The following is a 67,029-nucleotide window of genomic DNA, read 5'->3' as shown; positions in this document are numbered from 1 at the left end:
TCTTCTAAGGCCTTGACATATGTAGCCTTAAGTACATGTATGTCTCCAAAATGTAATCCAGGATTCCTATAAACCAACACATCCCCAGAGATTTGGCCAGACTTGCTACACAACCACAAAAAGAAAGCAGTGAGGAAATGATCAGCTACTTCTTGGGAATAACTTTGAAGCTAATTTACTGGTTCTTGATGTTTCCATCTAGAACCCAAAGTGAAAGACCAAGAGAAGAATTGGGTCGCATACAGAATGACACAGACTTCATTTTCCTTAAGCTTTCCGGTGGGATCCACCGTACCCATGAGATAGTATGATTCGTCAATAGGAATCCTTCCTGCGTTGAGAGTATTCTTCTCTCTGTTTAAGAGAACAGACAGACGATATTTCAAATGTGGTTCGTCAAGGGGGATGTCAACTAAGACAATTTCTGCAATGTTCTGGTCGTCCATATTCCCATAATTAATGGCAGCTGCACATACAAAATTAACTTAATAAAAGACTCATCGAGTGTCTCCTCAAACTACTTATCATGTTAAAGACTTCAGGGTGCATAAGGTAAGTTAAATCAGTGGATTCAGGGGTAGTAAGAAATTGCAAATGAACCAGAAAGATTTGGGTTTTTTGGTACCGTTAAACGCAGCACGTTCACTGTAGAATATGGTTTTAGACTCTTCCAACGTTTTGAGCAATATATTTAAAAAGAAGTCATTAGGGACTCCTCCATAACTAAGCAGTGCAATCAAACTTCTTGACAGCCTCGTCATTTTTGGTGGATTACTGGAAGATGTAAACAACCAAAGATCATTAAAAAAAAATTGAACGAGAAGTGAGTTCAGATTCAAGATAATAAAAATCCACGAGGAAGCTACCTTGTATTGACTACCTCCAGGGAGTTAAAGGTACTAAAATTTAACAAGGTCTCATCTTCATACACCTTGATCATAGCAGGTCGAACCTGGACAGTCTGAGGAGGAAGCTGCCAAATAAAGGAGCAAAATTAGGAATAGCTTGCAAACCTTATTTTGTGACATGAAAGAGAGTTGGCTTACTTTCTTGTTTGAGAGAAAAGTTCCCTTAACAGCATAGCCTTTATAAAACATCCGAAACTGGATCAGCAGAGGCTGTTGAAAATAAGAAATGTTACTACATGTTATGAGTGATAGAAAAATACAGAATCGAGCCTGAACATGGAATGTGAACTACTTACCGGGTCTTCGCCACAGGGTCCCTGTGATTAAAAAAATAAGAAACAAACATGATAAGGTAACAAGAGTGAACAAAAGGCAACTAAGCAACCATCAAATAATCATGGAAGTACAAGAAAGACCTGAACATTGTTACTTCTAACAGATTTTCCTTTACAAATAATTGGACACATCCGAGCAAGGTCCTCAGAGATGTAGCCAGTTCCATCTGAATGTATATATGGTTTCCCATTCTTATCAAGAACATCATTATCATCTTGGTCCTGCGATTGGAAGAAATGGAAAAAGGTCAAATAATGGATGCATTTAAGTTAAGGCCTTAGAGATGCAGTTACTGAAGAAAACATGGGTTGAGGACATACATGGCAGTGTATATCATCGATTTCCTCAAAGGTAATCCCAGTCATGTCCACTTCAAGCTTTTTAGTCTTTGACAGAATTAGAGAAAACCTGAAGCATCAGCAAAAGAAATTTGACTCTAATCACAAATGAGAACATCTCTAGAAGAGTTTAAAGATGAAACAGTAAAAAGTCTTCATATCCATGCAATAGAGAATTAAAAGAAACTTGAGTACCGTGCCATATAGTTCGCCGGAGATGGCAAATTATGCACATGCATAAAACGCATACGAGCTTCATGGATTGAAATCCCGTCAAGCATATAAGGATTTTCCATATCACTCAACGCTGTAGAGCCCGTGCGTATAAAGTAGCATCTAACTCCCTTTGTAGAAAAATCTTTCTTCTTCCCTTCTTTCCCTCCATCTTTGAAAACTGTTTAAAAGAGAGGTAAAGAAGCTACTATGTGAAGTTCTAAACACAGAGGAAAAGTACGACAATAGCTGAAAGACATGGCCTTAGCACCTTAACAATGGAAAGTGTTGTATGTGCAATAACATAGATAATAATCAAGAGAAAATAACAAGGAAAAGGACCCACCAAAAAACTGATAACGACGTAAACCAACCATGATACCGTTCTTAGCAATCCCTTTGTAGGTAGAGTAAAGATTATTACAATTGGTTTCCACGCCTGACACGTCATCGAATTTGACGGTTAAAACATTATCATCACCCAAAACCTTGTGCAGGTGTGTTCCAGTGTTCTCCAGAAGATGACCCTGTGAACAGAGTCTATCAATAAGTAACAGCGTATTAAGACACTGTCAAGGACTTTATCCTAACAGTAAGATATAAACTTTTAACTGACTTATGATAGCGACTTGCAAACAAATTACGGCAACAGCCTATAGTAGAATTTCTTGAGTTCAGATCCTTTCAAAACAAAGAACATATGCAACATGGGAAAAATGCAAACATGAAAGACAGCGTTAGGAGAGCGAACCGAACCTTGAATTTGTAACTACCATCGGGAGCAACATGACATTGATAGTAATGAGTCTTCCCACTATCCCCTCCAAGTGACTGGGGAAAGAAGCATGTAAGAAGATGCAATTAGTACAAATTTGATATTAAAGTCAGATTCCTCATAAATTGCAGCAGTTAAAAAGGAATTTGCAGGTCTCTTGTCATACCCTTCTTCGCTCCTTTGGGGAGCAATAACGCTGTCCCAACCGGAACCAAACCACTTCTTCATAAGAAACCATTGGCAAATCCTTCCATTGTCTGATCTGATCATCACTTACAACCTCATCTAGGGATTCCCTGTAAAAAGACGATCACTTTACAGATCTCCAATATAGCTAAGCAACAAAAACATCTTCTTGAATACAAGTTCGCCAAGAGCTACCAGTGGAGGAATGTGCTTAGATACTCCATTCTCTTCTCTTCTCAATAACTTAGGAGAGGGAGTTTCCAAATCAAGAGACAACACTTCTGCTACAACAATTAGCCATAGTCATAACTAAACTTTGGAGCATACAATCAAACACAAACCGAAGAAGTATTCTTAGAACTCATCAGAGATACTGTCTGACCTTGAGAACCCCTGCAACTTTTCTTCCCAGGAGTTCTAGGTGGAGAGTGTACCGGAGACTCGACGGAACTCAGCCGCGGAGAGCCATCAACAGTGGCCGCATCTTTAACAAAATACAAGATTAACCCATCGAGGGAATTCACATACGGCTTATTGAAAACTTTCCTGAGGGCTTCCAAAGCCAATTCCTCAGAAATCGAAGAAAGCATCCGCCTTGTCTCCACTTTGATCGAACTAAGATTGTGTTTCCTGTAGATTTTCTCTAACAAAGTCTCAACCGGACCCGGAAGAGTAATCTCTGAACGCAAAGAAGACACCACTGGCACTTCATCGGAACAAGTGTTCATCATTTTCGTTTTCCCCCAAATCAGAGTTTTGTGTCTTCGTCTTCTTTAGTTAGGGTTCATAAATATATGGAAAGAGATACTAAACTGTTCAAATCTCTTTCCTTTCTCTGCCATTTTCTGAAAAGTTTCTTCCTTTCGATTTCAAAAACAAATTTTTGATTGCATTTTTCTTTTTCATTTTTTTTTCAGACAAATTTGCTTTGTGTCATTGTGTGTGTAAGTACGCCTGTGTGCATCGGACAAGTCATGTGTTAAATCAGAAATAGCACAGTACAGAGCATTGATTTGGATCTGAATCAATCAATCAATACATGGGAAGGAAGAGACTTAGCAAGGAAGTAAAAAAAAGCTAGCCGCAGATATTGGTTGGTCTCACATGCACGTCGTGTCATGTGTCTATTCTTACTTCGCACGCCCCGCCGAGTTCCACCTTTCATCATCGTCGTAAAAACGCCGCATCATCCGTCTCAACATGCTCTCGGGCACAGTCTTCGAGATGGCCAAAAGAAGACTCTTTTTCAAATCGAGATGAATCTCACCTACCAAAACATTCCTAAAATCGGAATTTCCTTTGTACCTGGTGGACAAAGCGATGTTGTTTCCACTCTTCCAACATACCTGTTGAGTTTTTATGTACCTCCCTTCTTCAAATGCAATATATCCCTACTATTAGAGGCACTCTTTTTCACCCTACAGCGGCAAGTTTTACATTCGCAGAACCCTTCACATCTTTTCTCTGCAACTCTGGTGCCCTTTAGCTCTCAGTGCTTTTGCCCAGTATCCCTCACAGCTCTCAAGATGAAGCAGATTCACCCAAACAGCGCCGGATCTGACCCTAGGAACCGTTTCTCCTCGGAGGATGATGAACCAGTTCGACTACCAGCTCTGGATAATGATGCTCTTGCTAGAAGATTCAGACTCACATTGATAGGGCGTGTCTTCCATATAGGGGGCAGGAGCATGGAAGCTTTTCTCGCTCTAATGCCAAGCACTGGTATTTGGGACGTGGATGGACGAGTTTGAGGCTTCGACCTTGGCAATGGTCGCTTCCACTTCAACTTTGAGACCGAAGAGGACCTGCAAAAAGTTTTGAGAAAGAGACCATGCCATTTTAACAAGTGGACCTTTTCACTGGAACAATGGGAACTAAATTTCCAGGAAAACCTCCTGTGTTTTGTTAACTTTTAGGTTAAGATACGAGATCTCCCCCTCCGTTGCTGGGTGGAAGAAGCCTTTAGAGGTATTGGTGACTCCATTGGACGTGTTTCAGAGATAGATACCACAGACGCTAGAGTCTTGGTTTCTGTGAATGTCACAAAACCTCTAAATTTTACCAAACGGGTGGTGACTGATGATGGAGAGGAAGTTGTGGTTTCCCTTTCCTATGAGAAACTGTTCCGATACTGCTTCACCTGTCACCTAATTTCCCATGAAGAAAGAGACTGCCCCCAACTCACTGAGCAGCAGAGACAAGCTAACAAAGAGCGTCGAGCTACATCTCTGCCTGGTGCTAATATCGATTTGGAAGTTCGAAGACCCTCTGCTGACCGAAGAGATCTGTCTCACCAAGGGGAGGAGAGCTACAGAGATGATCGTCGAAGGATCTCCAATGGTCAAGAGCTCTCTTCAGGTGTTGCCATCGCTCACCGGTCCAGAAGTCAACAGAACACGAGGGACTCTCTGTCGGATTCTCGATATGGGAGAAGAAACCTGAATTACTCGAAGGATCTATCTCGCAAGGAGGTACCCCGAAACCCAATGTGGCAGCGTATGGGGGAAACTGCTCCCAAATCACATCCCCGTAGCAGGGAGAAATCTTTACAGTCCCTTTCAGGGACACATAACAGGATCGAAGAAGGTTCCAGGCATCGATCCCATTCTTCAAAGACTTTGGATGATCCCCATGTCAGAAAGCAACCAACTAACATCAGTGGTCACCGGGTCCCCCCTCGACGAAGAGATTCTCCACTCCGTATCAGATCTCCAGCTAGAGAGGAACCTTTACTGGACCATAGGAAGTCATCTCGTCGACCTCCCTGCCACCAGTTAACCCGTAGAGAGAACTGTGGTCCGTCAGAGGCGAAAAACAAAGGAAAAGGAAAAGCTCTACAGGAATCTGACGATGACTTGATGGAGGATGAGGACGATGATGAGGCAGAAGCAGGGCTCATCCCGAGGAACTTCGAATTTGGATCGGGTTCGGGAACTGCTGCAGTTGGTGAGGGGAGCTCTGTTCCTCCCCGGATTCAACACCCGGAGCTTTCATTGAGGCCCCAAGCGTCGGAGTCCCAGCAATTGGCGGTGTTACCGACGACTCAATCTACTCTTGTGTCGAGTGTCGAGGACGACGGCGAAGCCGGTTTCTCAGATTGGGCGGCGGAAGAATCCCAGTCAAGGGAGGCGATGGCATCACATCATCCTATACATAGCAACGCTATCCCATCTGATTGGGAGAATCTGGCTGAGGATCACGGATTTAATGCATCTGATCGTGAAATTACCGAGGAGGATGTCAGATTGATGAAGGAAATCGAGCACGAGATGATTCTCGATGGTCTTCTTGACAACGACGACCTTCTCAGAGAAGATCTGATGGGTGGCGACGAGACTGAAAAAGACCCGGTAGACACGAACAGGGAAGGCTACACTGAGGAACGAACAGTCTCAGAACAGCCGGTCCCACGATCCTTTCCGGCAAAGGCGGCTCCGGCAACCTCGCAATCCCCCTCAAGTAAACGGGTGTTATCACCAAAGTTAACAAGAGGTGGGAGAAAAGTCAGGAAGTCTTACGGACCTAATAATCTCGCAGGAGGCCCAATAATGGTTGATGGATCTATCGAGTCCACCAATTCTGCCGCAACAAAAATTGTGCCTTCTAGTCCTAAGGTGAACAAGGCAGCTTCAAGAAAGCTTAAGTTGTTTACCAGCAAGAGGTCACCCAAGAAAAGGACCTCTCAGGTGTCAAGCGGTCAAAGTGAATGGGCAGAGATACCAGTCAACAATGAAATCCCTCAAGCTGAGGTGGGAATAACCAAGAAGAAGAAGAAAGGAAACAAGGCAAGTGTGCCCAAGGATGCTGAGGAAGAGTCCCAGATCTCCCCCGACCCCCCAACATGAGGACAATTGCTTGGAATTGTCAAGGGACGGGAGCTAAATTGACTCGCCGTCGACTACATGAGTTATGTAGGGTATATTCACCAGGTTTTTTATTTTTATCGGAAACTAAGAATGATAAGTCCTATCTGCAAATAGTGCAAGTAGATTTAGGTTTTGATAATCTTCGAACCGTTGAGCCAGATGGCACTAGTGGCGGTTTAGCATTATTGTATTCAAATGATTTTTCGGTTAAGTTTTTGCTGTTAGATGACCGGTTAATCGATATTGAAACAATTATTAATGGAAATCGGGTCTTTATGACATTTATTTATGGTGACCCTATCCCTACAAATCGTGAATATGTTTGGAAAAGATTGATGCGTATTGGAGGTGCTAGATCCGAACCTTGGTTTATTATTGGGGACTTCAACGAAATAACAGGGAATCATGAAAAGAGAGGAGGAAAGAAAAGATCAGAATCCTCTTTTCTACCATTTAGAGCGATGATTGATTCATGTGGCTTAATTGATTTCCCTTATCAAGGTAGTCAATTTTCATGGATTGGTAATCGATCAAACGGCAAGATTCGTTGTCGACTAAATATAGCCATGGGAAACGAAGAATGACACAATATATTTTCCCACACTAATGTGGAGTATATGAAGATGTGGGGATCGGACCATCGTCCACTCCTTGCCGCAACTCAAACACGTCCAAAAAAAATTTCAAAAAACTTTATGTTTGACAAAAGGTGGATAGACAAGCTTGGCCTTAAGGAGGCGGTGATAGAAGGTTGGGGTGATAATGAGACCTCGATGGCAAGAACCATTGCGGAAAAAATCAAGAATTGTAAGCGAGCTATTTCAATTTGGAAGAAAAATAATCAAACAAATTCGGAAAAAATGATCAAGGAGCTTCAAGACAAGATCGACAAAACTTATGGTGATGACCAGGCATCGTCAAAAACTCTCCTCAACATAAAATGGCGGCTTTGTGAGGCGTATAGGGAAGAGGAAGCATATTGGTACCAAAAAAGCAGAGAATTGTGGCTTGCAGAAGGAGATAATAACACAAAATTTTTCCATGCTTCAACAAAACAAAGGAGGGCAAGGAACAAGATCACTGGCATCCTTAATCAACTAGGAGTCTAGATTGATACAGAAGAAGGAATTGAAAAAGTTGCAGTGGAGTACTTCAGTAATCTCTTCTCATCCTCGAATGCGAGTGACCCTACGATAGCCATTAAGGATGTGCCAACATTGGTTACACCAGATATGAACGCGCATCTTACGAAAGAGGTCTCAGAAGAGGAAGTTAAAAGAGCCTTGTTCTCCCTGAATCCCGGGAAAGCTCCGGGGCCAGATGGGATGACTGCACTGTTTTTCCAAAAATTTTGGGATACAACAAAAGGCGATCTCACTCAGATGGTGAAGAATTTTCTTAGCTCAGGCATTTTTGATGGCAAGCTAAATGAAACAAATATATGTTTGATCCCGAAAGGTGAACGTCCTCGAGAAATGTCAAGATTTCGCCCTATTAGCTTATGTAATGTGTGCTATAAGGTGATTTCGAAAATTTTGAGTTTACGTCTCAAAAGGTTTTTACCGGAACTTATATCCGAGACCCAATCTGCATTTGTGGCAGGAAGATTAATCACTGATAATATTCTTATTGCCCAAGAAAACTTCCATGCTCTGCGCTCCAACGAGGTCAACCGAAAAAATTTCTTGGCTATCAAGACGGATATGAGCAAAGCCTATGATATGGTAGAATGGAATTTTCTAAGTGCCTTGATGGAGAAAATGGGCTTTGATCAAAAATGGGTGGGATGGATAATGCAATGCATTACTTCCGTCTCTTACCGCATTTTGATCAATGGTGAACCCAAGGGAAGGATTAGACCAACTCGGGGGATTCGCCAAGGAGACCCTATTTCTCCATACCTCTTCATATTATGCACAGAAGCCATAATCGCCCAGCTTAGAAATGCCGAACGAGAGGGGAGGATTCAGGGACTACATATTTCAAATGCAAGCCCACGAGTATCCCATTTTCTTTTCGCGGATGATAGCCTATTCTTTTGTAGAGCTGACCCTCAACAATGCAAGGAAGTTATCGATATAATCCGCCTTTACGGCGCGACATCCGACCAAGAAATCAACTTCTCTAAATCCTCTATCATGTTTGGTACCGAGGTCCCGACCCACATACGACATGAGATCAAATCTATTGTTGGGATATGACAAGAAGGAGGCATGGGAACTTACTTAGGTCTCCCAGAAAAGATACATGGTTCAAAGGCACAAGTCTTTGCCTTCGTAAGGGATAAACTCCACAAAAGAGTCAATTTGTGGACGTCGAAATACCTTTCCAAAGGAGGTAAGGAAGTCCTGATAAAATCAGTGGCGCAAGCAATTCCGACATATGTAATGTCGTGTTTCCTTTTACCAAATGCTATTTGCTCAAAACTAACAAGTGCAATAGCTAACTTCTGGTGGAGTAATAAAGCCGATAGTAAAGGATTACATTGGATTTCATGGGAGCAAATGTGCACTCAAATGTCAGACGGTAGGTTAGGTTTCAGAACACTTGAAGAATTTAACCTTGCCCTATTGGGAAAGCAGCTATGGAGGTTGTTAAGATTTCCAGATTCCCTCCTTTGCCGAGTTCTCAAAGGACGATACTTTAGACACTGTAGCCCTCTAGAGATACAAGTATCAAATCGGCCTTCATATGGATGGAGAAGTATGCTAGCGGCAAAACATGTTCTCTCGTATGGTATCCGAAAGACTATAAGCTCGGGGTTTAACACGTGTATCTGGACTGAACCTTGGATCCCAGATACGCCAGCACGGCCGCCTCAAGGATTAACTAATGATAGAAATCCCTTGATTTGTGGTAACACCTTGATCGACTTCACTACAAAAAAATGGAAAATGGAACGTCTTCGGGAACTATTTCCCCCGAAAGAAATTACCCTTATTTTGGGGATCAAACCAAGCTTGAATGCTGCTAGAGATGGGTACTCCTAGACGCTGACTAAATCTGGGAACTACACTGTTAAAACTGGCAATGAAGCCGCGAGAGCTATTTCTCGTCCTGTTTGTGACCTCCCTTTTCAGGGACCTAGTGTTACGACACTCAAGGCGCAAGTATGAAAGTTAAAAACATCATGAAAGCTGAAGCATTTCGTGTGGCAATGTGTGATTGGGTATGTGGCAACATGTCAACGCCTGCATTATCGCCATATTGGTAGAAATAAGGATTGTCCTAGATGTGGAGCGGAGGAGAAAACTATTAATCATATGTTATTTGAATGCCCACCAGCTCGACAAGTGTGGGCTTTATCGACAATCCCTTCCCATCCTATGGTGTTCCCTTCATCTTCCCTATATAGCAACCTGGACTATCTATATGGGCGTGGCAAAGACTTTGGCGCACTCGACCAGCACCTGAAAACGTTCCCTTGGATGATGTGGTACATCTGGAAGGCAAGAAATAAGAAAGTTTTTGAAAATATCTCTGAATCTCCACAAAATACTTTAGAGAAAGCCATCCAAGAAGAAGAAGTTTGGAGAAGAGCAAATAATAGAGACACACCACCAGAGGTGGTAGGCGCGAGCATGCCTTCGAGACCAATCCCACAAGATTCCATTGTCTGCTTTATTGATGGATCCTGGCATACGAAGGTTGACAGGAGTGGACACGGCTGGATTGCGTCCATTGGCGATAGAATCTTACATTTGGGGTTAAAAGGATCGGGACGAAGCCTATAACCTTTACATGCAGAGTTGGACACACTTGTTTGGGCTATGAGGTGTTTGTTGGCACTGGACTTGGATAGCGCTCTTTTTGCTACGGATTGCTCGGATCTTCTATCAATGACGTCTAATGTCGAAGATTGGCCAACCTTTTACTCAGAACTGAAAGATTTTATTCATTTCAGAGATAGATTTGCTAGCTTCAGTATTAGACTTATTCCGTGAGAGGAAAATATCCGTGCTGATCAGCTTGCGAAATGTGCAAGAGCACGTGGTTTTTGTTTTTCCTATGTAAGTTTGTTGGTACCTAACTGGCTCACTTTTGAAGAGAGTCATTCTCCGAACATTTAAAATATGGGGTTTGCCGCCAAAAAAAAAAAAGTACGCCTGTTTGATTTGAGTATACGGGAGATTTTGTTTTATTTACACAGCACACACTAATCTAGCCGTTTTATTATTATTTTTAATTTTATCAAAATACCCAACCTCTACCGCTATAAATTACGAACCCTGCCACTAATTTTCTCGCCGCCGCTGTAAACGCCCAAATAAAATCGCGTTCTTTTTATCAACATTGTCTCACTGCGAAATCGTAAATTACTTCAATTTGCTTGGATTGTCAAAAAAAAAAAAAGTTTCATTATTACAAAAAAAATACTCATGCTGACGTAAATAATTTAAAAGGATTCATTATATATCATTTTTTTTTTAATTCAGTTCGCAAAATATTCACCAGAGGACAAACTCTACAAATAAAACCAAACAAAAAGGCACTACAAACACATCTTGGTTACCTTATTTAGCTAGGTTACTTACTTGCCTGACACGCTTCTTATTGCAAACAAAGGCTTATTATTTATTAGCAGAACAGGGTAGAACAAGCAACTATATTCTTCAACCCCAAAGCTCTCTAAGCACAGATGGTGCACACACTAAAGATTTCTCCTGCATTTTCTTCTTAAGATAGAATCTGCACAGGACAGGTCCTGCTACCTTCCAGACAAAACTGCATTTCGAAACACCTTTATGAATGGCATAATCGTATACTATGTTGTAGAGTGCCAGGGCTGGCGGATAGAGTTCTTCCAGACTTTTCTTGCTGTCTTCAAACCTTGCAGCTCCGTAGAACTCCTGCGATATACGAGAAGAAACTGTTTTCTTTTTAGATTGTATTTCACCAAGTTTTGTGATTGTATCTTACTTTTGTTCTTTAGAGTGGTATTGGATTCAGGATATTACCTCCTTGTATCTCTCAATAACTGAACCTGCATGAGTGGTCTCCGTATGCATTGCGTGGGTCATCTCAGCTTTGTAATCATTATACCACCGTCTACATTTCTCCATATGTAACTTAGAGACAGGCTCATCTTCGAAACACGGGAGTTTATTGATCTCTGAATTGTATGTATACCACAGTTAAACACATATTATGATTTCTTTGGTGATCTGACTATATGTCTAATGTCTGCACTAGTAACAAGAAGGGTCCTTTACCAAATGATGGTGAGAGTTGCTCTGTTGTCTGTGATATAACAAAGTCATAGATTAATCCAAGAATAGAAGTCGACTTGAATTTTTTGTCCCGCTCCATATAATGTGGAAAAATGTCGGGCCTCAGATCATTTGGGAGATAGACCGTAGCCCCTTTCTTCGGTGCATCAAGAGCATCATAGTATATATCAATTAGCTCTAGCATTTTCTGCTTCATTTCAGCTTTTTCCTCAGCTCTCTCATCTCCTAGTATGAGGAACCGGTCCATTATTGCTAACCAGCTATCTGCAGCCATTCCTATAACATTGCTGTGAACCCGAGAAAAAAAACATAAATTCCAAATATTGATTCTGCAAATACTAGACAGTTTTGAATCTTTCAGTATTGGATCTTAAAAGTGAGTTATGAGTACCTGGAATGAAATCCTGCCTTCAGGAACATTTCGAAAAGCTCTTCTTCCAATTCTTCCGGTGAAAACTGGCTTGGCTCTTTAGCAGTATTACTTTTACTGGGAGGAGTCAAACTCACCCACGGTTCACTTGGCTTGAAGTGTTCAAGTAGCTAAAACAGAAAGCAAACCGAAGAAAATTAGGTCACAACACTTTTAAATTTTACTTTCTAATGCGGTGGATTACCTCAGGGTTTCTTGATATGAAATACATATCACCATCAAAGTCACCACCTGCAATCTCGTCGCCCAAGGATCTTGGACCCTTTTGAGGGAAGAACACAGCATACTTGGAATTTCCAACATACTCTTCCAAGGCCTTAACATATGTAGCCTTAAGTACATGTATGTCTCCAAAATGTAATCCAGGATTTCTATAAACTAACACTTCTCCCGATATTTGCCCACACTCCCTACAAAACCATGACAAGAAGCATTGACAAAATGAACAACTAACTCACAATTCCCTGAAAGTAAGTCACTGTTTCTTGTTTCCACGTAAAACTCAAAATGAAATTGTAATAAAAGAGTTGAGTAGCATACAGGATGACACAGACTTCATCTTCCTTAAGCTCTCCGGTAGGATCCACTGTGCCCATGAGATAGTAAGATTCGGTCACAGGAAGCTTGCCTGCTTTGAGATCATTTTTCTCTGTCTTTAAGAGAATAGACAGATGACTCTTCAAGTGCGGTTCGTCAAGGGGGATACCAACCAATATCATTTCTGCAGCATTTTGGTCGTCCAATTCGCCATGATTAAGGGCAGCTGCACAGACAAAATGACTTCTTAAAAGATCCATCAAGAGTCACATCTTAGCTACTTAACTCAGTAGTTTTAGGGACATGATTACAGGTAAAAATGCAAAAGAACCAGAAAGCTTTGGAATTTAAAGCACCATTAAGTGCGGCACGTTTGTTGTAGAATATGGCTTTCGATTCTTCCAGCGTGTTGAGCAATATATCCAAAAAGAATTCATTAGGGATTCCTCCATAGCTAAGCAGCGCAACCAAATTTCTTGATAGCTTTGTTCTTCTTGGTGGATTACTGGATGATTGAAACAACTAGATGTCACAAGGATAACTTCACTCCACCATAAGAACATTTGAGGGAGAGAACTTCAGTATTAAAACAACAAGTAGTCAGAACAAAATACCTTGTCGTTACTACCTCCAGGGCGTTAAAGGTGCTAAAATTCGGCAAGGAATCTGGCAACACCTTGATCATAGAAGGTCGAACCTGGACAGTCCGAGAAGGAATCTACCAAAATGGGAGCAAATTAAGGAATAGCTTCCAAACATTTAAACCAAAAATTTAGAAAGAGAGCAGGGCCAGCAGGCTTACTTTCTTGTTTACAAGGAAAGTTCCCTTAACAGCATAGCCATTATAAAACATCCGAAACTGGATCAGCAGAGGCTGTTGGAAAAAGTAAGTGTTACTTGTAGTCTTTAAAAGACAAATATATATGATCAAGCAAAAACAGGGGTTTTATATTATATCATCCATACCGGTTCTTGGCCACATGCTTCCTGTCCTTCAAAATTTGAAATCGTACTCTTAATTCACAGATAAAAGAAAAATGACAAGGAATCCTAGGAATAACAATAGAGTGAACAAAGAGCTAAGAAACCATCAAAGTCATGGAAGTAGGGAAAGGACCTTAATATTTTCACTTCTGAGACATTTCCCTTTAAATATATTTACTGGACACATCCCGGCAAGGTCCTCAGAGATGTAGCCAGTTCCATCTGAATGTATATATGGTTTCCCATTCTTATCAAGAACATCATTATTATCTTCATCCTGCCATTGGAACAGTTAGAAAAGGTAAAAGCATATAGTGAGGCTTAGTAAATCACTAAGTAAGGCTAAGTAGATAGAGACTGAGGTCCTAATAGACATGTCAGTTAAGGAAGTACATGGCAGGGTATATCCTTGATTATTTCGAAGTTAACTCCTGTCAAATCAACTTCAAGCTTCTTAGTCTTCGAAAGAATCAAAGAAAACCTGAAGCATTGACAAACAGAAAAGTGACTTGAATTACATAAGGGAAGATCTTTCAAGGAGTTCAAAGATGAAACTGTAGCACTTGTTTTCCCTCAAACAGGGGAAAAAACAGGAGTACCTTGCCATATAGTTGGCCAAAGACGACAATGTATGGACATGCATAAAATGCATACGAGCTTCATAGATTGACTTCCCAGAAAAGATATAGGGTTTTTCCATATCAATTGAAGCTGTAGAGTCTGTGCGTATAAAGTAGCATTTCGCTCTCTTTGTAGAAACATCTCTGTTTTTGTCTTCTTTCCCTCCATCTTTGAAAACTGTTCAACGGAATGTTAGAATAAGCTCCAAAATCAAAGAGTACTTAATCAGAAGTGTTGTGTGTCCAATGGCATGAATGATAGTTAATGAAGACGAGAAAGGAAAACAACCCACCAAAAAATTGATAACGACGTAAACCAACCATGATACCATTCTTGGCAATCCCTTTGTATGTGAAGTAACGGTCACCAGAATAGGTTGACGATTTTTTCTGGACATCTGTAAATTTGACCGTTAGAACATTTTCATCACCCAAGACCTTGTGCAGGTGTGTTCCAGTGTTTTCCAGTAAAGGGCCCTGCGAATATCGTATTGACAAGTACCAGCATATTAAGTCACTGTCAATGTCAAGGACTTTATCCTACTACTGAGACGTTAAATTTTAATAGACATATGGTAACAAATTGCTTCAACAGCCATATCTTGTGAATTAAGCCTTTTTAGCACAAAGAACATATGTGGGATGGTAAAATGAAACATGAAAGGTAGTACTTGAAGAGCTGAATCAACCTTAAATGTGTAGCTACCATCGGGAGCTACATGACATTGATAGTAATGGGTCTTCCCGGTATCCCATTGTAACTGGAGAAACAAAGCAAGTAAGAGGATGCAGTTAGTAAAACTTTGATACCAAAGTCAAATTCTCATAGCAGAAAATGATTATCTAGTAACGAACAAGTCTCTAATTCTGATCAAATCGCCCCTACAAATGCAAACACGAAATCTGAAAATAATAACCCAATAGAACAACAAAACAGCATACCACGCTTCGGCCAGTTTGAGGACAAAAACGCCGGCCCAAGCTGTCCCAAACCGCTGCTTCATATGCAACCATGGGCAAATCCTTCCATTGTCTGATTTCATCAGCAGTTAAAACCTCACCACCAGCAGTTTTAATCTCACCCAAACGTTGCCTACATAACACCAAAGGTTAAGTATTAGCAGGAAAGGTAACTTTCACCAAAACCAGTCACTTCAAATACTTGGATAAGAGATTATAGTAATTAGAAAACTTGCAGCACAAACATTACCCTGGGATATAGGTAAGTAACAGAAACGCCTTCTTGAATTCGAGTTCGCCCAAAGCTACCAGCTGAGGAATCTGCATAGATCCTCTAATGTCTTCTCTTTGCAAAGACTTGGGAGAAGGAGCATCAGAATCAACAGACATCTCTTCTGCAATCGCCCAACAACAAACAAATCATAAGAAAGTAACGATTTTTATACTATTTCAAGAGTCGTCTTCTAAAAAAACACCTCCGAATCCAAAACAAAAATCACACATTCACAAGCAAAGAGAGTGTTTGAGATACTGACCATGAAGAACCCAGCGCACGTGACTTCCAGAGGGGATACGAGACTGTGCCGGAGACCCACCAGAGGCAGAGCTCAGCCGAGGAGAGCCAGTGACACCAACGGCCTGGTTGACCGTAGAAACGATGAAGCTGTCGAGGTTGCATATCACACCAAACTGCAAACTAAAAACGTCGCAGACCAACCCAAAAGCCAAATTCTCTGGAATCGAAGAGAGTCTCTGCCTCGTCTCATCATTGATCGGAGTAAGATTGTGTTTTCTGTAGATATTCACCAACGCCGTTTCAATCCGACCCGAAAGATCGATCCTTGACCTCGAAGAAGCATGATTGGCACTGCTGCGTAAAGTAATCATTTTTTTTTCTTCAGGTTTGTTCGTTCTGCTTCTTCTTCTTCTCAGCACATTAAAAGGGTTGATGAAAATACCCAGTAGACTGCTCAGTGATCACTGTTAATGGCGATATTTCAAAAACAGTAGTGATTTTGATTTGACGACACAAGAAAAAATAAATAGAAGTTGGCAGCTTTTTATTTTTCTCTACTAGATTTCGTTTTGACTTCCAAAACGATTCGATTTTTTATTTTGTTGTATCATACACACAAGTTCATCATCTAACTCAAGTAATTTGTCATGTACGCCTCTCCTACTTTAGTCAGTTAATTTACCAAAAAATGCAATATTTTTTTTTGTCGCCAAGTAATGCAAACGCCGAGAAAATATCACGTTTCTGCTGCCTGCAACTGCAATCGTTGTGGCTGCGCCCCGACACGTGGGTTAAATCCACGAGTTTCTTTTAAAAACGACATCGTTTTCATCTAGGGTTGATGGCTAAAAGCGACGTCGTTTTTTTTTTTTTTTTTTNTTTTTTTCCGTTCCACAATCTTTGTCGCCGGACTCCGACGAGGTCAGTGACGAAGAGTTTGATTTCACTGCAATAATTGTCTCCTTTTCTTTTACATTGATAAACATATCTCAATCTCAGTTTACATTGAGAGAACTCAGAAGCCGAGAAAAAAAAAAAAAAAAAAAAAATTNTTGTCTTTTTTTTTTGGGTCCTGTTTTGGTGAATTGGTATACATCCGATTCTGGCATTTGCTATTTTGGCATAATTGAATCAAAAGAATGAGTACTGCGTCGGCTTTTAGTTCAGTTTGCTTCGAACGAGGATGTTGGTTCCAGGTTTGTTTCTATTATTGAATCCACATTGATGAAGTTCAAACTAATTTTGATCCCCTGTTTAAGCTCATTGTTCGTAGCTTGTTTTATTTTTATGCAATCTGAGAACCATACAAATGTGGGTTTTTCTTCTGTTTTGAAAAAGGGGGAAAGGAAGATTCGTGTAGCGGATAAGCGAGTCAATAAGCTTACTTTGGGATCCCATGTGGCTTCTCCATCTTCAATGAGCGTCAGAGTTTCAGCCAATAGCTCTGCTAAACCAGAAAAGGATATTCGGATTGGTCTTCTTGGTGCTAGTGGCTACACCGGTGCTGAGGTTTGTGCAATGTTCTTCTCTCTTCTGTTTCAAAGTTTTACTCTTTTGGTTTTGAAAATGAATCAGAGCTCAAGTGTTATGAATTTTTGTTGCTAAGTATGTGGCTTTTTTGGGGTATTGTCCTCCTTATTTAACTTAAGCAGTGAACATACGCGAACTTTAGCTTTTATTCCGGTAAAAGAAAGATATAGAAGCTTAGTAGTCATTGGTTTTTAAGGTTAACTTTAAAAACTTCATAGGAAAGAATGGATGAGGTATCTAAGTTTTGAATTTAGCAAATGATTTGGGATACCTTTTTTTTATTGAATGGCAGATCGTCAGGCTTCTTGCAAATCATCCGCATTTCCAGGTCACTCTGATGACTGCTGATAGAAAAGCTGGCCAGTCAATGGAAAGCGTTTTCCCCCACCTGAGAGCTCAAGTATAAGTGATTTCTATCCCTAGTAAAACTCCAAGAGTTGAATCTGTTTAATGATACTTTGTAATGGGCATTTAGTGGTCAATGATTAAACCTTTTTCCTGTCCTCAGAAACTACCTAGTTTGATCTCGGTAAAGGATGCAGATTTTTCTACTGTGGACGCTGTATTCTGCTGCTTGCCTCATGGAACAACACAGGTCCATATTTCATTTTATGCTTCCGTTACCATTTGTTTCAAATCTTTTCCTAGCTTAACAGAAATGAGTGCGTTAATTTTGATAGGAAATCATCAAGGAACTGCCCAGCGCGTTAAAAATTGTTGACCTTTCAGCGGTAATTCCCTAGAGAAATGGCTTTTTTGTTTTTGTTTTTCTATATGTGATATGCTTATCTAAGATAAACTTTTTTAGGACTTTCGGCTGCGTAATATTGCAGAATATGAAGAATGGTATGGTCAGCCACACAAGGCAGTAGAGTTACAGGTACTTTTCTCTCTAAAGCTATTGCTTGATTTTGTGTCTGTTGTGTTCATAATGCTTACACTTACCAAGTGTCATGCTGCGTTCAGAAAGAAGTTGTGTATGGTCTAACAGAGATTCTAAGGGAGGACATAAAAAAGGCACGCCTTGTAGCTAACCCAGGCTGTTACCCGACTTCGATTCAACTTCCTCTTGTTCCTTTAATGAAGGTTTATTTGTCTATTCTTTTCCGGAATGCGATTATATTAGACTGTCTAGTCTTCAATCAACTCCACTCAATATGTTGACTTTGATGCAGGCAAATCTCATCAAACATGAAAACATTATTATCGACGCTAAATCTGGTGTTAGTGGAGCAGGTTTGAACTTACTCTGATCTTTATTCATGAACAATGATGCAGTCAAATGTTTGTAGTTTCTTAACTGATATGAAAATATCATCAGGACGTGGTGCTAAGGAGGCGAATCTTTACTCTGAGATAGCTGAAGGCATTTCTTCTTATGGTGTCACACGACATCGTCATGGTAGGTGACAATTTAATTATTACGCTTGAGTAAAAATTTGGTTCTGATTTGAATACAACTGTCTGTTTTATTTTGTAGTTCCTGAAATTGAACAGGGATTATCTGATGTTGCACAATCAAAAGTAACAGTCAGTTTTACGCCGCATCTCATGCCAATGGTACATAAATTCTAAACCTGTTCTCTATGATTTTAGCCTCAAAACCGATTTACTGATCTTCGTTGTTTGTGCAGATCCGCGGAATGCAATCAACTATATATGTGGAAATGGCACCTGGGGTTACAACTGAAGACTTACACCAGCAATTGAAGACGTCTTATGAGGTGATGATTACTCTTGTGTTGTACGCCAATTACTAACTTTTGTTACTCATTATGTTTCACAAATGTTTTATAGGATGAAGAATTTGTCAAAGTGTTGGAGAAAGGAGTAGTTCCTCGGACACACAACGTTAGAGGATCCAACTATTGTCATATGAATGTCTATCCTGATCGAATCCCCGGAAGAGCTATCATAATCTCAGTGGTAAATTAACCATGTTCTAATGTAAAACTCATCTTTAACTTTCCAACAATGCCAAATTGGTTTATAAAAAGCTGTCTGGTTGGTGTTGTTGCAGATTGATAATCTCGTGAAAGGAGCTTCGGGACAAGCATTGCAAAATCTTAACATAATGTTGGGATATCCCGAAACAACGGGGCTCCTACAGCAGCCACTTTTCCCTTAAGTTATTCCAAATTCCGCCTTTAAAACGGTGAGAGAACTTATTTTCTTTGGTTTGCTCCGCTTCTAGATGGTTTCTACTGTCATCACCTTAACCCTTCTAATTATCTTTACACTTATCTTCCAGATGACAAACCTGAAGCTGTTAGGGACGGCATTGTTGAGCATAAAAAGTATTTATTATAAAGACAAAAAAGCTTCTCTTACATTGTTGTATGTTGATTAAGTTGAACAATAACCTTTTCTCTTGTTTAATTTATCGAATTCAAGTTTTCGTTTCAGTCAGAGAAGAATTTTACAGGGGTGGCCAAACTAAACAGAGTTCTTTTGGTTATTAAAGAGTTCAGGTTTCAGAAAATAAGTACCTTTAATGTGAGTTCGAACTGGTCTGGTTCAATAGACAGATTCAAATGCTTTTAAAACCATGCATATCAATAAAGCGTGTATAAGCCTCATTTACCAAACACTATGTTCTTCACATTCCAACGGTTGGAAAGAGAGAAAAATTCTGTGCAATATGGGACACCGTGAGAAGCAGCCTCTATATAAAAAGTTCAAAACCTTTCTCTATAATCCACATAGTTATGCTTCTTTCTTCCACACTTCTCACTCAGCAATCTCTTGAAAACCCCCCATTGGTTGCTTTCTTATGAATCTGTTATGGTCTGAATACGTTGTTGGTCATCTCCGCAACTTCCTGGGCCTCAGCTTGTTCCTACACCAGAGCATGAGATTAGGAATGACAACAATTTGAATTCCATGACTGAGATGTGAGTGTTAATTTAAAAGGGCCAGCCATACCTGGAGCCGGTGTATTAGATACATCAAGAAGAGATGAACAAAGACCTACAAATTCATAAATGATGTCGGTTAAAGGCTCCATAAACTCACAAGTACCGCAAATGAGATTGAATAGGTAAGCGAGCGCCTCACAAGGTAAAAGAGTAGGAAAATCCGCGCTATCGGGTACCGCCAAAGGAACCTTGTGGCTCTTACAGCTCCTGAGTCTAACAGTTTCACTGCATTTTGGAACTGAAGAGAGAAGGCAAACAAAGAAATAAACAGAAGAAAAAAAAGTTAAAAGTGAATGATGAAAAGCAGAGTTTTTCTAAATGGGCTCCTAAATTTCTACCTGTGTGCTTGCTGTAGCCATGTGTCGATGATACAACGGAAGAGGCCTGAAATTGTTTTAGTTAAGTATCGAAGAACAAACACAGCATAAATGTAGACATTAGCACATAAGACAAGTTTAATACGTACTCGAGTGTCTTGATCTCAGAATCTTCTTCCCAAGTTGCCGATGGGCGCCGTGAAACCCTGCTTTTTTCTACCTCTACCTGAATCAACAAGTTTAGAACCTTTCTTGTAAGTAGCATGGAAAGCAAAAGCACATAAATTAACTATAAGGGCTTTGATGTCAGACCTGTGCTTCGTGTAGACGTTTCACCTCTTTCTCTAACTGAAACTCTGCTGCAGCCTTCTCACTCGCTATAGTCTCCAGCTGCGTTTGCTTGTAGTACTGAATTAAAACCCAGTGGCCAGAAGCTATCAGACAACTCCCCAATATGACTTTAATTTAAAGAATCGGTAAATTCTCTTGTTTACTTTACCAGTAAATCTGTTAGTTCACGGTAGCGTTTCTCCAGCTCCGTATGCTCCTACAAGGTCAAGGGTATATAACCATTATGCTCATGTTAAATAATCATATGCATTAAAGGTACCACTTGACGAGCAAAAGCAAATAAATCAATTAATCATAGTCACTTCTGTTCACAAGACCATCGAATGAATCTTTCACACAAAAGATTCAAAAGAAGTTGACAGGACAATGATATTTACTGCATTCAATATAATCAAAATGGGTTTAATAGAGAACTACCAGGTCAACCTTGTCCAATTGATAGAAATTGAAGGGTCGTAATTACGAAATCTCATAATTATAGACTAGGAGAAACAAACAATCAGAAACTGTTAATGCGTTGACAAGAAGAGACAGACTCTCAGAAACTGTAAATGTCACCTGACGTGAGTAATGTTCTGCATCCCTCTTCATGGCTGCCATTTCAACTCTCAACTTTTGCATTTCAGCCTATAACAAACGAACAGATCATGTGTAAATAATAATGCTAGTATAGCACAAACACCAAATACTTCATGCCCTCAAGGATTCCAATGTTAGTAACATACCTCCATTGAAGAAAGTTTCTCCTCGGCATCTCTTTGACCTTGCCGAGCACGGTCCACTTCGTCCTGCCATGCTTGAATCTGCATATTTAAAAGTTACTTCTCTGGAGTAGCTAAACTCTGAACTTTGAAAAGCTGATAAAGTTGTTTTTCAAGGTTTAAAATATTTCTCACTTTTGGAATTTGATTTCGATAACACCTGGTGTTTTATTATGTGAAACGACCCACATAAAAATACAATAGTAAGATTTAAACTCAAGCTACATGAGTTATCAAAGTTACCAAGGGATCATAAATACTTTGTGCATATATGTTCTATAGTTTCTACTTCTAAGAGAAAATTTCAAAGTGTGCTACTAACTCATAAGTAAACTTCGACAATGTCGAGCACGATAACCTAATATAACCTGGATCACTTGGTTTGCTTCATCTGCGGCCTTCTTTTGTCCTCTGCGAGCACGAACTTCCATATCGTGCAGCTCTTGATTTAGAGATGTACATTCAGCCTGAGTATTATATGCCAATTATTTGCATTAAATTCAAATATATGAAGATGCAGGAACAAATCCTATTGACGATAAGTTCATCTACCTCAAGTAATGCCACCTTCTGTTCTAGATCTGCCACTTTTGCTGTCCTTTCATCAGCAATTCTCTAAAATACCAGCCAATTGAAAACTCAAATCAAAGTAGTTTTTGAGAAATAAAAGTTCCACACAGAATCTTTACACTATTCGTGAATTTGTAGTATATGAAAGTACAAAGGTTTTCTAACTTTCCTTTTTAAAAAAAGACAAAACACAACTTGAAAAAGAGAAAGCCAACAGTCAGAAACTAACAGCATATTAAGTTGGATAGCCTATTTGAAATGTAAACAACTGATAGTAGCGCTCAATCCAAGAAGTCTGTCTCACCTGAATTCTAACAAGTGCTGTGGAAGCATCCACAGCTCTGTGCTCTAGGTCCCTTTCCCTTTCCATGGCAGCCTGTCTTAGAAAGAGCAATTCATGTAAAAGAAAAAAAAATGATATAATATTTCCATTGGAAATAGATTTGGCATCGTTCAGGCAACAAACCATCTTTGTGGCATTATGTGCAGAACGCTCCTCTTCGGCTCTCCTTTCAGTAGTGGCAAGCTCCTCCCGCAATGCCTGGAATAAGAAAACATAGGTTCTATGGTCTGAGGACGTAATATGTTTATGTTTGTATATAGCAAACAGAAAATTATTGGAAGCATTCATGAAAAAACTATAGTAATACCTGCATCATCCTAGTCTCAGCCAATTCTCTGTTTCTCATAATAGACTCCATGTCTGCCTAATAAAAGTAAATGATTTTACTAAAATTTGGTTTGGCAACTGAAGAGAGGAAGTAACTAGGACCATTGAAGACGCATGGTATGTTATAATAGGTAACACAAAAGAAATTTCGTGTAAGTGAGAGGCCTAGAAACCTGGAGAGACGACAATTTTCCTTCGTTCAGAGCAGACTTATTTTTCAGGGCATCCATTGCGCTGACAAGTGCTTCTATCTCTGAGTTCTTAGCTGCTAGTGCCTCAACCATGCTTGACTCTACTTTCGTCACTTCACTTTTAGCAGCTGACATATCTTTTTGCAACTGTCTAATGCTAGCTTCATAGGACTTGGTAAGCTCTTGCTATTACAATAAAAACGAAGAAATAAAATTAGGTGCACTTCCCACCTTCATGTACACTTTTAATTTTCTTGTCTGGGTCAAAAGAAACTCAAACTTTTGAAATTTACCTCTGCATTGAGAAGCTCTTCCAATTGTGCATTTTCCGCCTTAATTTCTTGAAGACGGGATGAAAGTCCAGCACAAACCTAAAAGCAAATTAAGACAAAAGAAGGATACATCTGAAATTGGTCAGGTCCAACCATAGGCATGGATAAATCGTATCTTACATATGAAAGAGTGTTTAACCACCAATTCCATGCGGTAAACTACCAATGGATATTTGAGCTTACCCTGGCTAACCTGGCTTCTTTTGACTGCCCAGTGGAAACTGTAGCTTTTAGCAACCCCTGGGCCTAGAATTAGTAGAAAGATTGATCAACAGACTTTTAAGAAGACAACATACATTGAAAGTCAAGTGGCAGACATAGCATTTGCCATTTTCTTCATTATCCCCAGACTAACTAACCTCTTCAAGTTGATCTTGAATCTTCATGATCGTCTTATCAGCTCTAAGATCCTTCTCTCTCTCCAGAACGGTTGAGGTGTCAGGAACTTTCTGTTCCTGTTCTTTCTCCAGATTGATTGAAGTGCCAGCTTTCGCCTCATCACCCGCGCTCTGAGCAACATTCCCTTCACCAATCGGAGATACATGCACTACAGATTCCAATTTCTCCAGGTCAGTTTTTGAAGAATCATCTAATTCTCTTTGAGCGCCTTTTTTGGGAGCATCAACCAGGTTCTCACTGACAGCGACCTCAATTTCTTTGTCAGGTAAAGACGGCGATGGTTGCACCAAAGAATCATTTGGAATATCTCCATCAGCATGCTTTGACTTAGCTCCATCACCGTCCACAACAGATTCTGAAGCTACCACAGCAGCATTTTCACTTTTTGTATCTGCCGCTGACTGTGGAAGTGATTGAACCCTCTGAACATCTACATCAATCGGTTTAATCTCTGTTGTCTGCAAAACAGGTCCTGATGAAGAAGCCTCTTCAGTGTAAACAGAACTTTTAGATGGAGGAACCTCTGACTGTGATACCCCTGGGCCGGATTGATCACCAGAAAAATCTCTTTTGCTAGAAGATTCTTCTTTTACAAGTTTCTGTCTAGCCTACATATACATTCCACAACAAACAAGTTCATCTTAAACAAGCAAAGATAACAACTTATGGACAATAGATCCACGGTCATACCTTTTTCTTTGAATTGGTTCTCTTCCCTTGAGGCCCTTTCCTACCCGAAGCTTTAGCCATCCCAAAGAAAGATAAACACAATATAAGAGACATATACATTGACTAAAGGTTGAAAATAATAAAAGATATTGCTTATATCAACTCCAAGACAATTCCCACTGTCTACAAGTATAACTTCTGACAGAGTTACTTGAAGTTCATCAAATTATTGGAATTTAAAACAGCACAATTTGTATTAGACATTTCCAAGATTCTTCTGACATTTTCAAACTGTAATCACAGATCAAACAAGTTCCAAATATAAAAGCTTTTGCACCACAGTTATGTGAAATCAGAGTAATCTCTCTCCACAGTACCTGGCAACTGCAACTCGCTCTGTTCTTCCGAAAAATCTTCAACCACAGATTTTGCTCTTCGATCCACAACCTCAAATAAATCTAACGAAAACCAAAAAGGAATCAAAAATTTTAACGGAAACTTCAAAATTGGTATCCCGATATGAACGGACGCAGATAACCAATTTTACCTTCGGCAGCTTTAAGCCAAGAAGCCATTGATGATCAATCAAATTAGTAGAAGGTAAACTCCCGACACAAAGGAGCTTGCTTCCATGCACCACCGGGCTTAATTCGCGATTTTGATGTTATAGAATCAACCAATCGTATCGCGGGATCGAGTTCTGATCTCTGTAAACAGAGTTTTTGTTCCAAAGGAGAATCAAATAGAAAGGCGACGAACGAGTTCTTCAGATGTTTTCCCACTTGAATACGCATATGAGCGAACAACGAAGAACTCTCAGATCGTTGATCTGCTGATGTCACGACCACCTGAGTTACAGTGGTCTAGCAGATCGTGACCGTCCAATTTTGGATTATGAGATTTTGGATTACAAGAAAACGACGTTGTTTTGAACTATTGACTAACGTACTGAATGGAACAGATTAATACGTCGTCGTTTTGTTCTTCTATGCCATGCAAATTGAGAAATATAGAGGACAGACATAACGCCCATTATATTGTGAGTTCTTTTCTTGCCTCATCGTCCTAGATGGACACTTTAACTCCTTATGAAGTGAAGGGGTCAAAGACTTTCCTACTAGTATATCATCATAATGTCAGGAGGAAACGATATCTTCAAAGATGATCGTTTCTAGCTAGCTACTACTACTTTGTGAAGGGGTTTAGAAGGATCGTCTCGCCATTTTAATTTTACAATCTAACCAAAGCCTGAGCAGAGACTATATATATCTAGTTTTTAACAACTATTTGTTCTAGCCGGCTGTTGATGGAACCACCTTCGATCCGTACTAACTACCAAGGTCCTTGAAACGATTTTTTTATCAAGATTTTTTTTAATATAAACATAAAATCCATGAAAATTCTTGTATGTTTGCTTCCATTTACTCTGTGTGGATTCACCCCAAAAAAAAAGATCGTAAGAATTTGAGTATATTAACTGTAGTAAAAAAAATAGATTTTGTTTGAGTACATTATATAGTTCACTAGTAAAGTCTATATTTGACAACTTACCACATAAGTTTTCTTTTAGATGGGCACTAGTTATATCTTGATATTTGCTTCTCGAACAATTGCATCCGTTCTGATTTTGATAAGTTATGTTATGTGGCACCCAATAATCTCACTTAAGCCTATTTTTTTCGAATTTCATAGAATACAAACCAAACTTGCCAAAACGTAACGTCACTTCTTTTATTTTTTTCCGTTGAATGACAATGAACCGATACAAATGGCCAATTTATCTCACTCAAAGGATGGGGAAATTGAACTTCCGAATTGAAAACGTGACGTCCATAGTCTTTTTCAACTAGGCTAAAGGCGCCTCTCAACTTTCAAGGTAGCGTCGCGTAAAAACTATATATGCATAATTGTGTTTCTTGAAAAGATAAAAGCATTTCTCTTTTGGTACCTTTTAAAAGTCTTAACTCTAGTTCAATGGAGTTAGTTCTTAGAATAAGGAAGATGATAAGCCACTAAACCGACCCATTAGAAATTTCATTTCTTTATTGATTAGTTTTATCATAAAAAGAGTAAATCATTTTTAGTAAATTAGAGAAGTCTATGCCCACAGGCCACAGCCACAGGCTATATAAAAAGTTGTGTTATCTAGCCTATTATACATGTATATAGGATGCTTAGAATCTCATGGCCGCTTTAACCGCATCATAAAGCTCCCCAAGACAGAAATTTGCTGCATAATATCGTCTAGAATTGTGCGTACTTCTAATTTTAATACATCAAATAACGCAATATTAAAAATAAAAAAAAAGCAAACAACATACCATCACATTCGTAAATGCTCCTAATCCTATTTACTGGAAGCACCATTTTTCATGTCTTAGGTACTTTTTCACAATTAATTTACTAGCTCTAGATACCAATGACTAAATACGCAGGAAAATAAATCCAAAGTTGATTTTTAGGAATATAACCCCAAAATTGATTTTCAAGAAAATATTGAAAATCATCTGTGAGAAATAAAGTTCATACATTACCATATGAAAGTACATATGTAGTTACAATTTATTTAATCGACTTTTCATAGTTGTTCTATCGCATTTTATTTTAAAAGATCTCACAACAAGAACAATATATACAAATTATAGATTATCATTATATATAAAGAAGAGTAACATATGGGTATAATTGATCAGTAATTTAATATATTACTTTTGATCAAATCATATGTTACACCATATGAAGTCTTTTTGAATCATTCAAACCAACATAATCAATAGGGACGCGTATTCGCATCACCCACTGGCATAGGATAATAGTCACATACAATATATATTAACTCATTATCATGACACCTGAACGAGCCACAACCGATACTGAACGATTGATTGGCCACCATCTGAGTGTAGTGTCCGCATTCACCTTTGCACTTGTTGGTGGCATAATCGTAGTTTGGCTTCTCCGTATACCAATACTTTGCCGCGATCGGACCGCTCATTTGGTCCTCAGGCTGGACCCATCCCGCGGCTATATTTTCCCCGTAAGGTCCACCTGAATGTCTCATGGAGCTGTAGTCGCAGACTCCAGCTTTGGCTTGTCTGTTTGCGAAGTTCTGTGCGTAGGCCGCTACAGTTTTGTTCCACACCAATGGAGCCACCCCGACCTCGGCTCGGATCTTGTTGTGGATCTTTACCGTTTTATTCGGTTGGACATCATCGATTGGTCTTACCTTAGGTAAACCATAGGCTCGAGTTAAAAGAACAGAGAATAAAGTCAGTACGACGAAGCTATAACGAATAGACGACATTTTGTTATGTTTTGTTGTATAATTTGTTTTTGGAACTTATGGTCTGATTGTTCTTACTTCATCCTCCTTTTGTAGGCCTAAGAAATTAATTAAAAAGGCTCTGCAACTAAATATTTAGATTATAAAATTAACTAGGATTAACAAAAAGTTGGTTAAAAAACAATTAAATTTTTTTTTTAAAAACCAAAAAAAGAAAAGTTTGTTTGGTGTGTACAAGCGAATTTGGAAATCATTCATTAGTCAATCTCACACAATTAAATTTCGAAATCCCTTATAATAACATAATTGTAGGGTAAATCATAGTTTTAGTATAAGATCTTAGATTTCAGAATTAACAAAAGAAAATTTGATGGCAATATATATATATATATCAAGAATTATGCATTCTATCATTTCATAGATAATACTTTTTTTTCTCAATTCTATATGACTTTATAGATTTTGATTTTTATAAGAAAAGCTTCAAAATTCCCAAAATATATATTGTAGATTGTGATTTATTAGTTTATTTTTCTTTCCTTAAAGATTTAACACCAAAATTAAAAGAAAATAAAATCAAAGCTTTGAATGATGAGTAATATTTAGAAAATGATTTAATAACATACTAGTCAGTTAATTTTTATTATTTTTCAAGAACATCTATTATATATATCAATTTAAATTCAGGTGTTAACATATTCACAATACACCAGATACATCATAAATGTAATGGTCGTTAGTCAATTCAATTAGGTTGAGGGATATTAATCCGACTAAGGGATAAATTATAATCCTAGATGTATGAAAGAGTCCCAAAAACAACTTTATGGTAGAAGATTTTTCTATACAAAAATATATGAAAACAATCATAAGTTTTGTTGTAAATGCTTACTCGTAGTCGTAGTCGTAGATTAAGGTAATTAAACACAAAAAAGTCAGAAGCAATTACGTAAAACACGATCGTTAATCCCATCAAAAGTCGGTCTCTGATTGGTCGTAAGAAATTAATCATTATCATAAGTTCTATATGTATCAACAAGACTTGTAAGCAACGTATAATCCATCTAGTCTTCGTAATATTATAATTCACGTGAATTTAATTCAACACCCGTGATTAGTTCTTACCTTCATTCTCGGAGAGTAATTGTTGACTCTTTCATTTTTTTTTAGCATTGAATCATAGAATGTTCATTGATTTCTTGCTTCGTATAACGTTTTTGTTTGAATTTGTGAAGTTTTTGTTTAGGCGCTCAACAAATTTTACTTTGCCAAAAAATCAATATTTATATATTTTTTTTGTCTGTTCAAAAGAAATAACTCAAACATGCGTTTTCTTATGTTTGATAGTTGATACAATGCTAATACAAACCACTAGATTACAAACTCATGTAGCTCATAATTGGGTCTATAATAACATGTTATCTTAATATCTATAGATACTCATGTTACACATTTGACACCGTATTAATTCTTTTTGATTAGTCGGGAACTCCGGATGCTATTCATCAATAGGGACGAGTATTGGCATCACCCATTGGCCTAGGAGCATAGTTACATACGACCCAAACATTCTCATTATTAAAACACCTGACCGTACCACAACCGAGTCGTGTCGATTGATTAGCCACAATCTGAGTGTAATGCCCACACACATCACTACATCTGTTGGTTTCATAATTGTAATAAGGCTTCTCCGTCAACCAAAACTTAGTCGCGATTGGACCGCTCATGGTGTCGACAGGTTGGACCCACCCGGCGGCTATATTCTCGCCGTAGGTTCCATCGGTGGAATGTTTCATGGCGCAGTCTCCGGATCGTTCGTTAGCGTAGCTTTGTGCATGGGCAGCAAGTTTTGGGTCCCACACCAAAGGAGCAACCCCGACCGCAGCTCGAATCTGGTTGTGAATCCTTAGCGTTTCTTGCGGTTGGAGATCATCCATTCGGTTTATGTTTCTCAACCCATAGATTTGAGTTAAGACGATGGAGAATAATGCTAATACGACGAAGCCATAACCAGAAAACGACATTATTCTCTCTTTCGTGAAGACGTATCAGATCCTTTTTTTCTGATATTGTTTTTTCCTCTCCTTTTGTAACCCTCAGAAAACAAGAGCTCCGTGACTATTTTTGGGATTCCAATATTTACCATCAAAACCATCTAAAGAAAATAATTAAATTGTCTTTCTTTCTGTCAGTTATGAAAATGTAAAATTATAGACTTTTAGAAATTTCTTAAAATAACAAAGATATAGGATATTGATATCTAATTTTACACATCAAGCATTAACCAAATAAATTATCATAAATTTGAATAACAGTTTTTTTAGATATCTTCATATAGAATTCGTATTATTATTATTATTTTTTTTTTGATTCGTAGAAAGGACTTTGGTCAAGTGTGTTGTTGAAAACTAATTTAAAGAAACAAATGTTAGTTTTAATGCACAACACATCAAATATAACATGTATTATATAGATGTTTTCAAAACTAGAAAAATATATAAAGAGATCGATGAGACTTATCAATATAAAATGCAAAAAAATGAAGGCAATCATACGATTTATTTGTTGTTAGTGTTTTACAAGGTTATCTTCCAAAATGATTTAATTGAACTCTGGTAATAGTTCGCAACGTACGTTCGCTTAAACCCTTTAACAAAAGAGAAAAACGTACGTTCGCTAATCCTACCAACAATGGTCGTCGAGTTAGTTACTCGTCTAATCTCTCTAAACTGTAATCCACGTACACGTGATGTAATAACTCTCGTGAGTTTTATCCAACACCCGTGATTTATTCTAACGTAAACCATTTCTTTAGATGGTGAGATATAATATTTTGTAATCCAACACCGGTGTTGCACTAAAGTTTTATATAGATAATGCCAATTTTAACGTATATGCTGTCACGTTAATTTTTATCATTATTATTGCTCAGTTAAGTCCAATACTCAAATGTTCTAGTAATTGATTAGATCTGATTGGGTCTTTGACATGAACGTTGATATATCAAACAAATAAAATATTTGGCGAGATAATAAAATTTAAAAGAAACAATTTGTCAATCACGTAACTGAGAATTTGTATCGTTCTCTTGCTTGGAGTTGGAGATAAATCAAGAAAAACATAAGAACGACAAAAATAAAATAAAGTATATAACACCGCGAGTTTATTTATCGATTTGATAATTCTCTTACGTTACAAGCTTTAATTTCTCTCTCTCTATAGTTTAATTAACACACCCGTGAAGAGGATAACCGATCGAAATTATATGACAACTATATTTTTTTATAAACATAACAGAAATTGATTTTGATCGCGCACGGCTAGAATGCCACTTTGGAAAAAAAAAATATGTGTGCCAATTTGTAATCTAAGTGCCACCTATAAATGTGATATCCCAAAATTATCCTTAATGAAATTACAGACGAATTGGTACAACTGAAAAAGAATTGAACAACTAGTACAAATAGTTTAACTGAGTGATATACGACAAATAGTACAACTGTTATAACTAAGATGTACTAGGACAAGTAGTACAAATGATACAATCAAAGAGATATAACATGGGTACAACTGGTAGGTATAACTGAGAGATAATAGAACAACTATTACAACATGTATAACTAAGAGATAACAGTACAACTAAAACAAATGGTATAACTAACAAAATAAATAGGACAGCTGGTACAAATCGTAAATCCTAGCGCTGCCACCCTCACTAACTCGTCTCTGCTTGCTGATTCTCGCTCGTGGACTGTCTTCTTTTGCAGCGATTGTGCACATATCTCATCCAACCTTCACTTGATCTCCCCTCCTCACCACCAACTCGTCTTCCACCATCTTTATTGTTATTCCCCACCTTCTTCTTGTAATCCTTCTCTTTTGTTAACATCGCCACAAATCGCCATCTCCAGTGTAACAAATAGAGAATCGAGATAAGCTTTGGCTATAGCGGCACACACAGAACAATAAGAACAAGAAATCTGATAAGTTCAAAGAAAACCCAAACTTTTTGTTTTCTCAGATCTGTAGATCTGTCGGCGAGAGAGAAAAGAGAAAATAAATTGTTAAGTGTTTGAAGTAAAATTGGGTAATTGTAAATATAATATATGGGTTTTTGGTCTTTTCAATGCATTTTAATTTTAAAAAATATTAAAAAAATAAATATAAACATAACAATGGCATTCACAATAATTTTTTTCCACAAAGTGTCATTCTAGCAATTGATTCATTTAATTTAACCAACTGATTAGTAAAGAGAGACATATCTATGTCTCACGTGAGCAATAGGTTGTTTCATAATACAAGTAGGAACTCAATGTCGGTCATGAGACTGAGTGTTAATGGCTGAGATAAATGTAGAGTACACAATTTCGAGGAATAACTTGTACGAATTGACAAAGGTGATATAAGTGGTTGCATTTCCCACATTAATAAGTGTCAATTTAGAATCCAAATCCGTTTTTTTTTTTTGGTAAACTAAATGTTGTTAAGAAACGTCTTTAACATTATCAATTTTCCTTACAATCACATGCATGATGACCATAATATATTTTTAATTCGTTAATAAAATCGAATCATTAATAGGGACGTTGGCCGATGTAGTTCCTCGGAGGATCATAGCTACAAATCACTCAAATGTACTCATCATTCTTACATCTCACTGATCCACAAGCTAGTCGAACCGAGTCACGCCACACGATCTGAGTGTAGTGTCCACACACTCCACCACCACCACACGTGTTGCTGTCATAATCGTAGTTTTCCTTCTCCGTCATCCAATACTCAGTAGCTACCGGACCGCTCATTGTTCCCCAACCCGCGGCTAGATTCTCGCCGAATGGTCCCGAGGAATGCTTCATGGCACAGTCTCTGGCCCGTTCATCTGCGTAGCTCTGTGCATAGATCGCAAGAGTTTCGTTCCACACCATTGGTCCGACTCCAACCATGGCTCGGGCCTTGTTGTGAACCACGAGCGTTTCTTGCGGTTTGACATCACCGTTTTCGTTGGCTCTTGGCGGTTCAGCGGGAGTGTGACGATAGGCTTGGGTTAAATCGGAGAATAGTGCGAGTACGATGAAAATATAACCAAAAAACGACATTTTATTCATTTTTGTCTTGTGTGGGTAATTGTTTTGGTATTTATTGTGTCGTGGAAAAAACATTATCTTAGGCTAATGTATATATAGATGTTGCGTTGGTGGGTTAAGCTTTATTTCTGTCGAATTATAAAGTTGCATAGAATAATATATATATATATATATATATTCTTAAATTAACTTTTGAATTGTTGATTTGTTTTTAATTAACATAGTATATGAAAAACATATTACAATATCTTACCATCAACTTCTTTATCCCATGTTAGATTGACAAAAAGACACATTTCATTTATTATATAAGTTGTTTTACATTGCAAGTAAAATAAGATTTTAAATGCATTTATATAATTTTATAGATTGCAAATATAAGCAATGGTTCAAATCCATTTCCAAAATTTTATGGCTTTTGACTTAATTTTGATATCTTCTACAAAAGTCAAGTGTTTTATTTAAAGATATCTTTCTAAAGTGTTTTTTTTTTTCCCAAAAAAAAGAAAAAATATATCTTTCTAAAGAGAAAGTCATTTAACTATATCTATTTCAATTTTTTTTTTACTCTTAAGAAGACTTAAACCAAGTTAGATTTATATTTTTAAAAATTTTGTACTAAATTTAGAACGGCATTTTGATATTTTTGTTACTCTTAAGAATTTAAATAAATTCTTAGATTCTTTTTTAGATTTGTTGATCTGACTAGATACAAATACACTTATTAAAATTAGAAGAAGAAAAAATGCATATAAATTAAGAGATCCTGTTTACCAAAAGAAAAAAATAAGATATGATCCCAAAGACACATACTAGATAAGCTTATAGTTTATATCTTAACATATAGATCATCTATAGACATGAGTTATAGAGACTACAGCTATCTTACAAATGAACTCTTTATCAATTCTAAGAAATCCGATAAGTGATATATAATAATATTAATATGATAACATATCAGTATGAAAGAGTCCACACGCAACTTTAGGATTGAATATATATAATAATATAGAAGAGGAAAAAAGTTAAAAAAGTTGAAGGCATCATCAGTGATACGGTATGGGGTAAATGTTGTTTACTCTTAGTCGTCGCCGTTACTTCCCAAATCCTTTGAATTCAGGTAATTAACCACAAAAGTCAGATAAATGACGACATTCGTTAATCTTAATCCCACCGAAAGTGGAGTTCGTTAATTATAATGATAGAATTATGTACGTTTTAATAAGTCCACGTACAATCATTAATTCTGATATTGTCAATTCAGCACCCGTGATTTGTTCTCAGCTTCATCTTCGGGGAGTGATTGTTGACTTCCGCTAGTAGTAGTGTCGTCAGGCACTCCTCCATTTGCTAGGTCAGACCAGTACCATATTGAGCTTACACTAGCAAATAGGTCTCCAGTAACGTTATCAATCTGTGCCAAGAGAAGATTGCGATTCTTCTGTTGTTTCAAAGTGAGAAGATGTTGGACGAAGAGGGAGTCTTTTGAGATGTCTTTCGAGATAACCATCAGACTTGATGGTGGTTTATGGTATTGCAAAGAAAAGAAGGTCCTCTAGCATCTGATTACGTCTTGCACGTCTATTTCCTGAAAACAAACAAACATCAACGTGGACATATGAGCTATACGACGTTACTGAAAGAGAGAGAGAGGTTTTAGACCATCATTAGTGCTGGGTACTCTCTAAGTTACTCTCATATTAAATAATTATATAATTAATACTAAATTAATCAAAGCAACCCTAAGAGAACTTAAGCAAAATCACCTCATTACTAGAGAACCTAAAGAAAGTTACTCAAACATTTAAATAATAATTTTTTAATTTGTGTTTATTCATTATCAAACTTTAATAATCTAAAATGACAAAACAATTATTTAATTTTTTTATATTACATAAAATAGAAAACAATAAAATTTGATAAAATTTGGAATATTAAACATATTTTACAAAATTCAGAATAGTAAACATATTTTATAAAATTCGAAATATTAAACATATTAAACAAAATTCAGAATAAGATTTATTGTGCGGTTACATTAAATTTTTGTCAGATATGCTAAATCAAGTATTTTTCCAAAATATCATGCATTTGTGTATCATGAACGTTATTTATGTTTATTAATTAACAAATTTTAATAATCTAAAATGACAAACAATTGTTTAAATTATTTCTATTACATAAAATATAAAACAAAAAAATTTACAATATTCGGAATATTAAATATATTTTACAAAATTTGGAAAGCAGAAGAGGTAGTGGCAAGACTAGACAAAAGACCAACGAGAAGTACATTGTTGTTTGGTTGGGTTGAGTTGAACCATTTGAATCCATCTAAGCACCCTCTTGTTGCATCTGCAGGAATCGAAGCTCCTTTATGATGCTGAGTCAAAGAGGCTTTATGTTCTATTAAATAATAAAATTAGAGATTACCGTTTGTTCTACTAGTTGTAGCTGTTGGAGACTTTGGTAGAAACATATGAACTCAGACATATACAGCAGTCCTACACCGTCACTTTCCTTTTCATCATTGTTCATCCTCTGAAACCTGTACTTGGGAAGGATGCTGAGATCTACTTCAGATGCACCCTCCTGAACACATCACAAATGATGTTTATTGCTTTCATTCCTTCCAAAGGTAAGTCTGATATTCAAAAGTGTTGCTGTTTTAAGCTCATACCTGCCCAACAACTGCGTAAAGAAGAGCAATAATACAAAGGTTGTTGTTTTAAGCTCATACTTGCCCAGCAACTGCGTAAAGAAGAACAATAATACAAGGGTTGCTGTTTTGATATACTTGAATCATATATAGAAAAAAACAGAATCATCTTAGCTTCTAACCTGAAGCACTTTCATTCAACTTGTAGTGAATCTCACTAACAGTATATACCATTGTAGACTCACCACAATAACCTGTTTAAACAACTGAAACTAGAACAGAACCCCTGCTCAACCATCTTGTTAAAAACAGAACACACTAGCAGCTTGAAAACTCACTACTAGCACCCATCAAGCAGTCGTACACAAACTCCTAAAGGTACCTCAACAATGCTAAGACCAAGAACCTAATGTGCGAATGTGAGCTTCAGCGAGATATGGTTTAGGCTGATAAATTATACTCTTAAACATATCCCTTTGGTATCTAATGTTCAAAAGAAAAGTTAGATCCTGTGAATTACCTGTAACATACTAAGAGGCGGTGGCAAAAGCCTCCCACCAGCACCTGTTTGACCAAATGAAGGCAGAAAAAGAAACCTCCCAAGCGAATAAGCCCCTGCAAAATAATAATACCAGAGATATAATCAATCAAAACTAAAAGCTTTTTAATTTGTCCAGCCTTACAATTTTTTGGCACACTAGACCCTAAATTCTACACAAGATCACAGAACAGATCCATGCAAAGAGAAATTAATTAGACAGAACAAAGCCTACACAAGCTTCATCGGAAATCAAAACACGATAGAATTTTTTTCAACCTAACAACTTACAAACCGATGCATCTGCGATAGTCACACCAACCATTGAATCGTTTGTGAAAAAATAATAATTTAGAACATCAAACAGAGCTCCGGAAAAGCCATCGGTTTCATACACCAACAACCCTCTAGTTTAAGCCGGAAAAATCAAACAATTAGAGGTGAATCGATTGATTTTATCAGTTTTCAGATAAATCAGCGATTGACCAAGAGAGAAGAGAGAGAGACGATCGGGAAAAAAAGAAAGAAGAAAATGGAAAAAAGAAAAAATTTCTTTTATATTTTAGCATCAACGAATTATAATATGCCACGTAGCGTTGCTACTACGTTACTCAAATTCCTTCCCCTGGAATCGATACTCTTTTTAACAGACGAAAAATGAATTTTTAATTAGGTTTTTGGGCCTCATTTACAAGAGAAACAATGAAAGCAATCCCCACTAATCATGCTCTTATTAAGCTAAAGTGAGTGAGGGAATTCACCTGCGCGTACGAGCTCAATTCCAGAGGATTCAAACTCTGACGGCACAATGGCTTCGCTCTTTTTCATCTCACAATAAGCATGGATTGACAGTTTACCACGATAACCATCACCCGCAAGAGCTGATTTGATATTCTCACAAACCAAGTCAAGAGAGAGACCATCAGGAATTTCGCAATCCACAATGTCCCAGAAGATGCCCATGTCAGCCTCTGCAAAAGGTTTCAGATCCGCCCTAGTTTATATATATGACTGACTACTAGAGAGAGATAAATCACACACACAATTTGGGGGGATCGAGGGTTCTTACAGGCAAATTCGCTAGTACTACAATTATTGCCATCCCCGCAAGGCCTTCCTCCACTTGATAAGTCTTTCCAGTACCATATTGAACTTACATTGCTGCTAAGAAGTAACTCTCCTTTTACCTTATCAATCTGTGCTAAGAGAAGATTGTGATTCCTCTTCGTTTTCACCTTGAGAAGAAGTTTGACGTACAGCGGCGATTCAGATGAGATGTCTTGTGAGATTACCATCAAATTCGATGGTTCGTGGTCTATCGCAAAGAGACTAATGTCCTTGAACATACTAAAAAGTCTCGAATATGCATCTCCTGATGAAAACACACACATATATATATATATATATATATATTAATTATATCAACGGTGCGGAAGAAGAAGAAGAAGAAGAGAGTATGTACGTTCAGGGTATTCAATAATCACCTGCGCGTACGAGCTTGATGCCGGAGGATTCAAACGCTGAAGCCACTGCCACTTCGCTCTCTTCCGCGTCACAATAAGCATGGATTGACACTTTACCACGATAACCAGCATCCGCGAGAGCTGATTTGATATTCTGACAAACCAATTCAAGCGAGAGACCATTAGGAATTTCGCAATCCACGATGTCCCAGAAGATGCCCGTCTCCCTCTCCGCCTCTGATGAAGAAGACATTGAGAAAAAGTGTGCAAATAAATTAGGGTTGGATTTGCGGCGGCTGCAAAAGAGAGCGTTGAACGGGTGGTATTTATATTTAGGCCTAGACCTAGAATCTACTTTGCCAGCCGTCCGATCTCACCTAAGAAACTGTTTCCAACCGTTGGATCTCACGGATTACCCCATTAATTTTCGGGTTTCGTTCATCTCACTTCTCAACTGATTCGGTTTTAGTAGCCAAAATCCATAATCAATCAATAGTTGAATAGTGTTTTCAAACAGCCCAAGCCCAAAGAAGCCCTCATCCGCAAGAAAGAAAATATAAATCTATCACTAAAGAAGAAAAGTACAAAAGTATAATCGGATCGGGTCAATTTTGTTAACCCACAATAAAAAAATTGGATATTTAGCATATGGATTATCTCTATAGTAAAAGAAAAATACGAAAGTGTAAATAGATTGGGGTCAATTTTGTTAACAATCCCGAAATCAGAAATTGAATATTTAGCATATGGATTATCCGATTTAATTCGATATCGACCGGATGTATAAAACATTCGATACTAACATTGAAAATATTATTATATGGACCAATTTGAAAAATACCCTTTTCGGTGAGCATTTTTTTAAAAATATATTTCCCGAGAATTTTTAAAATTTATCCATTTTTGATGAAAAGACGATTTTACTCTTATTAAACTGCAAAAGAGAGAAAGAGAGAGATATAGGGCTAGATCTAGAATTCTACTTTGTCGGCCGTCTATATTAATTAAAAGAGATCGGATCGGATCAGATCAATTTTACTAACAAACCCTACCCTTGGATTTTTAGCAAATGGATTATCCAATTTTACTGGATATCTACACTATAACCATTTTTACGGTGTCATTAGCAATTCCATTTTTTAAGAACATTTAATAACCGATAACTACAGAATAAATTAGAGTTTTTTTCTCTCTCGCCATAGGCGATTTCTCCAAACCACCGTTTCATAGTAAAAGTCTCTTTTTCATTGTTCTAGGCCGGCGTCGGCTTCTCCGGCGTCGGCCACTATTGAGGTTTAACATTGGTTTAAACTGGTTCTTTACCGGTTTACTACCAAAGGCATATTCGATATAAGTACAGAGCATATTTGTGCTAAGTCTTAGTTGTTCTGTAACTAAAGGATATATGATTGTATAGGATGGTTGCGGGGATCTTCCTAGATCGTAGATTACAGTTGAGTGTAATACTATATATGTAACATCCTCTCTTGTTAATAAACACAGAGTTACATTGACATTTGCTTCTGTTCATGGTATCAGAGCCTGAAATTTTCTTTTGAAATCGTGTTTTCTTTTAAATCTGAAAATGTCTACCAACCCGACCCCGAACCCGACTACTGCTGTTCCAACAACGACGACAACTGTGGAGGTGAGAAGAACCATCTCACCTTATGATATGACATCGGCTGATAACCCTCGTGCAGTGATCTCTCATCCACTCTTGAACGGAACGAATTACGACGAATGGGCCTGCGACATGAAGACTGCACTGACTTCTCGCAAGAAGATTGGCTACCCTGAATGGTGGGGCGATCGGCCTAAAGGAAGAACAATTCAGGGAAGGGGACGAGGTGGTGCGATATCGGGTGGTGGTCCAAGTGGTGGAAGAGGTCGTGGTCAGCAAACCTATGCAAATCGGGTATATGTACCCAATGTTGACAAGGGGAGTCATGAACTAGTCAATCATGTGCTCACGGATCAAGACCGTGATGGTGTGAATGGTCTTACAGACTAACAGTGGAAATCAATCAAGAGCATTCTGAATGCGGGAAAGGAGTCCACCACCAAAAAAGCTTCTGGTAAGTCGTTTCCTCCTTCTTGGATATTAGATACAGGGGCTTCTCATCACTTAACTAGGAGGTTTGAGTTGTTGAAAAATATTCGAGAAATGGCTCCTGTGTTAGTAATTATGGCTGATGGAAGAGAAAAGGTTTCTCTCAAAGAAGGAACTATTCAACTTGGTGCAAATCTTGTTATGAAATCAGTTTACTTTGTGGAGGGGTTGAAGTCTAATTTGATATCGTTAGGACATTTGATGGATGAGAATATATGTGTTGTTCAAATGGCTGATACTTTCCTCGTGGTTTAGGACCGCACTTTGAGGATGGTGACTGGAGCTGGTAAGCGGGTTGGAGGGACGTTCCACTTCCGGTGTACCGAGTTAGCCGCAGCTGTCACAATTAAGGAGTCGGACACAGTGGAGTTGTGGCACAACAGATTGGGGCATCCGTCGGCTAAGGTTGTGGGATCACTTCCGTTTATTTCAAGTTCAGTATCTGTAGAAAGTTTGAATAAAACAGCGTGTGAAGTTTGTCTCCCCGCCAAACAGACAAGAGATTGTTTTCCAACTAGCAATAAAACATCTTCCATTTTCGAATTAGTACATGTTGATCTTTGGGTTCCTTACCGGACACCATCACATTCAGGAGCTAGATACTTCTTAACGATAGTCGATGACTATTCAAGAGCGGTATGGCTTCACTTGCTACAAGAAAAATCAGAGACCACTACTTGCTTGAAGAATTTTTTTGCTTTCACGGAGAGAGTTCAAAACACCGATCAAATCCATAAGGAGTGATAATGGAGCAGAATTTTTAGCCCTAACTGATTTCTTTCAAACCAATGGTATCCTACATGAAACATCATGTGTAGGAACACCGCAACAAAATGGCAGAGTGGAGAGGAAGCACAAACACATTCTCAATGTTGCATGGGTCGTACGGTTTCAAGCAAATTTACCAATAGAATTTTGGGGTGAATGTGTATTAACAGCTGGTTACTTGATCAACAGAACACCATCAGCAGTTTTAGGCAATGACACACCCTTTGAAAGGTTGTTTAAGAAATCTCCTTCGTATGATCATCTTCGAGTGTTTGGTAGTCTATGCTACGCACACAATCAGTCGATCGGGGGTGACAAATTTGCGACGAGAAGTAGACGGTGTGTCTTTGTCGGTTATCCACACGGTAAAAAGGGTTGGAGAGTGTTTGATCTTGAACGATTGGAATTTTTTGTATCACGGGATGTGGTGTTCTCGGAAACAAAGTTTCCTTACTTTCCAGTCACGTCTTTGCCTTTAGTTGATGAGGAGGAAGAAGGACAACCACTATGGGATCCAATTGCTGAGGGGATTGTCATGGATGAAGATTTGATCCAACACTCACGGCCCAGTTCGATACCGATTCCACATATCAAAACAAGACAGCAAAGTGGGCCTCCTATTGATCCAATACAGGCCCAACCGGATTGACAACCCAGTACAAGTAGGGCAATTGCTTCGACATCCTCATCATCTCTAGAAACTGAAAGTGCGGCTGTCGAACAACAGCTAAGCAAAGGTCACCGCAAGAAAACACCATCAGTGCGTCTAAAGGATTTTGTGGTAAAGCCAGTTCCGACGCAGATCGAGGAAGAAGCGAATGTTGATGTGGTATATCCAATTGCTGATTATGATACTAGTCATCGGTTCTCTGAAAAATATACAACTTATGTAGCAGCAATTATTTCAGAGATTGAGCCACGGTCATTCAAGCAAGCAATAAAGGAGGATAAATGGCGGAATGCAGTGGGAAATGAATATGGAGCTCTGGAGGAAAATCAGACTTGGAGTGAAGAGGATTTGCCTCCAGGGAAAAAGGCCATTGGCAGTCAATGGGTTTTCAAGGTAAAGTTTCGATCAGATGGAATAATTGAGAGGTACAAAGCGAGGTTTGTGCAACAAGCAGATCGAGGGTGAAGACTATGGAGAGACTTTCTCACCAGTTGCACGAATGGGAATTGTTAGGTTATTTTTGGATATAGCTGCCAAAAATAATTGGTTGGTACATCAGATGGATGTACACAACGCTTTTCTTCACGGTGATTTGGATGAAGAAGTATATATGCGAATGCCCCCAGGTTATGAATCTGCTGATCCGAACAAAGTGTTGAGACTTCGAAAATCACTGTATGGTTTGAAACAGGGCCCCCGCTGCTGGTTCGCGAAGCTTTCGTCAGCTTTACTCGCATATGGTTTTGTTCAGGCCACTTCCGATTACTCGTTATTCACATACGAAAAAGGTACAACACGATTACATATTCTGGTATATGTAGATGATTTGATAATAATGGACCGTTGTGAGCAAGCTACGCAAGCTTTTAAAGAATACTTGTCCGCATGTTTCCACATGAAGGACTTGGGAGAATTGAAAATTTTCCTTGGCATAGAGTTTGCTAGGAATGCATCGGGTTTTTATCTGTGTCAACGCAAATATGCGCTTGACATCATCTCTGAGACAGGCTATCTTGGAGCCAAACCTGCAGATTTTCCCTTAGAGAAGAATCATGGGTTAGTACGGTCAACCTTGCCACTGATGCTGAATCCTAAACCATATCCCCGTCTCCTGGGTCGTCTCATATATTTGGGTGTCACACATCCTGACTTGGCATTTTCAGTTCATGTCTTGACACAGTTTATGCAAGAACCGCGAGAAGATCACTGGCAGGCGGCTTTACGTGTTGTCAGGTACTTGAAATCGGATCCAGGTCAAGGCATATTGTTGAGATCAGATAATGACTTTCAACTGACAGGACGGTGTGATTCAGACTGGTCTGGCTATCCTATGAACAGACGCTCTGTCACAGGTTATTTTGTTCAACTTGGAACATCACCGATCAGTTGGAAAACGAGAAAGCAAAAGATAGTTAGCAGATCTTCAGCTGATGCAGAATATCGTGCTATGGCAGATCTTGTCCAGGAATTGTTATGGGTGAAACGAATGTTACGCACGTTAGGAGTTTTGCATACACAACCGATGGTAGTTCGTTGTGACAGCAAGTCAGCGATTCATATAGCTACGAATCTGGTGTTTCATGAGAGAACAAAACACATTGAAAATGATTGTCACTTTGTTCGGGATGAAGTGGTCTCACGCAACATTACTCTGCATCATGTTAACACGATGTATCAACTTGCTGACATATTAACGAAGCCGATTGGGAGGGATGGTTTTTGGAGATTTTGGAGCAAGCTGGGCAATCACAATCTGTATGCTCCAGCTTGAGGGGGGTATTGAGGTTTAACATTGGTTTAAACTGGTTCTTTACCGGTTTACTACGAAGGGCATATTCGATATAAGTACAGAGCATATTTGTGCTAAGTCTTAGTTGTTCCGTAACTAAAGGATAGATGATTGTATAGGATGGTAGCGGGGATCTTTCTAGATCGTAGATTACAGTTGAGTGTAATACTATATATGTAACATCCTCTCTTGATAATAAACACAGAGTTACATCGACATTTGCTTCTGTTCAAGCCACCATCGCTTGCCTTATTCAGTTGTTTGTACTTCGTCTAATTATTGTACAATTTTAGATTTTCAGTAACTAAAACTGGCAAATCCAGATTATCAAATCCACGAAAATTGCCTCTTCGCGTCGATGATGTTTCAGGGACTGGGTCCGTCATCTTGTAAACAGACTCTAGCCACGTCATTGGATCCATCCTTGATTTGGTTATTCTGTCAATTCATTGTGATCTCACTAATCACTATAACAAATTCATCTCATCTCAGTTGTTGTTCCTTCCATATAATGTCGATTCAAAGGAATCATGATGTCTTTCTTTATAGAAAGTTTGTTTCTGGAGTGTTCACTCACTACCGGCAGAGTTTCCGGGTATTAACCGGTGAATGTCCTCTTATCCAATGGTATGGAGGTTCTACATGAGTTTTTGATCCCGGAATCGATGGAGGAATCAGTCAACTTGATGGAATCAAAATTCGAGATCTGACGATAACGATGTTAGATGATGGTGATGCTTTCTTATTACCTGGTTGAAATATTTCATCTAGTCAATTGTTTATATGAGTTGTGGAATATATAGTTCTACGTCTAAGGTGGAAACTTTCTTTGAGAATGATGATGGTGATCACTTTTCATGGACGGAAGTCTTTCTTCTACCTACACGAGTTCTTCATTTTATTAAATTAATTTGTCTTTGTTATAAACCCAAACAAGATATGAGCGTGATGGAAAGGAAAAAGATGTGACTGTGACAATGATGTTATCTCTTTTACTTGGTTGGAAAATTCTTCTTCTGCGAAAAGAGCGTTCATAATCACTAATTGGCAACGTTGCGTAAGGCGATTTCAGCATATCTTATTGAGATTCAAAATACAAGAGTATGAATCATTTGAAGCAACAATTCTGTTTTTTTCTTTTAACTAAAGTAATGCGAAAAGCATTTTAGATTTTCATCTATATGATGATAGCTGGTATGTTAAAGAGAGATATAATAGATTGTTTCTGTTAGCCTATAAGACTTCGGATTGGCAAGCATGGTCAATTCCATTTTTTTACCAGAATTAAGTTTAATTTCCTTTATTTGTGTCAGCGGTTGTATACTAGTGATTTATGTATCTTGTAAAACTCTTAATGATATAATATATTTGATTTGCAGAAAAAAAAAATACAAAATAAATTAGTTAACGATTTTTAACTTTTTAATTGCCATATTTTTAAACTCTGTTCTCAATTAAAAAAAAAGATAACATTTAAATTGAACATACCAAAACAAAAATATGTAAAAGACATATAAGATAGAGTAAAGAGTTCAAAAGAAACATACCCATGTGGAAAAATTTATACATATATTGCAAATAAGTAGGTATGGACGACATACAGATTAACTAATGATACATTACTCAAGTAATTAACTCAACATACAGATTGACGTGGCCGGTAGTGATGTCTTACATTGGAATCTCAGTCCGGACCAAACTCAAGGATCTTTCTTCTCAATGCGAACATGGAAGCATCTACACCCGCCAGGACCTACAGTTCCATGGTCCTCGCAAGTCTGGTTCAAGGACAGAATACCTAAAATGGCGTTTATGACGTGGCTTGCTGCTCAAGATCGACTCACTACGAGGGATAGACTCACTCGTTGGAGCCTACCTGTTCCTCCTTTTTGTCTTCTCTGTTTGTCAGGTAATGAATCAAGAGATCACCTGTACTTTCAATGTCCTTACTCCAGGAATGTTTGGTCGGCTTTCTTTGCTACTCTATCCCCTCCATCAAATTCTACGTTCAAAGGTCTCATCAGTTGGATTAAGGCTCCCACCACAAATAGGAGGTTAAATTCAATATGTAAACTCATCTTTCAAGCACTCATATACTACCTCTGGCGGGAACGCAACTCCAGACTTCACTCCACAACCTCCCATGCATACTGAACTCCAGATACAAAGGGAAATACAACTAACGCTCCGGAGGAAGCTATTGTGGATGGATCGGTCCAGTTCAGCTAATCAGTTCACAAGGAATCCACTACAAGACACCTACCTTTGCCTTTGGTTCACTCATTTCCAAACTCCATAATGACTCAATTAGCTTTTTATCTGACCATGTGTTGTAGCTATTAAAACTTTGGCTATATGACATATCCTGTACTGTACAACTACTCTTGAGAAGCTTAATATAATGGTATCTAGTTTAAAAAAAAAAAAAAACATACAGATTGCTAGCATCTTATTACGTCTTGCACGTACGTACAAGTAAAAAGAGAGAGAGGCACGGATTGACACTTTACCACGATACGTCAAGAGAGAGATCATTAGGAATTTCGCAATCCACGACGTCCCAGAAGGAGGCAGACGCCCGTCTCCGCCTCTGATGAGAAAATCAATTAAGAACAAATTCAGTTACTGAAAACACAGACTGATTGAGTAAGAGAGTTGAATCTTACCGGCAAATTCGTTGATCGGGGAAGACATGGACAAAAGTGAGCAGAGTTAGGGTTATTTTCTGTGGCTGCCGATGAAAGACTATCTAGCTAGGGTTAGATCTGCCCTGGCATGTACTCCTAGAAACTACTATGCCAGCCGTCTGATCTGACGTAAATTAAGAAACTGTTTTCTCAACCGTTGGATCGATCTCACGTACTCCATTAATCTATGGTATAGACATTTCCATTAATAATTTTCGGGTTCGGTTTGTCAATTAATTCGGTTTTAGACAATTTAACAAACACTAATCACTTTGGCCCAAGGAAGACCTAATCCAGAAAGAAAAACCTAATTTTATAAAAGCTGCAAACTAAAATTTAATCTTCCTGATCATCTTGAAGAAAGTCGCCGGCCACACTCAAGTTGGTGGTGTCAATGTCTGCAACCAAAGGTAATCTTATTCTTGTCAACATAGTCGCTTGCTCTTATTTATCCTTAGACATGGATTATTCTTGTCTCTTTGTCTACGTATGAGTTGCTCTTCCTTAATTCTTTGCTCTTATTAATTCCTCGCTCTTATTTCTATTGGTTCTTATTCTCCTCTAAGTGTAAACTACTCCAATTGATGTCTCTCTGTAAGAGAACACAAAAGATATGAGGAACAAAATACAAGTTTAGCGGAAAAGTAAAAAAAGGAATAGCTTCTCACTCCTCTAATCTATATGAAAACCAATACTATAGAGTTTTCGTGTAAACTTCTATTAATTCTAACAAATGTTCTATATTTTTTAAGAAAATTTATATTTATTGCTTTTGTTTGATCTTTTTTTCGTTAAAACTGATTTATCTTAATTTTTAATTGTCAAGGGTCCAAACTAACCATAGATGCAAGGGGTGCTGAAATCAGAGAAGCAGTTGGTGGGAAACTTCTGAACGTTTTAAAGAAGAAAGATCGTGAAACCAAGTAATTTTTTTTCTTTTTCTTCATCCAATATGATTAATAAAAGTATAGAAGGATACATAATAAACAACTATTATAAGTATCTATTAATTTTTTTTGTAACCATACATAACTAAAACTCTCTTTCTTTTTATTTTGTTGCAGAGGTAAATCTGTAAGGTTGCCTTCCATTGATACCCAATCTCGCCTCTTATATATACTTTGGGATTGGGAAAACTGTCCAATCCCAAGTTATTATGAAGCTCAAGATTTAGGTTTATTATATCCACATATCGTTGAGTTTCTTAAGAAGAAGAATTTTATTGTATCGGGGTTTGTGGGGATAGGAGATAAACGTCATTTCAACACAGTAAAATATGAATATCTGAAGGAGCAAGAGAAAGACAATATAAACTTAGTCCATGTACCACGATCGGAATCGGAAGGTAACAACCTCTCTTACGACCTTGTCTTTTTAGTTTATTTTTTCTTTCAGTTTAGTACGTAATTCATTACATTAATAATTTTTTCAGAGAAAGACACAGCGGACAATGCTGCAAAGGTGGCACTTCTTCAATATATGTGTGATAAAATGCCCCCTTGTCCCACCCTTGTTGTGACAGGCAATAAAGACTTCGTGAAGATCATTCATTCTGTTCGAAAAAGAGGTTTCGAAGTTTTTTTGGCATACAATGATGAAGCAACAGGCGAACTCATAGCTAGTGCCAATGAAGCTTGGCATTACTACAAACTTTTTGGTATAGACAGGAAGCTCCTTAACACTAAGAAAAGGCCGAGAAAGAAAAAGAAAGGTAGACTTGCAAAAGATGCTAAAAGGTTAAAAGCTTACAAAGAGCAAGGAGGAGGTAGCACAAGTAAGACTGAGACATGAAGAGGGGTTCACAAGCTTTAGCAGATGAGCATAATATTAGTTTAAATATCGTGGTTAAATAATAATTGAAACAATTAGTTGCTGTTGTGTTTAGTGTTTCTAACACACGCAAAGCATCGAGACTAACTATTATCCCTTGTTTTTTGCAAATTGAAGTGAAGTCTCGGGAATATCGGCTTCACATATATACAAATTGAAATAGTCAAACGTGAACTGCATTTTGTTTTAAAAAAATAATCAAAAGTGGTTTGGTTGTTGTGGTGTTAGCACACAAGCGTCGAGACTTATATTGTCTTTAGTTTTCAAATCACAACAAGGCTTAATCGTGAGTTTCGCGAAATGGTTTCGGATGCAATCTTTGCGATCTTAAACGTTTCTACAAACGCGTTGTCAGCTATTCCAGTAGACGTTTATTAAAGATTTTCTGAGAACGTTTACCAATATCTACAGAATATAATATATTAGTTTAACGCTTTTTAACTTTTTAACACTGTTCACAATATAAACATATCATTGAAATTGAACATACCAGAAGAAAAAATATGTAAAGACAAAGAGTTCGTAACAAACATACCCATGTGGAAAATTTATATATTGCAAATAAGTAGTTATGGACAACATACAGCTTAACTCATGATACATTACTCAAGTCATGTCATGTGGTAAGCTCTTGTGGCTGTGTTACTGTTTAGTACCAAAGCTAAAGATTTAAAATTCAACTAGTTCCCTAAAAGAGCTAGGCTTTGCACAGATAATTTATACCCATGGTTCGTGGAGCAGCAACGGTTTCACATTAATTCAAACTCAAGGTTCCTTGGAGCAGCAATGGTTTCATGGGCTCTCGTCTATCTCATCCGGAACATGCAATTTCTCCATTGCAGCCTGTTTTAGACAAACATTATTACGCTATTAATCCCTTTCTCAAGACTCAAAATAATTCAAATTTAGAAACCGTCACTGGACGACTCTGTTGTGTTTTTGAAAGACTCAAACCTTTATTGCAGCAACGTCAGTTGCAGGCGGTTTCATATCCAAAGCGAGACCGAAATGAAGCATGGCTTTATCGTGCATGTTTCGCCGCTTATAGATCCTGCCCATTAAAGCGTAAACGCTGCTCTCTGAAGGTGCATACTCTTTGAGCTCCTCAAGAACTTCTAGAGCTTCATCTAATCTTTCTAAGCAGACAAGTATGTTAGCCTTCTGGTACATTGGAAGTGGGTTTTTTCTATCTGCTACTATTGCTTGCTCCATTATCTCTAGTGCTTCCTCACTTCTCTGTTCACACAGAACAAGAAAAAACATTTAGTCATTCTTTAAAGCTTGTTTTTTCTTGTAGACCTTACAAAATGAAAGTAATAAAATAACCTTTAAGGCATGCAGAGCTGTCCCTAAATAAGACATTATGACAGATGAACTCGGGTTTATTAGGANCGTATATACACAACAACAACAAAAAAATGAATAACATAGCTCCTACAATGGTTGTCAAAATAAAACATGTCTAAGCTGTATCCATATATGACAGTCTAAAAGAGAAAAGAGTCACTAATTTACCTGGGAAAGAACCCATCCTGTATTATGATGCTTATGTGGAAGTTTCATATACATATCCAGTGCCTCCTGAACCATCCAGAAGCAGAGGAACACAATAAATAAGCCTATATAAGTTCACCTCACCTTGCATTATTCAAGAGAACAACAATATGTCTACCTGNCATTTATTCATCAAGCACATTGTACAATCAAATCGATAGAAGTTTTCTTACTCGTGGCCACATAAAGTATGAGCATATGCAAATCTTGGATTCAGTTGAACAGCTCGCAGGAAATTCTTTAGTGCGGTCTCATGGTCCTTTTGCAAGCTATAGCAATTCCCCATAGCACACCTACATAATCGATAGTTCGCTTATGTGTCCAAATCACTAACAGTATATTAAAACATTAATCAGAAAAAGAACTTAGACAAAAATTACCAAGATTGGGGAGCTAGGCGATCGGTTGATATTAGTTCCTGAGCCAAGTAACTCAGCTTCATATCTTCCTTCAAATGCTGCAAAAAATATATATTTTTTTGGATGAATATATTACAATACATGGGATTTTTTTCCAGGAATTTTCAACCTTTCCTCAACCTAAAGCAAATTGTCAACGTTTGAGTTTCATCACAGACTCAGATGAGACTGTATGTTTAGAAACCAGGAAAAATACACTTACGTAGAGGACCGTAGAGTATATATCCATTCCTTCTAAGCAATAAGGAGAAGCCTGGCGGGCAAGACGGAATGCTTTTTCAGCTTCTAAATAGTCGATTAGTTCAAAGTATGCTTTCCCGACCTGCATTTGATAGCAATACTAGATGTATATAAACCTCCAACAATAACTATCACAGGGCACCAGACTAAAACTCACACAGGGGATCTCGTTGGAAACTTCTGTCCAAGTTAGTCGTTACAAAAAGCGTATATACACAACAACAACAAAAAAATGAATAACATAGCTCCTACAATGGTTGTCAAAATAAAACATGTCTAAGCTGTATCCATATATGACAGTCTAAAAGAGAAAAGAGTCACTAATTTACCTGGGAAAGAACCCATCCTGTATTATGATGCTTATGTGGAAGTTTCATATACATATCCAGTGCCTCCTGAACCATCCAGAAGCAGAGGAACACAATAAATAAGCCTATATAAGTTCACCTCACCTTGCATTATTCAAGAGAACAACAATATGTCTACCTGACACCTGTACATGTACGAAAGTCTACACCCTTCTCCAAGTATCCTAAGGAGGCTTACAAATTCCGAAACACCAATTGTGATTCTTTGGGCACTCATTGCTGTGCCCGCAGTCAACATTGTTTCGTCTTCTTNGTTCAAAGTATGCTTTCCCGACCTGCATTTGATAGCAATACTAGATGTATATAAACCTCCAACAATAACTATCACAGGGCACCAGACTAAAACTCACACAGGGGATCTCGTTGGAAACTTCTGTCCAAGTTAGTCGTTACAAAAAGTGTATATACACAACAACAACAAAAAAACTGAATAACATAGCTCCTACAATGGTTGTCCAAATAAAACATGTCTAAGCTGTATCCATATATGACAGTCTAAAAGAGAAAAGAGTCACTAATTTACCTGGGAAAGAACCCATCCTGTATTATGATGCTTATGTGGAAGTTTCATATACATATCCAGTGCCTCCTGAACCATCCAGAAGCAGAGGAACACAATAAATAAGCCTATATAAGTTCACCTCACCTTGCATTATTCAAGAGAACAACAATATGTCTACCTGACACCTGTACATGTACGAAAGTCTACACCCTTCTCCAAGTATCCTAAGGAGGCTTAAAATTTCCGAAACACCAATTGTGATTCTTTGGGCACTCATTGCTGTGCCCGCAGTCAACATTGTTTCGTCTTCTTGATCACAGAATTTAGCATCATTGGAGGCCATAGAACCAATCGTTGAGGCAGTATTAGGCCTTGAATCATCAAAAGGTTCCCCACGAACTCCTAGCCAATCAGAATGACAACGCTTTGGGTATTACTATTATGCCGACACCAAAACAGAAGGCATGATAATAATCACAACAGGCCAGATTTCAAACAAAAATAGTGATATAGTGCATGGAATGTAATAACCTTCATCTATGTTTTCATTCGCCCAGGAGTGTCCCTTCCGAAGTGTTACAGAACGAAGTGCTAAAGAACTCAATTTAGAACCTCCCAAATACTTGGAAGCGTTGCTTACATTTCCGCTTACTGTTGCAGCACTTGAATTAGTGTTTGCCCCTGAATCCGCAGACAGTCTCGAGCTCCGTCGTGGACCAGAATCAGAAAATAGCCTGCCAGAAATCTGCAAACAAAAGAGACATGCACTCACGGTGAGAAAGATGATAGAGAAAATTTCATCCCGAGTACAAATCAGACTTAAAGAGTAAAGTGAAAACCAATATGTTCAAAACTATGTAGACCAGTACATATATGTGAAAACTAAGTAGACCAGTACAGATATGTAAATACTACCTTACGTAGCTTTCCTTCATCTACAAACTTTCTTCTGGGTGCTTGAAGAGTCGAGTTTACTGTGGACTTTGGAGAATTGTCAGTAATAAGAGAGTTTTGGTTTGCAACAGCCGGCTGAAAATTCCGGAAAAGTGGTGGAGGAGCTACACCGGACAGCTACAATTTCAAAAATACAAATAAACCATTTCAGATAACTATAAAGGCTGATAAAAATTAAGTGCCAAACCAGAGACACAAAAACAGAATCAAGACCCCATTTTTAAATAGTCAAGATTAAAGAAACCATTCTTTTGGCATAAGAGATATAAATAACAGATGCATACACTGTGAGATTTATACCCATGATGCATTAAACCTCCAAAGTACTAAAGAATGTGTGATAAAAAAAATGGAGTATGAAAATCGTGTGGCATTACCTGTGCAGCCACTGGCGAAGGCGTATTATAGAATGACATATTCGAAACACTTCCATTAATTGCATGAGAATGAAAATTTCCAGAGATATCTTTAAGGCCATGGCTTTGTGTGTGTTTAGACTGCCTTGGACTATAATCTTCAGAACTCGTGTTTTTAGTAGAAGTCGAATTACGTTCCTCATTGTACGTGTTTAAGCCGAGGGAAGTTGACAGTTGTTGCATGTACTGCTTTTGAATGGAGAGAGCAGCTGTTTCACCAAAAACTGCAGTTGCTTCCTCAGCAGCACCTGAAGAAGTTGAACGGAAAGAAAAGTGTTAGAGAAGCATAGCCAATGAGCCAAGTATGCAGAAAAGGTATTCTGTTTACCTAGTATACATAATTCCTCATATGCGGCCCAAAGTAGAGGGTCTATTGTTAAAGACAATTTAAATTGTTGAGCAGCATTCTTCCTTCTATCCGTATACCTGAAAGGTCACTATTATATATGAGAAATCATCTCACTGAAGACATTCAGAATCAAGAATAATTGCATAGAGAGAATCAAAAAACAAACTTGTAAATCAGTCCAAGAAGGTAATGGCCTGCTGCGCCATTTGGGATCTGCACAATAACCAGAAGCCTGATGTTATCTTAGCTGAACTAAATCAATGAATAAGGTCCAGATACTGACACACTGTGTTAGTAAAATGAGATTCAATAAGCTTATAAAGGCAATATACCAGAGAACATTAAATACCTCCGCACCAGGTTCATTAACAGGACAGAGTGCAGATTCAGCTTCATTGAGAAGGTCCATCTGGAAGCATGATAACGCGAACAAGTACCGGGACTGAGCCATTTGTGTTCCTTTACATATCAAAACGAATACAAAGATTATCAAAAACAATCTAACAAAAGAAGGCGCAAAATTCTGACTAAAAGGCTAACAAAGTAACAAGGAACAAGTCAAGAAACCATGGCACATACCCTTTAACAGATGATATGCACTGTAAGCTTGGTTATTCTGCAGGTAGCTGGTGGCTAATAGCTGCAAATTAACCTGTATAAGAGGAAAAGTCAGAAAGTGATTAAAGAAGAAGGCCTCAAAGGCTAGTCTTTTATTGACACGCTTCCTGAAGCTCACAATTTGAAAACCGCTACGAATGTTGAAACTATCCAGACAAGAAGGCTAAATGAATAAAATACTTTCTCAGCTATTATTGAAGCTCTATAAACCCAAATTTTAACAAAACTTGAGATAAGCCCAGAGAATTCCTGTAACAGTTGACTCATAGCTAAGTGCCAAGGATAATAGAATTTAAACTTGGAATCATATATGGACAAAAAGTCATTTACTTCTGAAATCTAGAGAGAAGCAAACCTCAAATTGCAATTTTTCTAAAGACCAAAACCAGTAATGACTAATGAGCACAGCTACTAATAAAAACAAATTCAACCCAAGAGAGAGAGAGTAAAAAAAAAAACGAATTGAACCGAGAATCAATACACAGATCGCGAAGCAAAGGGATAAAAAGGTGAGAAACCAAAATCGATCTCGAAGAAGACACAGTGAAGCTATCGAATTCGAAATCTAAAAAGAGATGCACTTTCGACGAATTCAAAGATACCCAGACGAATTAAAAACCCAAAAATCTCTATTTGACCATTCCAACAGCTTCGATTGAACAGAATTTGAAAGAAATAGAGATAAAATCAGAGAGAGAGAGTGAAGGGAAGAGGGCACCTCAGAGGGGAACTCAGCGCAGAGACGCTCGCACATGAAAATAGCATTCTTGTATACAAAATGACGAAGACTGTTGTGTACACAGTCCACAAGCATAGCTTCCATAGTTGCCTTCCTTCCTCCAGAGAGAGAAGAGAGAGAAGAGAGAGGGTTTCAGTTTTTTTTTTCTTTTTTCTTTTTCTGGGAATTAATTTATTTTCTTACCCTTTGGGATTTTTTTTTTTGAAGTCGTGATTTCAAATTTTGAGGCGGCACGTGTGATGCTCTGTTTTTCAAACCTTTCGGCACGTGACAAAATCATAAAGCCTTGTTTTAAAAAAGTTTAATGGGCCGAATCTCCCCTGTGTTTTTTGTCAGCTATTGGGCTTTGTAATTGACCCGTTTCTTTCTTGTTCAGCAAACTTATACTGTTGGGGATGAACGGTTACTTTTCGTTGAAGCATCAAAAGAAAAAGAGAAGTTAGATCGTGTAAAACTAATAAACTACAAAGGGAAATTAGCCTTATTTTCTGTCAACAAGGATAATAGTTATATTTTGTGTGTGCTTGATGATATTAAGAAGCAAATTTGGTTGGCCAATACTGCTCTTCTTTCTCCTTCTTTTTGTGATTCATACTGGAATCTCGAACTAATGACAATCTGCGGCACCACTGATGCAGGAGAAATCTGTATTGTGTCGTCATTTGAAAAGGATGCTCCCGAGATTTTATTCTACGACTTAGAGAGGAATAATTTCAGAAGAAGAGTTATAGTTGGAGGAATCAAAAATGAGTGTAAGCGTCATTCCCATACTTTTTGGTATTTGTCTAGATCATGTGACCATGTAGACAATATTATTTCTTTCTAGATTACTCGAAAGACTGTCTGATTATTTATATTGACAGGAGCAATATAATCAGTTCCCTCTCACTCATGCTTTGAATGGTTGTGTAGTATGTTTATGACCGGACTAAAGTAGGACTAGTTGGCATTTAATTAACTATAGTATATTGTTGTGTATTAGTGCGCACTTGAGCATAAAGCTCCACTATTATAAATTCATTGTTGATCTGCATTTTTTTTACTACACTCCTCAAAAACTTCATATACCATTGTGATTTCCATATCGCAGTATGTTACCCGTGCATACTATAATATATGCTCTATACGACCGTCCAAATGTTTCCCATACCAAAATATTTGTATGCACCGTCGGGACGTCTGGTCCACACTAATACTACACAACCATTCAAAAGTCTCAGTGGAAACTCTCGTCTTTGTTTATCACTAGACGGAGAGCCTCAAGCACTTTTCATGTATTCATAATTATCGATCTCATCAAGTGAAACAAGAGAGTGGGAACAAATTTTGGAAATAAAGTTCATTTTTTAGGTCTCTAATGATCTGACAATCACACGGCATGCGGATTTCAAAAATGTAAAAAGTCTCCACAAAAACTTGTCTTCCATGCACATCCAGTTTAAAGAATTTCGAAACTATCAAGATTCATATGAATATCATTATTAAACAAAATGTCTAATATAATTTTTAAATTTGATATAAACGTTAATGTATTTTTAATTAACAAATCACTATGATTAAATATATGTTTGACAGCAAATTGGATACTACAATCATTGACAACCCACCGCTTTATTTCTAGACCTCGACTAATAAGTCGTTAAAAAAAACAATTGATTCACTATATAATTTTCCTTTTATATAACTAAATTCAAATAACACGTAACATCCGTATTCATACAATCATACTTTACAAATATATATTTTGTTTTAAAACCCCTAATTAATTAGACTCTTCCTTGCAACGAAAATATCAAGATCTCGCACCAAGATGCCGTCTCTCTGATCCAGCTCATCCTCACCAAGATAATCCTCTTCCTTCAAGATGTCTTTGTTGCAGACCAATTGACGAGAGTGATGACGAAAACTGAAATGATTGGCATTACTATTGCGACATCTGCAAGCTCGTGGTCCACGAAGGCTGTGACATACTGACATCGTCCCGCTACGTCTGAGATATCCTTATCACCCCAACCACCTTCTCTATACCACCCTTCGGTTTTCCGAAACTAATATCCACTCATTCGAAGGCAATACTCCTCTTACGGTGTACTCACTTGCCTCTATGCTTGACCGAAACGTTGTTTATGAATCCAACAACGCTTGTGATTGGTGTGGCAAAACCCTAGCTAGTATATTTTATCGTTGTATTGTGTGTGATTTTCGTCTCGATTTGGATTGCATGAGGGAATGTAGGAACTAGGTTTCCACAATGAATTTGTTTAAGGAGGGAAACAAATTCAATAAAGTTATCTCTCTAGAAAATGGATCTAAGCCTTGGAATTGAAAGTAAAGAAGTAGAACTCAAAAGAATTAGGGTTTATTGCTAAGAACAAGAGGAGAACTCAATTATTGTATTTTATTCTGGATACCTTACAAGGGAGAAGTATCCCCCTCTTTATACATGCTCTAAGATTACAATATATATTCGCTTTCCTTATCGGATGAAGTAAGATATGGAAAGCTGCCTCATTGCTTCATTCGGCCGCCGTGCCGAAGTGGAAGTCGGCTCCTTCTTCTTCAAGGTGACACTTTGGCCGAACTGATTTCTTGTTGACCTAATCAAGCCTTTAACCGGTTTTCCGGTTAACTAATCAATTAGTATTTCTGGTTTAGCTCGGTATGTCGGGGGTGCTGAATCCCGTACCAACAGGGAAGATCCTCCTTTTACTATCACAGACTCAGAGAGCCATCAACATCCTCTCACCTTATTTCCTAGACAACTTGAAGAACCTTGTAGTGCGTGTGGCTTGGGTGGAAACAAAGAGATAGGTTAATTATGCTGGTGATCCATGTAACTATTTAGTCCACAAAAAACGTATCGTCTAATTACCACATGTCATAAATCCAAACACCTCATCAAGACCATCTCGCTGAAAGTCCATGTCTTCCACCACCAACATCATTGTCATATGGAGTTAGTCATGAAAACAATTATGAGGATGTAACGGATGGAGAAGCACTCGATCGAGGTAATCAAAGAAGTGCACCGTAGTAATCAACCGAAGATATTGCGTTATTTGAAGAAGCTTTTTCAGTGTGGTTAAAGTTTGAAAAATGTGGTTACAATGTAATTAAAAAAAAAAAAACACTACCGAATTTTAACAAAATACTAGATCGTTGGGCGCATGTATATTTGTGGAAAGTTCGATATACGATAATCATTTTCTGATGCTCATGACATGAACTAATGAACAGTATGATTTGTAGCAATTAAATTTTACATTGTCAAAAAGATAAAACTGAAAAAGAATGATGAAAAACAAAGGTAATAAATATAAATATACAAAACTATAACAGTTGACAACATGTAAAGTGTAAACTACAAAGCCCACAAGGCCACAAGCTTTGATTAGTAGTAGTACAAAAGACGAATATTTCACTGAAGTTTTTCTACTTTCTTGTGTACAAGTAATTTAATTTGCCAATACCAAACGGTTAGCCGCTTAACCAAAAATAATACAGTATCCCACATTTCAAACTAAACCGGCGTATACCACTAAAATCACCACCTGTTTCAAGTTCCCAACTCTCGATAGTTTCTCAGGTTAGCTTCCTGGGCAAGTTATACGCCTTCTTCAGAAACTTAGTAGCAGACTCATCATAACGGTAACACAATACTCTTAAAAGTGTGTTTGGTTCTGTTGGACTCCACGGACCAGAAGTTGGCGGTAGTGGAAGCTTCCCTCTGTCAGAACCATGATTCTCGAGACACACAGCTTTAAAACGTTCAATCAAAGAGTCTGTATCAGTGCGCAGCAGCGGAAGTATACTCTTGACCGTCGTCGAAACCTTCTCGATTAAATCCAAAGGCAAACCATCTCCATTTGACCAGAAAAGATCACACAGAAACTTGAAATCCTCCTCCACCGCAGCAGAGTCTTGAACTGTAAAGCCACGTGATGGTCCACCTGCTAGGAGGACCAATAAGAACCCGTCGAAAGAAGCTCTCATGATGTCTGAAATGACTCTTGTTCGGACTCTGTCATGAACCGTTGAGGAGATGATCTCAAGGCACCGTTCGAGCTCTTGAAGAAACAGCTCGATCCTCGAGGAAGGAACTTCCCCGATATACAGACCATCCCAGAGAACGTAGCTCAGATCGTGGAAGACGATCTTGTAAGCAGTTGCTTCAGACAGTTGCTGTATTCCTTTCGAGCAATAACCAATGGACTGTTCAAAGACTTTACCGTTACCATCCAAAGAAGCAACTTCGGAATCTGGGAGACGGTTCAATGTTTTTCTCCCCGATGATTCGATCTCCGTCCTAATGTACTGCAGAGTGTTGATTCTGCAACAGAACTGAATTATTTCTGCCGAGTCATTACTCGACGCTGACTGAGATTTCCTCCTGTGAGAAGCTACCATTGGCTTCTCCTTTTTCTTAAATACACCATGTAGTCTCGACCCGACCGTGCATCTTGTTAAAGCGGGCAGAGCAGGTAGAAACGTATTCCGCGAGCCTAATCAATTCCATTAAAGAAAATAAAGAAAATCCATAAGTGAGAAATCAACAAAGCATGAGCTTCATCATTCAAAATACCAGACAATTGAATAATCTGCATACCGCAGGAAGATTTCGCCTTTGATACGTAATGCTGCATACATTTGTCGAGACCTGACGTTAGCTCAGGAAGTAAAACTTGATGCATTAGTATTGGCAACAAGAAAAACGCTTCCAATGTCTCATCTACCATCCTCAGTACATCAACTGCAGAAGGAGCGATACCAAGTTTATTCGATCTCGGATTCCATACCTGCAATAGAAAGTTACAAAACCAATCAATAAACTCTCAAGGCATAACCAAAAAGGAAATATTTTTAAAGTCGTTAGATACCTCTTGCTGGAGATTCCGGTCAATCCACTCCTTAAGCCTATCGACTCTAGTCTTGATCCATGATTTCACAAGGTTGCCAATAACAACTTCAGCTTCAAAAGGAGGCATCTCTCTAATAACTGATTTCCCGCCATCTTCACTATCTACTGCATCTTGAACTGCGATCTGCACCAGATCCTTCTCAAGCTTATCTGCAGCGGTGAGTACTCTTATAGCATCCGGCGTCAACTCAGTAATACCAGACATGAACTTCTTCAATTCAGTTCCGTAGCATGAATGAAGCGTAGCTGCAGCCACACCAGCTGCAAGAGGATGCCAGCTCTTTAAGATTGGACTAAATATAGCCTTCTCGTTGAAAGCTAAATGACCAATATCCTCTGCAAGAATCGCAAGAGCCGGAAGATTGCTAGTGTTCTGACGGGATTTTGATTTCTTGCTATGTTCCACCATCCTCTTTGTCTATCACAACCAAACAGTAGAAGAAAAAACAAAACTACATAAATGGCCTCAAATACAAATACAATCAACAAAAAAAAAAGGGAAAATTACAAACCTGTGAAAAGGCCATACGCAAAGAAGATCTGATATAGGTATCGACACGATCACGACCTGAATCGGCATGCTTCTTTTTCCTTCTATACTCACTAGAAGTATCTTCACCTAGTACTTTAGCTACCAAAATCCCCAAAGAAACTGTAGTTTCAAGCGTCTCGACGTTATCAATGTTGAAAGTATCATGGTAAGCAAGAAGTATCTTCTCAGCCCAATCCACAATCAAACTTAAAACAGAACTCAAGATCTTTGAATACACAGGATCATTCGTCTCCTTTGCGTCGTTCTCGATTTCGAGTATCAAGTTATGAGCAGCTACAAGCAAGTCATTCTCCACTTGTCCAGTTGTAACATACCGATTAAACAACACCCAGAGAAAACAAACGTTGTGAATCATCTGATCCATACCCAAGACAGGCCATGTTTTCTTGACAAGCTCCAAAACTTCATCTACTTCTTCAACGATCAACAACTCATCGTTCACATCAAAACAAGACTCTAAGAGCATTTTATAGATTCTAAGATTCAGCGGAAACCCATCAGCCCAATGACAAGTCTCGGAACCAATCCCATTGTTGTCAGACCGACTAGCAAGAGACATTACTAAACTCCTAAGATTCTGCGTCTCCCCTGTAATCTTCCCGGTATCTAACGGCCTCTCGAGACCTGACCTGATGATCTGCTTAAGCTGTTGAACAGATTTATCCGATTTAGTTAACGGCACACAAGGATATAATATCAAACCGGCTTCAAGAAGCTTCAAGTTTCTTCTCTGCCATGATTCATAGTCTTCTTGATCTGAAAAATCTGAAGCTTTAAGCTGTTGAAGAAGCTCAAGAGGTAACACCATCATCTCCACACGCCTCCCAAGCTACAATCAAACCCACAAATGTCAAAGCTCAATCCCAACTCTTCTTACGGGAAATATCAAAATGCTACCTTTTTACATACCTGACCAGAAGCGATCCTAAGAAGAGCTCTACGAATCCTTGAATCGATCTGTTCAGAAATTCGCATCTGTACACGAACCAACTCACCAACCGTGACGGATTTCTTACTCCGATCAGGTTGACCAGACGATGCTCCTCCGCCTCCGTCTCCGTCACCGTTTCGTTTCTTCATCCCTAAGGCCTTCTTCACCTTACTAGCAGCTGTAGACGTAAGAGATCTATGAAGCGAAGGTGATGGAGATAAACCCGCCGTCGTCACACCGTTGCTCCGATCAGATTTGGGGGATTGAGGGGTGTAAGTGAGCGGACGACTTCCGGTGGTCCGGCAAGCAGCGACTAAGATCTCGTAAGCGGTTTCTCGGAGCTCCGAATCAGATAAATTAGGAGCTGGATCGCCAAATGGTGAAGGTAACGATGATTCCATTTTTCCACTTCGAATTTTTGGATCAAAGTAAGAAGCTTTATATACTCAAAACCCCCTTCTCTGATTTAACACTTGCACACAAAAAAATTAAACCTTTTTCTTTTTCTTGGGGATGATCAGAAAGAAGCGACAAGAGAAGATTTTGTGGAAACGATTAGATCAAAGGTAGGAAGAAGAAACAATCATTGATTCATTCATGGCCAAATGTACAAAGAAACAGACAAAACTGTAGAGAGATGAAGTATTTAACTTTATTTGCTTTTTCTGTTTTTGTTCTTAAAAGAAAAAAAGAATTATAAGTTAAAAAGGATGAAGAATTTGGTTATGCTCAGATAATGATTCTTGCTTGAGATTAAAGAATGAATGATTAACTAAGAGTCTACTTTTGAGAAAAGAGAAAACACAACAAAACCCTAGTCTCCAGCCGCCGCCATCGGAATTTCGCTTGCCTCTCCGCCGATCAGGGCTTCGCCGGCGGTGTGAGAGGGTTCTGCTTTTTCTTTTTGTGTTATTTTCCAATTGTAGTAGTAGTTTGGTCCTCCGATCTCTTCTTCTCCGGCGGTGCTGAGGAATGGCTCATCTATTGCGGCGGTTGATGCTTTGGAGCGAGATCTCGGCTCGTTTCCTTTCCGGCGGCCGATGGTGGTGGTTCGCAGCTGCTCAGGGTGGCTTTCTTCATAGTTGTTGCGGCTGATGGTGGTGGTTCGCAGCTGTTGCGGTGGCTTTCTTCGTAGCTTCAGGGTTCGGATCTGAGTCTAGGGTTGCGTCCTCCTGCTACACCCAACCTCTTTGTCGGAGTTCCCAGTCTATCCGGAGATTATCGGTTGAGTCGGGTTTAGAGTCTACCGGTTATTGGAGAGGATTCTGTATACGTCGGTGGCCGAGATTTGAGGATTCCCTTTAAGCCAAAGTTCTTGAAAGCTTCCTCAATTTTTCGGTGTCAGTCCGGCTAAGAAGTGAGACAATAAGGCAGATGCGATGTGGCAAACCCGAGAAGGCACCGTGCGGTGAAGTTATGCTAATTTGGGCTCTAATTTATTATCTTTAGTTGATTAGTATTCTGGATTTGCGAGATAAGTTCGGAGATGACTTTGCTCTTGCTGGTTTGCTTTGCGTCTCTTGGTCGGTTCAGTCGGATGTATGATCCGTTTTTTGGTTTAGAACCGGAATAATGAAAGCCGAAGATACTAAGCTTTTCTGATTTGCGCCACTGGATGTTGATGCTGTTGGAATATGTTCTGATGGGAATTAGAGAGAAGAAGATTTGGGACAGGTGTTTGTCTTTGGGTACCTATGCACATGTTCTACTACACAGCTGAATTTTATTTGATTTTTTTTTTTAAAGGCAAGAAAATTATTTATTAGTTGAATAGTAGTATAGATTAGGGAGTAGTGACATTAATGTGTAGAAATAAAGGAAAATGTTATAATCGGAAATTACATTGACAAGGGGGTAATCAGTCTCATTCGTTGAAACTTGTAAGAGATCAAATGTGTTTTTATTTAATTACTTCCTTTATTTGCATATTGATATTTGACATATAAACTAGATTTTTTATATAAAAAATAATTAAATTGTTAACCTAACCAGCATATTGTGATTCAAGTGAGATTCGAACTAGTTTTTCTAAGTAAGTAGCACATCCTTGGATAGACCTGTATATGTCATCAGACCAGACCTAGTTGAAGACAAAAGTTTGTACCATGATGTGTTCTAGAGTTCATATTTGGCTGAAATTTTCAATATCTTCTTCACACGTCAAATTTATTCAGGTCTGACAACATTTTCACACGGTATGAACAAAGTACCAATTCAACTAAAATTTTAGGCTATTTTTTTTTTTTTTGGGGGTCAAGTAACGAGATATTCTTTAATATAGCCATGTGGTGCGGCGGTTGTTGACCATTGTTTAATTATTCTTCTAATCATATGCTTCTGTTCCTTCGTGCTCAAATAACTACAACACAAACAATAATAACAAGAATCATTGCATTTGGGAATCATTTGAAGTTTTCCATTTTTACTTAAAAACAATATTTTATTTGTTCGAGAGCTTGCTTAAAGAAAAACACAATTGACCCATTTTTGTATTCAGAGTTTTTGATCTATATTACATTTTTTTCCTTTTACTTAAAACAATGTATACTTTATTTGAGACCTTGCGTAAAGAAAAACACAGTTGACCCATTTGTATAATTGTATTCACAGGTTTTTATCAATATTACATTTTTTTACACAATGATAACATATTTCACACATGTTTGAAAAACTACGTAAATTTTTATTTTACTCTTTTCAATATATTAATAAAATTTATTTTTCTATATAAGCAAAATATTATGAATAAAAAGTAGATTTGATATTTAAAACTGTATCTCTATATATATAAAAAAGAAGTACAAATTAGAACATTGCCAAAAGTTTCCAAGATTGCCATTCAATTAGTTGTAAAGGAGAGTGTTTTTTTTTTAAATTGGAAGGGGTAATTTTGTCAAAAATAAGCAATCGACATTATCCGACCCATTTGTATTAAGGATCCGCGTCCTCTCTCAAAAATAACTCAGATTCAACGTTTTTGGGCTTCGACTCTGATTGATTCAGCTTCTATGAAATCCACTGCCTAAAAAAAGTCTGACCCATTAGATATTAAACAAAAACCTTAAAATTATCCATCATAATCTCAAAATATCTCTTAGTATTATTAACAAAATCGCAACTTCCCTAAACTGAAACCTTAATATTCGAAACTTTAAGACTATATCACCATGTCAAGCCTTAATATTCGAAACTTTAAGACTACATCACCACAACAATCAAGATCGGGTAACTATACAAATCATAACCAACTAATAAACCAAATTACCTTAATCATCGCTTCATCCATCAAATTACCAAGATTTAATCCATCATAATCTCAAAAAATCTCATAGTATTATCACAAAAATCCAAACTTCCCTAACCTCAAACCTTAATATTCGAAAAAATATTGGAAATTAAAAGAATCAAAGATATTATGCTTGCATACGTGAATCACCTATAAATATCTCATCAACATATACGGTAAAATCATCACAAATTCATCAATTCTCGAGTCCAAACTAAGAAACTTACCTTCCAATGGTTGCTTCCTATGCTTTCCTCCGAGATGTCAAGCCTTTCAAAACTTCCTGGAAAGTGCAAGTCTGTGTCCTTCATACATGGAGAACAGATACAACACAATTTGGTGAATCATTTGACATGGTGCTCGCTGATGCTCAGGTAAGTACACAGAGCTACTATTATTATGTACAAAATCAAACAATATTCAAGTTAATATTATCTTAACAACAATGTCATTTTCAGGGAACAATGATTCATGCTACAGTGAAAAAGAATCTGATGAATCGGTTCGAGAACAAGATCACTCAAGGAGAATGGAGATCTGTTGAAAATTTCGGGTTAAGTTTTGCCGGTGGCCAATTCAAACCAACTGGTCATCAATACAAGATGAGTTTCATGACTCAAACCGTTGTGGCAAGGATAGAACCTCTCTTTGACGAGCCATACATATCTCTTTCCCGATTTGATTATGTAATATCCGGGAACCTCAACCCAAACTTCCTAATAGGTAATCGTATGAATAACATAAAAATTTTAAATATCTCTTCAAAAGTTTATGTGTCTTCTGACAAATCCGTTTATTTGTTAACACATACATTGTTGGTCAAGTGGTTAATGTTGGTGCAATGGAGACAATAGATGTTAACAACAAGCCAGCAAAAAAGATTGATGTTGAACTCAGGGATGAGAGGTATATAACATTTTAAATGGCGATCTTTAGATGAAAACTTTTGTTCATGTAAAATTTTTGTTATTCTTTCAACACAGTGATGTAAGGTTAACATGTACTTTATGGGGATCATTTGCTGATCAAATCTACGCTGCATGTCAAGACGTCGATGTGGAAATGGTGATTTGTCTTCTGAGATTTGCTAAAATCAAAATCTACAATGGTACGTGTCTATGCATAAATGAACCAGTGGAAATTTTCCTATCAAGTTTTGACTAAATTATTTTTAAACTGCTATCGTAGATGTAAGGACAATAGCAAATGCTTTCAATGCCTCACAACTCACAATAAATCCAGAGTATGATCAGATTGTCGAGTTCAAGAATAAGTAAGTATAAGTAATTATGTTTTTTTTTTGTATTTATATAGTAGTTATACAGTTTTGAGAAATTAATAACTTGAATCTTTGTTTGTCTAGGTTGCCAAATGATGGTCTTGCTCTCACTTTACTTGAGAGCAAACCAAAATGTGAGCTACAGTTAGCAAATAATGGAGAATTCTACGCTCAACATGTGAATGGGACCATCCAAGATATCTTGAACTCGATTGAGGTATCACTGTGAACATTATGGACTTAATTAATCTAATAGATTTATATGTCGTGTGTGAAGTACACAAGTAAAGATTTTTCATTGATTGTAGGTTGGTAAGGTTAAGCTGATATGTACTATTTACGCCATAGACTGTGACTGGGCGTGGTACTACATTGCATGTAAAAAGTGTAATAAGAAGGTTTCCAAGATGAAGTCTACTACTAATGGAAATGCATCTGTTACAAAGAAACAGAAGTGGCAGTGTGATACTTGCCATGCACAAGTGACTAATATCTTAGCAAGGTATTAAAGCAAACTACTCATATCCTTAATATGTAATCCATTATCACTCTAATACATAAATCGTTTAGGTTCAAAACACATGTCAAGGTGATGGATCAAACAGGACAGATGAAATTAATGCTTTTCGATAGCCCAGCTGTTGAGATTGTTGGTTGTACCGCTAACAGTCTAATTGAAGGACCCTTTGATGAGGTAATATGTTTTTAGTTAGACAATTGTTCTTTAGCTGTGTAAAATGTGATAAATATTTAAAGGGCTATCAAAAAAAAAATCTTTACAGATGGAAGATCCAGAAAATTTGCCAGCAGCTATCAGGAATTTGGTTGGGAAAACTTACCAGTTTCTGGTAAGCATTGAAAACGACAACTTGTGGAATGAGTTGGATACCTACAAGGTTTCAAAAGTTCTTTCCAAGGATGGTACTAACGATGATGATGTGACTGAGCTGTCTCATGGTGGAGATAATCCAACTGATGATAGCACCGGTGATCAGGTATGGACAATTTAACATTATCTTATAATATGATTTTGTAAAATTTAGTTGATTGAATCTCTGTTTAGGTAACCCTACTACTTATAAGTAGTGAAGAAGCTTCTGAGTCTACCACTCCTTCTTCCAAGCGATCAACCAGTGATTCAAATGTTCCTCTAGATAATGCTTCTGCTACCAAGAAACTTTGTTTGGATCACATCAAGGTTGTCAACATAAAACAGGAGAATCTCACAAAGGGTGAGATTATGGCACAGGCAAAGACGGCTATTGCAGGGATGGTAGAAGGAGGCAATGGGGCTACTTACAAGAAGAAGTGAGAGAATGAATCGGTCATTGGATCATTGGAATTTTAAGTTTTAATTTTCTTTCAAGCACTAAATAAAAGATCCTATTCTTTGGAATCCATCGAGAATAATAATTGCTATTGGTTTTCCTTTGTTGTTGTTGTTGGCCTTACAACTTAATAAAATTATTACAAGGCATATTTGGTTTATTAAATTTTTGGAATGACACCATTTTCGAACTTTCCGAATTGAGTTTTATTATAACCCATTATAAATGTGAATGTTATACAGCGTTGGGAAATTGTTATATCTCTATATAGGTAGAACATTTATAACTTATATATACAACTAAATCTTTTAAAAACATTTTCAACCATAAAAAATTATAGTTTGATTATTATAAACAACAAATTTTAACATTATTATTATTACTATAAAATGGTTACTAATATTATAAATGTTGTAAACTAGAGGATTTAGGGAGCGAAATCTCTTAGTCTTATTGATGAATGTCGAGGTTTACAAGTATATATAATAGGAGTACAAAGGCTAAAGCCCATAAACCAAACGAGTACATAGGATAGGCCATGGGCCGTAAAGCAATGGCCATGGGCCGTAAAGCAATGGCCATGGGCCGTAAAGCAATAGCCGATGGGCCGTACATGCGCGGACCGGTACATGGGCCGAAAGGCCATGTCCTAACGGACTGTGAGCGGGCCGTTCTATAGAGTCCACAAGTGTTTTACAACACTCCCCCTTGGACGAGATGACCGTGCCATGTTGGATGGGATCGCTGCAATGTGCTTAGGGGATGCTGCCTCATTAAAACCTTACCAGGAAAACCCAATGGGACAAAACCTTGGTGAAGGAAAAAGAGTACAGCACACATTGCTCCCCCTGATCCAAACATCACTCCAAGTCCTGAAGTCTCCGCATCCCAATCTTGTGCGTGAGCTTCCTGAACGTCGATGTCGGCAATGCTTTGGTGAAGAGATCGGCTGAGTTGTCGCAGGACTGTACTTGCACCACTTGAACTTCTCCGGCCTTTTGTAGTTCATGTGTGAAGAAGAACTTCGGCAGTATGTGCTTCGTCCGATCTCCCTTGATGTATCCTTCCTTGAGCTG

The 67,029-nt window shown here is 38.0% G+C and overlaps 11 protein-coding genes and 2 pseudogenes across 22 annotated transcripts; 3 read left to right on the top strand and 10 right to left on the bottom strand.

Annotated features, from left to right (window-relative positions):
- Positions 1 to 4,193, bottom strand: part of LOC104702413 — a 7,083-nt pseudogene extending 2,890 nt beyond the window's left edge.
- On the bottom strand, positions 11,006 to 16,589 carry LOC104702425 (probable RNA-dependent RNA polymerase 5). 2 transcript variants are annotated; one of them, XM_010418283.2, is made up of 18 exons: positions 15,921 to 16,589; positions 15,635 to 15,779; positions 15,367 to 15,517; positions 15,114 to 15,185; positions 14,718 to 14,901; positions 14,404 to 14,602; positions 14,198 to 14,285; positions 13,938 to 14,081; positions 13,787 to 13,807; positions 13,623 to 13,694; positions 13,435 to 13,538; positions 13,177 to 13,325; positions 12,824 to 13,046; positions 12,468 to 12,693; positions 12,245 to 12,393; positions 11,836 to 12,140; positions 11,581 to 11,735; positions 11,006 to 11,472 (listed from the first exon to the last, which is right to left on the bottom strand). In XM_010418283.2, the coding sequence occupies exons 1-18, from the start codon at positions 16,270 to 16,272 to the stop codon at positions 11,236 to 11,238; spliced, it is 2,976 nt and encodes a 991-aa protein (XP_010416585.1). In that variant the 5' UTR covers positions 16,273 to 16,589; the 3' UTR covers positions 11,006 to 11,235. The 2 variants fall into 2 exon arrangements, with proteins under 2 accessions (XP_010416585.1, XP_019084895.1); XM_019229350.1 differs by having other exon boundaries at positions 11,294 to 11,492.
- LOC104702387 (probable N-acetyl-gamma-glutamyl-phosphate reductase, chloroplastic) lies at positions 16,782 to 19,855 on the top strand. The gene is made up of 14 exons (XM_010418243.2): positions 16,782 to 17,097; positions 17,240 to 17,410; positions 17,724 to 17,831; positions 17,940 to 18,026; positions 18,112 to 18,162; positions 18,240 to 18,311; positions 18,398 to 18,517; positions 18,607 to 18,667; positions 18,753 to 18,833; positions 18,912 to 18,991; positions 19,066 to 19,155; positions 19,229 to 19,357; positions 19,452 to 19,586; positions 19,683 to 19,855. Exons 1-13 carry the CDS (start codon positions 17,041 to 17,043, stop codon positions 19,557 to 19,559), a joined length of 1,215 nt encoding a protein of 404 aa, XP_010416545.1. The 5' UTR covers positions 16,782 to 17,040; the 3' UTR covers positions 19,560 to 19,586; positions 19,683 to 19,855.
- On the bottom strand, positions 19,987 to 25,398 carry LOC104702377 (golgin candidate 1). Its single transcript, XM_010418231.2, has 21 exons — positions 25,157 to 25,398; positions 24,987 to 25,067; positions 24,631 to 24,680; positions 23,901 to 24,548; positions 23,725 to 23,787; positions 23,503 to 23,580; positions 23,192 to 23,395; positions 22,999 to 23,055; positions 22,815 to 22,889; positions 22,653 to 22,724; positions 22,331 to 22,393; positions 22,147 to 22,245; positions 21,743 to 21,820; positions 21,576 to 21,644; positions 21,166 to 21,213; positions 20,979 to 21,074; positions 20,816 to 20,892; positions 20,688 to 20,733; positions 20,489 to 20,587; positions 20,357 to 20,401; positions 19,987 to 20,270 (listed from the first exon to the last, which is right to left on the bottom strand). Exons 1-21 carry the CDS (start codon positions 25,182 to 25,184, stop codon positions 20,214 to 20,216), a joined length of 2,133 nt encoding a protein of 710 aa, XP_010416533.1. The 5' UTR covers positions 25,185 to 25,398; the 3' UTR covers positions 19,987 to 20,213.
- LOC104702366 (pathogenesis-related protein 1-like) lies at positions 27,241 to 27,994 on the bottom strand. Its single transcript, XM_010418223.2, has one exon. It carries the CDS (start codon positions 27,911 to 27,913, stop codon positions 27,380 to 27,382), a length of 534 nt encoding a protein of 177 aa, XP_010416525.1. The 5' UTR covers positions 27,914 to 27,994; the 3' UTR covers positions 27,241 to 27,379.
- LOC104702356 (pathogenesis-related protein 1-like) lies at positions 29,207 to 29,966 on the bottom strand. Its single transcript, XM_010418212.1, has one exon. The coding sequence runs from the start codon at positions 29,917 to 29,919 to the stop codon at positions 29,398 to 29,400; it is 522 nt and encodes a 173-aa protein (XP_010416514.1). The 5' UTR covers positions 29,920 to 29,966; the 3' UTR covers positions 29,207 to 29,397.
- On the bottom strand, positions 32,379 to 33,019 carry LOC104702346 (pathogenesis-related protein 1-like). The gene has a single exon (XM_010418202.1). It carries the CDS (start codon positions 33,001 to 33,003, stop codon positions 32,527 to 32,529), a length of 477 nt encoding a protein of 158 aa, XP_010416504.1. The 5' UTR covers positions 33,004 to 33,019; the 3' UTR covers positions 32,379 to 32,526.
- LOC104702295 lies at positions 35,166 to 37,940 on the bottom strand. Of its 10 annotated transcripts, none has more exons than XM_010418154.2 (7): positions 37,664 to 37,940; positions 37,249 to 37,551; positions 36,941 to 37,150; positions 36,162 to 36,256; positions 35,663 to 35,673; positions 35,416 to 35,574; positions 35,167 to 35,337 (listed from the first exon to the last, which is right to left on the bottom strand). In XM_010418154.2, the coding sequence occupies exons 3-6, from the start codon at positions 37,140 to 37,142 to the stop codon at positions 35,556 to 35,558; spliced, it is 327 nt and encodes a 108-aa protein (XP_010416456.1). In that variant the 5' UTR covers positions 37,143 to 37,150; positions 37,249 to 37,551; positions 37,664 to 37,940; the 3' UTR covers positions 35,167 to 35,337; positions 35,416 to 35,555. The 10 variants fall into 10 exon arrangements, 6 of the variants coding, with proteins under 6 accessions (XP_010416456.1, XP_010416448.1, XP_010416440.1 ...); XR_753974.2 differs by having other exon boundaries at positions 35,170 to 35,337; positions 35,663 to 35,733; positions 35,824 to 36,256; XR_753978.2 differs by having other exon boundaries at positions 35,170 to 35,337; positions 35,663 to 36,047.
- On the top strand, positions 43,341 to 44,345 carry LOC104711097 (annotated as a pseudogene).
- LOC109126187 (cell division cycle protein 27 homolog B-like) lies at positions 48,032 to 48,884 on the bottom strand. The gene is made up of 3 exons (XM_019229334.1): positions 48,826 to 48,884; positions 48,454 to 48,735; positions 48,032 to 48,342 (listed from the first exon to the last, which is right to left on the bottom strand). Exons 1-3 carry the CDS (start codon positions 48,859 to 48,861, stop codon positions 48,292 to 48,294), a joined length of 369 nt encoding a protein of 122 aa, XP_019084879.1. The 5' UTR covers positions 48,862 to 48,884; the 3' UTR covers positions 48,032 to 48,291.
- Positions 49,203 to 53,826, bottom strand: LOC104711086 (cell division cycle protein 27 homolog B-like). Of its 2 annotated transcripts, XR_002033234.1 has the most exons (15): positions 53,638 to 53,826; positions 52,881 to 52,953; positions 52,651 to 52,760; positions 52,468 to 52,514; positions 52,281 to 52,378; positions 51,914 to 52,200; positions 51,498 to 51,653; positions 51,114 to 51,327; positions 50,761 to 50,984; positions 50,604 to 50,669; positions 50,199 to 50,355; positions 50,042 to 50,107; positions 49,675 to 49,794; positions 49,434 to 49,510; positions 49,207 to 49,346 (listed from the first exon to the last, which is right to left on the bottom strand). XR_002033234.1 is itself a non-coding variant. In XM_019229332.1 (13 exons), the coding sequence occupies exons 1-13, from the start codon at positions 53,740 to 53,742 to the stop codon at positions 49,223 to 49,225; spliced, it is 1,701 nt and encodes a 566-aa protein (XP_019084877.1). In that variant the 5' UTR covers positions 53,743 to 53,826; the 3' UTR covers positions 49,203 to 49,222. The 2 variants fall into 2 exon arrangements, 1 of the variants encoding a protein (XP_019084877.1); XM_019229332.1 differs by lacking the exons at positions 50,042 to 50,107; positions 50,199 to 50,355 and having other exon boundaries at positions 49,203 to 49,346.
- Positions 56,972 to 60,774, bottom strand: LOC104702287. The gene is made up of 5 exons (XM_010418128.2): positions 60,039 to 60,774; positions 59,089 to 59,958; positions 58,536 to 58,994; positions 58,265 to 58,454; positions 56,972 to 58,160 (listed from the first exon to the last, which is right to left on the bottom strand). The coding sequence occupies exons 1-5, from the start codon at positions 60,459 to 60,461 to the stop codon at positions 57,241 to 57,243; spliced, it is 2,862 nt and encodes a 953-aa protein (XP_010416430.1). The 5' UTR covers positions 60,462 to 60,774; the 3' UTR covers positions 56,972 to 57,240.
- LOC104711069 (replication protein A 70 kDa DNA-binding subunit B-like) lies at positions 63,580 to 65,937 on the top strand. Its single transcript, XM_010427743.1, has 10 exons — positions 63,580 to 63,720; positions 63,805 to 64,069; positions 64,171 to 64,252; positions 64,330 to 64,454; positions 64,535 to 64,619; positions 64,710 to 64,842; positions 64,934 to 65,127; positions 65,196 to 65,319; positions 65,408 to 65,620; positions 65,689 to 65,937. The coding sequence occupies exons 1-10, from the start codon at positions 63,580 to 63,582 to the stop codon at positions 65,935 to 65,937; spliced, it is 1,611 nt and encodes a 536-aa protein (XP_010426045.1).

The sequence above is a fragment of the Camelina sativa genome, chromosome 1 (assembly GCF_000633955.1).
Source record: "Camelina sativa cultivar DH55 chromosome 1, Cs, whole genome shotgun sequence".
Taxonomy (NCBI): domain Eukaryota; kingdom Viridiplantae; phylum Streptophyta; class Magnoliopsida; order Brassicales; family Brassicaceae; genus Camelina; species Camelina sativa.
Note: the sequence above shows the minus strand (reverse complement) of the source record. Positions and strands in the feature narration are given on the sequence as shown.

Excerpts from the sequence above, each read along its gene's own strand:
- LOC104702425 (XM_010418283.2), bottom strand. The coding sequence starts at position 16,272 with ATGATTACTTTACGCAGCAGTGCCAATCATGCTTCTTCGAGGTCAAGG. Across the intron at positions 14,902-15,113 it reads ATGGTAGCTACACATTTAAG|GGCCCTTTACTGGAAAACAC; the intron begins GTTGATTCAGCT and ends CGATATTCGCAG. Across the intron at positions 11,473-11,580 it reads TTATTGAGAGATACAAGGAG|GAGTTCTACGGAGCTGCAAG; the intron begins GTAATATCCTGA and ends CGTATATCGCAG.
- LOC104702387 (XM_010418243.2), top strand. The coding sequence starts at position 17,041 with ATGAGTACTGCGTCGGCTTTTAGTTCAGTTTGCTTCGAACGAGGATGT. Across the intron at positions 17,411-17,723 it reads GTGGCTACACCGGTGCTGAG|ATCGTCAGGCTTCTTGCAAA; the intron begins GTTTGTGCAATG and ends ATTGAATGGCAG. Across the intron at positions 19,358-19,451 it reads GAGCTATCATAATCTCAGTG|ATTGATAATCTCGTGAAAGG; the intron begins GTAAATTAACCA and ends GTGTTGTTGCAG.
- LOC104702377 (XM_010418231.2), bottom strand. The coding sequence starts at position 25,184 with ATGGCTTCTTGGCTTAAAGCTGCCGAAG. Across the intron at positions 22,725-22,814 it reads CACATAATGCCACAAAGATG|GCTGCCATGGAAAGGGAAAG; the intron begins GTTTGTTGCCTG and ends TTTCTAAGACAG. Across the intron at positions 22,394-22,652 it reads CAGCACTTGTTAGAATTCAG|AGAATTGCTGATGAAAGGAC; the intron begins GTGAGACAGACT and ends CTGGTATTTTAG.
- LOC104702366 (XM_010418223.2), bottom strand. The coding sequence starts at position 27,913 with ATGTCGTCTATTCGTTATAGCTTCGTCGTACTGACTTTATTCTCTGTT.
- LOC104702356 (XM_010418212.1), bottom strand. The coding sequence starts at position 29,919 with ATGTCGTTTTCTGGTTATGGCTTCGTCGTATTAGCATTATTCTCCATC.
- LOC104702346 (XM_010418202.1), bottom strand. The coding sequence starts at position 33,003 with ATGAATAAAATGTCGTTTTTTGGTTATATTTTCATCGTACTCGCACTA.
- LOC104702295 (XM_010418138.1), bottom strand. The coding sequence starts at position 37,142 with ATGGGCATCTTCTGGGACATTGTGGATTGCGAAATTCCTGATGGTCTC. Across the intron at positions 36,257-36,940 it reads AATTGAGCTCGTACGCGCAG|GGGCTTATTCGCTTGGGAGG; the intron begins GTGAATTCCCTC and ends ATTATTTTGCAG. Across the intron at positions 35,734-36,161 it reads CGCCTCTTAGTATGTTACAG|TTGCTGGGCAAGTATGAGCT; the intron begins GTAATTCACAGG and ends TTCTTTACGCAG.
- LOC109126187 (XM_019229334.1), bottom strand. The coding sequence starts at position 48,861 with ATGTCTTATTTAGGGACAGCTCTGCATGCCTTAAAG. Across the intron at positions 48,736-48,825 it reads CAGCTCTGCATGCCTTAAAG|AGAAGTGAGGAAGCACTAGA; the intron begins GTTATTTTATTA and ends CTGTGTGAACAG. Across the intron at positions 48,343-48,453 it reads CTGACGTTGCTGCAATAAAG|GCTGCAATGGAGAAATTGCA; the intron begins GTTTGAGTCTTT and ends TGTCTAAAACAG.
- LOC104711086 (XM_019229332.1), bottom strand. The coding sequence starts at position 53,742 with ATGGAAGCTATGCTTGTGGACTGTGTACACAACAGTCTTCGTCATTTT. Across the intron at positions 52,515-52,650 it reads TTAATGAACCTGGTGCGGAG|ATCCCAAATGGCGCAGCAGG; the intron begins GTATTTAATGTT and ends GTTATTGTGCAG. Across the intron at positions 49,347-49,433 it reads CGCCTAGCTCCCCAATCTTG|GTGTGCTATGGGGAATTGCT; the intron begins GTAATTTTTGTC and ends TCGATTATGTAG.
- LOC104702287 (XM_010418128.2), bottom strand. The coding sequence starts at position 60,461 with ATGGAATCATCGTTACCTTCACCATTTGGCGATCCAGCTCCTAATTTA. Across the intron at positions 58,455-58,535 it reads ACCGGAATCTCCAGCAAGAG|GTATGGAATCCGAGATCGAA; the intron begins GTATCTAACGAC and ends TTTCTATTGCAG. Across the intron at positions 58,161-58,264 it reads AAAGGCGAAATCTTCCTGCG|GCTCGCGGAATACGTTTCTA; the intron begins GTATGCAGATTA and ends GGAATTGATTAG.
- LOC104711069 (XM_010427743.1), top strand. The coding sequence starts at position 63,580 with ATGGTTGCTTCCTATGCTTTCCTCCGAGATGTCAAGCCTTTCAAAACT. Across the intron at positions 64,620-64,709 it reads ATTGTCGAGTTCAAGAATAA|GTTGCCAAATGATGGTCTTG; the intron begins GTAAGTATAAGT and ends TTGTTTGTCTAG. Across the intron at positions 65,621-65,688 it reads ATGATAGCACCGGTGATCAG|GTAACCCTACTACTTATAAG; the intron begins GTATGGACAATT and ends ATCTCTGTTTAG.